The following is a 72,089-nucleotide window of genomic DNA, read 5'->3' as shown; positions in this document are numbered from 1 at the left end:
TCCACCTGTCTTGTCTTTTCTTTCTTTTTCTTCATTTCCTTAATTCTTTTATTTTTCTTTTCCTTCCCTTCCTTCTCCTTTCCTTTCTCTTCCCTTCCCCTTTTCTGCTCCCTCTCCTCTTGTCCTTTCCCCTCCCTTGTTCCTCTTTCTTTCTCTCTCACTCTAACTTTCCTTCTCTGGTGGTGGTGGTGGTGTGTGTATGATGTGTGTATGGCACTGCCTCAGCCTCCTGAGTAGCATGCGCTCCTGATTACAGGCATGCGCCACCACGCCCAGCTAATTTTTGTATTTTTAGTAGAGATGGGGTTTCACTGTGTTGGTCAGGCTGGTGTCAAACCCCTGACCACAAAGTGCTGGGATTACAGGCATGAGCCACACCGTGCCCAGCCTAAAAACCGTTTTTTGTGTTAATGAAGACAAAACCAGTAAAGATAAGAACCACTTCCTTATATAATAGTCAGATTCTCTCTGTCTCTCTCAATTTTTTTTCAAATTTTAAAAGTGGTATCTTGGCCAGTGCAGTGGCTCACACCTATAAACCCAGCACTTTGGGAGGCTGAAGCAGGCAGATCACCTGAGGTCAGGAGTTTGAGACCAGGCTGGCCAACATGATGAAACCCTGTCTCTACTAAAAATATAAAAATTAGCCAGCCATGGTGGCACGCACCTGTAATCCCAACTACTTGGAAATTGCTTGAACCCAGGAGGTGGAGGTTGCAGTGAGCTGAGATTGTGCCACTCCAGCCTGGGTAATAGAGCGAGACTCCCTCTTTAAAAAAAAAAAAAAAAAAAAAAAAAAAAAAAAAAAAAAAAAAAAAAAGCAGTATCTTTGGTATGGCCTTTAATTTTAATTTTTTAAGTTAATTTTTTTTTTTTTTTTAGATGTTGGATTGTCTGAAAGTAACAATTAAATTACTATTTTTCCCCTTTGTTTCTTTTCAGAGACAGGGTCCCACTCTGTCACCCAGGCAGGATGTCACCCAGTGCAGTGGGATGACCATAGCTCACTATGGCCTAACCTCTGGGGCTCAAGCGATCATCCCGCTTGGCTTTCAAGCAGCTATAGGACGATAAGCATGAGCCACCACGCCTTGCCTTTTTTTTTTTCTTTTAAGACAGAGTCTTGCTCTGTCACCCAGGCTGGAGTGCAATGGCATGATCTCAGCCCACTGCAACCTCCACCTGCCAGGTTCAAGCAATTCTCCTGCCTCAGCCTCCCGAGAAGCTGGAACTTCAGGCACCCATCACCACATCTGGCTAACTTTTGTATTTTTAGTAGAGACGGGGTTTCACTAAGTTGGCAGGCTGGTCTCGAACTCCTGACCTCAGGTAATTCACCCACCTCGGCCTCCCAAAGTGCTGGGATTACAGGCATGAGTAACCGCACTGGTCCTTTTTTTTTTTTTTTTTTAAGTAGAGATGGGGTCTTGTTATGTTGCCCACGTTAGTCTCAAATTCCTGGCTTCAAACGATCCTCCCACCTCAGCCTCCCAAAGTTCTGGGATTATAAGTGTCAGCCACTGCACCCAGCCTTAAATTTCTTTTTTAAAACGTTTTGATTAAGAAATCAAAGCAAATCAGAAAACCTCTGCTTTCATAGTTTTAGTAACGATACTTTTAGCAACTATCTTTTTCTTTAGCCCACACCTTTAAAATTTAAGAAGTAAAATCTCTTTTTAAGAAATACTTGAGGCTGGGACTGGTGGCTCATGCCTGTAATCCGAGCACTTTGGGAGGCTGAGGCTGGGGATTACCTGAGCTCAGGAGTTTGAGACCAGCCTGGGCAACATGGCGAAACACCATTTCTACTAAAAACACAAAAGAAAATTAGCTAGGTGTGGTGGCACGCACCTATAATCCCAGCTACTCAGAAGGCTGAGGCAGGAGAATTGCTTGAACCCAGAAGGTGGATGTTAGAGGTCACAGTGAGCCAAGATCATGCCACTGCACTCCAGCCTAGGTGCAAAGAGTGAAACTCCATCTCAAAAAAAAAAAGAGGGCCGGGCGCGGTGGCTCAAGCCTGTAATCCCAGCACTTTGGGAGGCCGAGACGGGCGGATCACGAGGTCAGGAGATCGAGACCATCCTGGCTAACACGGTGAAACCCCGTCTCTACTAAAAAAATACAAAAAAACTAGCCGGGCGAAGTGGCAGGCGCCTGTAGTCCCAGCTACTCGGGAGGCTGAGGCAGGAGAATGGCGTAAACCTGGGAGGCGGAGCTTGCAGTGAGCTGAGATCTGGCCACTGCACTCCAGCCTGGGCGACAGAGCGAGACTCTGTCTCAAAAAAAAAAAAAAAAAAAAAAAAGAGTTTGTCTTATTTATGTATATATATTTTAATTTCTACAAGCCAATCAGAATGGAATACCATTAAATTTTAAGAGACCTTATAATAATAGAATATAACCTTTACTTTGTTAATATGGTCAAGTACACAGATTGATTTTCAAATGCTAAAGCAACCTTGCATTCCTGAAATAAACACTATTTGGACTTGATGTATTATATCTGATATACATAGCTAGATTTACTAATATTATAAGGATTTTTGCTTCTATGTTCATGAGAGCTATTAATCTATGATTTTCTTTTTTGTAATGTCACTGTGTGGTTATGTTTATCTAATAAAACTAGTTGTAAGTTCCCTCTTCCACTTTCTGAAGTAGCTTCTGTAAAATTGGCATTATTTCTCCCTAAATATTTATTAATAATAGAATAAACCTGTGAGGCCATCTGGACCTGGAGTTTTCTTTGTGGGAAGGTTTTTCAAAATTAATTCAATGTCTTTGGTAGTTATAGGGCTATGGCAGGCAGCTTCTAAAATGGCTCCTATGCTAATGATCAATGTATTGCCCCTCTGCTCCCAATCCCCCTTAAATATATCCTCTTCAGTAATGGATAGAATTCAGTGAAGCATCTCTCTCCTTTGCAGTGAGCACAGTGATGAGCTTTCTCAGTAGAGGGCGCTGGAGGGGCATTGCAGGAGGAGGGGCTCTCCTACTGTTTCCTACAGTTTCGTGGTAGGTCAGTGATGTGGATGTAAGGACATCCAGGGGAGCTCTTCCCCAGCCATGTGTCCAGCACATATGGTCCCTTGGTGACACTGCAACCTCAGTCTAGACCAGCAACAATTTTCCTATGGCCCTCTCAATGTGAAAATTAGCTTTCTGAAGGCTTCCTGTCCCCTACCGGTTTCCTGTCCCCCACCAGCCAACTCTCTCTGCAGGCTCCTGTGTACCTCTCCTGCTGCCTGGAGAGTAGCTTTCTGTCTGCCAGTAACTAGTTCCAGCCTGGGCCAACTAGCGGACCTCTGGGCTGAACTATACCTTCTCTGAGGTGTGATCTTCAGCCTTGAGAAGAGGACCCCTTTCCAAGTTTGTGTTTCCTTAGGTACTCTCTTTAAGCTATAGAGTACCATAAGGAATTTACTTTTAGCTGGTAGTCGTTTATTAGCATTTAATGATTCTTCATATTAAGCTTTACCCCATATAACTTACTGTGTAGTTTCTACCTCCTGATTGGACACAGAGTGATACTACTCCCAAAGTTCCCCGCCTCCTGGTAGTCATGCCCTGTGTAATCCCTTTCCCTTGCTTCTAAGGATTAGAATACCACAAAAGTAATGGGATGTTGCTTCTAAAATTTGGTTATAAAACATAGTGATGTCTTTTTAGCTCTCTCTCTCTCTCTCTCTCTGTTGTCTGTCTTGCTTGCTGCTTGGATGAGCCACTCTACTATATTGTGAGCTGCACTACAAGAGGCTTATGTGGCCAGAAACTAACAATAGCTGTATTAGTCCTTTCTTATGATGCTATAAAGAAATGCTTGAGATGGCCGGGCACGGTGGCTCATGCCTGTAATCCTAGCACTTTGGGAGGCTGAGGCAGGTGGATCACAAGGTCAGGAGATCAAGACCATCCTGGCCAACATGGTGAAACACCATCTCTACTAAAAATACAAAAATTAGCTAGGTGTGGTGGTGTGCGCCTGTAGTCCCAGCTACTCAGGAGGCTGATGCATAAGAATCACTTGAACCTGGGAGGCGGAGGTTGCAGTGAGCTGAGATCACACCACTGCACTCCAGCCTGGGCGACAGAGCAAGACTCTGTCTCAAAAAAAAAAAAAAAGAAAAGAAAAGAAATACCTGAGACTGGTATTTCTATGTAAAGAAATAACAATGCTGGTAAAGAAAAGAGGTTTAATTTGGCTCACAGTTCCGCAGGTTGTACAGGCATGGCACCAATATTTGCTTAGCTCCTGGGGACGGCCTGAGGAAGCTTACAATCATGACAGAAAGCAAAGAGGAGCCAGCATATCACGTGGTGAGAGCAGAAGCAAGGTGGCGGTGGGGGAGGTATCACCCTCTTTTAAACAACCAGATCTAGCAGGAACTGAGCAAGAACTCATCACCAAGGGGATGGCACTAAGCCATTTATGAGAGGTCCATCCCCATGATCCAATACATCCCACTGGGCCCCACCTCCAGCACAAGGTCACATTTCAACATGAGATTTGGAGGGGACAAATATCCAAATCATATCATTCTTCCCCTGACACCACCACACTCACACACACACATCTTATGTCCTTCTTACATTGCAAAATACAATAATCCCTTCTCAGAAATCCCCCAAAGTCTTAACTCATTCCAACATCAAATCAAAAGTCCTAAATCTTCTCTGAGACTCACCTTTCACCTATGAACCTGTAAAATCAAAACGAGTTATTTATTTCCAAAAAACAATGGTGGTACAGGCATTGGGTAAACATTCCCATTCCAAAAGGGAGAAACTGACCAAAATAAAGGGGCTACAGGCCCCATGCAAATCTGAAACTCAGCAGGGCAGATATTAAATCTTACAACTCCAAAATAATCCTTGAGCCTGCGCAATATCGCGAAACCTGTCTCTACAAAAAAATTTTAAAAAATATTAGCCAGGCATGGTGGTGTGCACCTTGTAGTCCCAGCTACCCAGGAGGCTGAGGTGGGAGGATCACTTTAGCCTCAGAGGTCAAGGCTGCAGTGAGCTGTGATTGCGCCACTGCCCTGGGCAACAGAATGAGACCCTGTCTAAAACACACATAGAGTCCACAAAGACTGACTCCTGTCCTCTCGGTTTCCTCCCCAGACAGCATGAGCTTCACCACTCGCTCCACCTTCCCCACCAACCACCAGTCCCTGGGCTCCGTCCAGCTGCCCAGCTTCGCCGTCTGGCCAGTCAGCAGAGAGGCCAACATCTATGCAGGCACTGGGGGCTCTGGTTTCTGGATCTCCGTGTCCTGCTTCATCACCTTCTGGGGTGCCTTGGGGTCTGGGGTCCTGGCCAAAGGGATGGCCGGGAGTCTGGCAGGAATGGGAAGCATCCAGAACGAGAAGGAGACCATGCAAAGCTGAATGACCACCTGGTCCCCTATCTGGACAGAGTGAGGAGCCTGGAGACTGAGAACCAGAGGCTGGAGAGCAAAATCTGAGAGCACCTGGAGAAGAAGGGACCTCAGGCCAGAGACCAGGGCCATTACTTCAAGACCATTGAGGGCCTGAGGGCTGAGATCTTCACAAATACTGTGGACAATGCCAGCATCGTTCTGCAGATCGACAGCGCCCATCTTGCTGCTGATTACTTTAGAGTCAAGTATGAAATAGAGCTGGCCATGCACCAGTCTGTGGAGAGTGGCAACCACGGGCTCCACAAGGTCACTGATAACACCAGTGTCACTCAGCTCTAGCTGGAGACAGAGATCGAGGCTCTCAAGAAAAAGCTGCTCTTCATGAAGAACCACAAAGAGAAAGTAAAAGGCCTATAAGCCCAGGTTGCAGCTCTGGGTTGACTTTGGAGGTAGATGCCCCCAAATCTCTGGACCTCACCAAGATCATGGCAGACATCTGGGCCCAATACAGTGAACTGGCTCAGAAGAACCAAAAGGAGCTAGATAAGTAATGGTCCCAGCAGATTGAGGAGAGCACCACAGTGGTCATGACGCAGTCTGCTGAGGTCGGAGCTGCTGAGATGATGCTCACGGAGCTAAGATGTATCGTCTAGTCCTTGGAGAGCAACCTGGACTCAGAAATCTGAAGGCCAGTTTGGAGAACAGCCTGAGGGAGGTGGAGGCTCACTATGCCCTGCAGATGAAGCAGCTCAACAGGATCCTGCTGCACCTGGAGTCAGAGCTGGCACAGGGTATAAGGGCCCTGCCAGGCCCAGAAGTACGAGGCCCTGCTGAACATCAAGGTCAAGCTGGAGGCTGAGATTGCCACCTACTGCCGCCTGCTGGAAGATGGCAAGGACTTCAATCTTGGTGATGCCCTGGACAGCAGCAATTCCATGCAAAACATCCAAAAAACCACCACCCAGATTGTGGATGGCAAAGTGGTGTCTGAGACCAACAACACCAAAGTTCTGAGACATTAAGCCAGCAGAAGCAGGGTACTCTTTGGGGAGCAGGAGGGCAACAAAATGTTCAGAGGTCAAAAAAATACACACACACACACACACACACACACATCCTTGACTCCATGTCTTGCATCCTGGACACACTGGTGCAAGATGTGCACTCCCAAGGCCTTGATCAGCTTCACCCCTGTGGCTTTGCAGGGTGCAGCCCCTGTGGCTACTCCCCTACCAGCTGGAGTTGGGCACCTGTGATTTTTCCAGGCTCAGGATGCAAGTTGCAGGTGGCTCTACCATTCTCGGGTCTAGAGAGTGGCAATCACTTCCCACCGCTCCACAAGACAGTGACCCAGTGGTGACTCTGTGTGGGGCCTCCAACCTCACATTTTCCCTTGGCATTGACCTAGTGGGTATCTTCTTTGGGGACTCTGCCCTGCAGCAGGTTTCTGCCTGGGCACCTAGGCTTTTCCATAAATCCTCTGAAATCTAGGGGGAAGCTCCAAGCTTCGTTCACTCTTGCATTCCATGTGCCTGCAGACTTAACAACACTTGGAAACCACCAAGGCTTTGGGCAACTTGCACTCTCCAAAGTGGCAGATGGAACCATAGCTGGGGCCCTTTGAGCCAAGACTGGAGCTGGAGCAGCCCACTGAGGTTGTGCAGGGCAGTAGTGCATAGGGCAGCAGCACCCTGGCCTCACTACAGAAACCATTCATTCCTCTTTGGCCTCTGGGCTGTAACTGGAGGGGCTGCCTCAAACATCTCTGAAATGCAATACAGGTCTTTCTCCCATTTTCTTAGATAGTAGCACTTGGCTCCCTTTTAGCCATGCTCATTTCTCTAGCAAGTGGTAGTTCTGCAGCCTGCTTGGATTCTTCCTCTTCCACAGGGAACAGTCTGCAAATTTTCCAAACTTTTCTACTCGGCTTCCCTTTTAAATATAAGTTCCAACTTTAAGTTATTCCTTTGCTCCCACATCTCATCATAGGCTGTTAGAAGCAACCATGATACATCTTGAATGCTTTGCTGCTTAGAAATTTCTTCCACCAGATACCCTATATCTTCACTCTTAAGTTCAAACTTCTACAGATCCCTGGGATATGAACACTATGTAGCCAAGTCTTTTCTAGGGCATAACAGGGGTGACCTTTACTCCAGCTTTCAATAACTTCCTTATTTCCATCTGAGACCTCATCAGCCTAGACTTCACTATCCACATTTCTATCAGCAATTTGGTCACAACCACTTAACAAGTCTGTAAGAAGTTCCAAAATTTCCCTTGTCTTCCTGTATTCTTCTGAGCTCTCCAAACTCTTCCAACCTCAGCCTGTTACTCAGTTCCAAAGCCACTTCCACATTTTCAGGTATCTTTATAGCAATGCCACACTCCTCAGTACCAGTGTTCTGTATTAGTCTGTTCTTGTGTTGCTACAAAGAAATAACTGAGACTGGGTACTTTATAAAGACAAGAGGTTTAATTAGGTTCACAGTTCTGCAGGCTGTACAGGCATGACACCAACATCTGCTTAGTTTCTGTTGAGGGCCTCAGGAGGCCTACATTCATGGTGGAAAGCGAAGGGGAGCCAGTGTATCACATGGCAAGAGCAGGACCAAGATGTGTGTGGGGTGCAGAAGTACAACACTCTTTTAAACAATCAGATCTAGCATGAACTGAGTGAGAACTCACTCATCAACAAGGGGATGGTGCTAAGCCATTCTTGAGGGATCTGCCCCCATGATCCAATGCATCCCACCAGGCCCCACCTCCAACATGAGGTCACATTTCAACATGAGATTTGGAGGGGGGAAACATCCAAACCAGTATCAGTAGCCTCCAGCCTCCAGCCCGCAAAAAACCGATGCCCTTATTCCAAAGGGCATGAATAATTGAATGAATCCTGCCAACAATCTCGTGAGTAAGCTTGGAAGCAGATCCTTCCCCAGTTGGGCTGTGAGATGACTGGAGTGCCAGCCAACACCCAGATTACAGCCTGTGAGAGACCCTGAAGCAGAGCACCTATTTAAGTCATATCCAGATTTCTGACCTACAGAAACTGAGGTGATAAATTTTGTGGTAAGCCCCTAAGTTTTAGGGTAATTTGTTATACCAATAGATAATTAATACAAGAGTTACTCCAATTTTTATTTTCATCTTGTATCCAGTTTGGTAAACTGTATTTTTAAGGAATTTGTCCATTTCCAAATTAAGACCTTATAGTCTAATTTATTGATTTCCTTCAGAGGTAGACAAAGTATACCAATTCATTCACTATTTAAAAAAAAAAACCTTCAGAAATAAAAACATATCCACACAGAAATGTGCATACAAATGTTCATAGCAGCTTTATTTGTAATAGCCAAAAATTTGAAACATTCCAAATGCCCTTCAATGGGTTAATGGCTAAAGACACCATTACCATGGTGTACAGTATACCATGTAGTATACCATGGTACTACGGATGTACCATGGCATACTACCCAGCAACATAAAGAAAAAACCATTAATACATGCAACCACTTGGATTAATTTCAAGGGAATTATGCTGAGTGAAAAAAAAAAAAAGCCAATCTCGAGGTTACATATGGTATAATTCCAGTAATATAACATTCCCGAAATGACAAAATTACAAAGATGGAGAAGAGATTAGTGGTTGCCAGAGTTTAGGGATGGGAGAATAGGGATAAGCAAGGAGAATGGATGTGATATAAAGGGGTAGCATGAGGGATCACTGAGGAGATGAAACAGTTCTTATCTTGATAGTAGTGGTGGTTCCACAAATCTACATGTGAAAACTACATAGAACTTACACACACACGAACATGCACATGCATGCAAATGAGTGCAAGGGAAACTGGTGAAATCTAAATAAGCTCTGGATTGTAGGAATGTCAAGTTCCTGGTTTTAATATTATAATTAGGGGCTGGGCTTGGGTGGCTCACGGTTGTAATCCTAGCACTTTGGGAGGCTGAGGTGGGTAGAACCCTTGGGTTGAGGAGTTTGGGACCAGCCTGGACAACATGGCAAAACCTCATCTCTACAAAAACTAACCAGGCAAGGTTATGTGCACCTGTAGTCCCAGCTACTTAGGAGGCTGAGGTGGGAGGATCACCTAAGCCCAGAAGGCGAAAGTTGCAGATCACACCACTGCTGCACTCCAGCCTGAGTGACAGCGAAACCCTGTCTCAAAAAAAATAAAAGAAAAAAAATATATATATACACACACACACACTATAGTTATATAACATGCTACCATTGGAGAAAGTGTGTGAAGCTATATGGTCCTCTGTACAATTTTTTGCACTTCTTGTGAATCTACAATTATTTCAAAATATAAAACTTTAAAAAAAACTTCAATTGATCTTATCCAAAATCTTGGAATTTAAATATCTATTTAATTAATTTGAGGAGTCTCACTCTGTCACCCAGGCTGGAGTGCAGTGGCACAATCTTGGCTCACTGCAACCTCCAAATTCCAGGTTTGAGTGATTCTCTTGCCTCACCCTCCTGAGTTCCTGGAACTACAGGTGCATGCCACCATGCTTGGCTAATTTTTTTGTATTTTTAGTAGAGGCGGGGTTTCATCATGTTGGCCAGGCTGGCTCTAACTCCTGACCTTAAGTGATCTGCCCGCCTTGGCTTCCCAAAGTGCTGTGATTATAGGTGTGAGCCACCATGGCTGGCCCTAAATACCTATTTTAAATAGTACCCTCCATCTGATTCTCACTGGATCTGCCTTTTGAATAAAGACCTGAAGTGAAAGATCTAATCATGAAGATATTCCATGGGTTTCTGGGATACTTTGTTAATGTGCATGATAATTATTTCAATAGATATTATAAAGAAAATAAAATCTCCCTGGAATTTCATTTCCTTAAGTTTCCTCTCCCTTACCTGGATCACCCATCCATGGTTTTTCACCCTCTTCCTCCTTCCTGATCTCTGTTGTCACATACTTTAGGATGTATACAAGATTACATGTTTTACAAATATTGGACTGTTCTCAGCAATGGGGTCTGGGATTTTAAGCCACATTTAATCCCCTATATTGATTGGGTAGATGTCCAACAGACTCCTACACTACAAATCCTGTCAATTGCTGTCTCCTACTTTTTAAATCCATCTCTTTTCCTCCATCCCAGCTTGGCCATGCTCTCAACACTTCTTACCTAGATTGCTGACCTGGCTTCCCTGCTGGTCTATCTCCAGCTTTACCTTTCACCCTATGGCTAAAGGGATCTTTCTAAAATCCCAAGTTGTTTAGATTATATAAATTGTCTCTTCAGAATGGTACTGCTGTCCTTCATGGAAGCCCCTACCTACCTCCTCTGTGACATTGGGCAAAATCTCTAAGATCTCTGCCTCAGTTTTATGGTCCTAAGTCATGATACTATTATTGCAATTACAACCGTTCCTGGAATGTATTAAGTGCTCTAAGAGTTGGCTATATTTTATATTAATCACTGAAGCACCATTCCTTAAACATCTCTTCCATTGTAACACTTACGGTCAATATAAGTTCCGATCACCATCACCACCATCAACCTCCTTGGGAGGTAGAAAAGAGGCAGACAAATCAGAATTCTGATTCTACTACTTTGTAGTTATAACATCTGGGCAAGTTATATAACATCTCGAACATAAGATACGGGTTGTAACATCTAAAGTAAGGGACGGTAGTTTGTTCCCCCCCCCCCCCCTTTTTTTTTTTGAGACCAAGTCTCGCTCTGTCGCCCAGGCTGGAGTGCAACAGCATGATCTCAGCTCACTGCAAGCTCTGCCTCCCAGGTTCATGCCATTCTCCTGCCTCAGCCTCCCGAGTAGCTGGGACTACAGGCACCCGCCACCACGCTTGGCTAATTTTTTGTACTTTTAGTATAGACAGGGTTTCACTGTGTTAGCCAGGATGGTCTCGATCTCCTGACCTTGTGATCCAACCGCCTCGGCCTCCCAAAATGCTGGGATTACAGGTGTGAACCACCTCGCCTAGCCTGTTTTTTCCTCTTTTCTATCCAAGATAGTACTTCAAGGAATGATCGTTCAAGATTGAGTGGGTTGTTGTGAAGGTAGAGTTGGAACTCAGGGTACTTCCTCTACTTATCTCTGCTTGGTGCAATGTCATGTACCTAAAAGTCCAGCCGGAGGTCATTTTACAGAGAAGCACTTCCTTTTGCTCACCACTGCCACTAACCCCTTAATTTCCTTTTGGAGTTTCCCTACACACTACATCAGAAGAATAGTTCACTGAATTATTCTAATTTGGCTTCTGATTTTCCATACTGTTTCTAGAGAAGAAACTCATGTTTCACAGACCTTTAACCTTACTGAACAGCGCAGAGGTTTAAAATATACCAGCTGAATGAATGAATAAAACCACCTGAGGACCAATAAAAATGGTGTCTAGACCAAGCCATTCTGCTGAGGTCCACAGAACTGTCTTCAAATTTCTATGATACATTGCTTTGTATTAGTTATGTATCTGTCCTGCTTTTCCCACTCGACAGTAAACTCAGTACTACCTGCATCCTCATCTCCCACACAGAAAGTGCTGTGTGTTGAATGAAGTGACTTGATAGAATTAAGGTATATCTCAACCTCCTTGAGTCTATTCATTTCTTTCAAACCCTTCCTTATGATATATAGATGAGGCAGGTAATCATTTAAATCTCAAGGAGTGGCCTGGTAGCTCTGTTAAGCCAAAAACTATGCCAAGAAAATCTAGATAACTAAAATATACCATAAACTTAATATTGACATTAAACAAACAACTTTTAAGGTGGACAAATAATTTTATTTTGTGCATGCAAATACATGTCAAGTACTGCAAACTTTTTCCATCAATTTTCTCTCAAACACTGAAAATCATGATGCTCTATTTTGTGAACAGCCAAAGCTAATATCTCTTCACTTCAGTGCTACAGCAAAAACACACAGAATTCACTCCTTGCTATTCACTATCATCACAACCCTCATTGTTCCATCTCTGCCCTCCCCCCATATACAGGCCTTATAAATCCTAGTCTTCCCCCATTTAATCCTATTCCTATAGCACAAAGGGAAACATTACGATTTGGAAATTCAAATTGAAATAAATGGAATAGAATTTATTCCCATATATATTCCCCATTTCATTGTACAGAATTATTTTAAATTATAGTTTTAAATAGAAGCTGAGTATATGCCTTAAAAATGAGCATTAAATCCATCTTAGAGATGGTGCCTGCTTTTTACATGATGGGTGTACACCATCTTTAATTTCATTTACATTTCAATCGAACAATAGATTTGCAAAGAAAATGTCTAATACAGACGTAAAAATATTCACACTAGAGCTTCACAATCGGTTGTACAATTGACAAACAGGCCTCTTTTCCCAAACTTTCCAGCTAAGCAAATTTATAAAATGTAATCAATGCAACAAGAAAAACATTTCTTTCACTTCCAGGGAAAAGAATATGCAATAAACAGTATAAATGCAGACAGCAGTTGCTGCAAGCTAACCACGATACTCCCAAGTGGCTGTACAGTGGATATGTGCAGTACAAATAAAAGCCACATGTGTTGTATCACAACTACAGTATAATTGTTTGCCCAGCTAAGAGAATGCATGCACTTCCATGCCTTGGGTTATAAAGTGAGGCCTAATTCTTGACAGGTTGATGGAATATGTGCAAATGACCTTGGCTTTTGGTACTAAGTGCAGCCAGTGTCTATGTTCCACTGGTTTGGGGATATTTTAAAAATTTTATTAAAAAAAAGAAAAAACTGCCAATTTTAGACTCAAGGAGAATAACTGCTCTTGGAGTAAAAATAAGACTCCACTCAAATGTGGGGTGTTTTGATCTGTGGCCTTGACGCCTTGTATTCCCTTGCCAGCAAAGGGATACAAGGAAGCCGCAGTATAAAGACGTTACTAGCAAACGTATTCAATTTATCCAGAAAATGGGATAGTCCTTGAGCATGTTCTTTTGTGTTCTGCTTGCAGAAGGGGTCCTTATGTAGAAGGAGTTACAGTAAGTGATCCCATCAAGCCTCTTCATTCATTAAAACAAAAGTTCTTCCAGGAAACCAATGCATAGTTGCAATGCAACTTTTCCCTTTAATGCTTAGTTATCAATACTGGTGACAGTCTGCTCAGAAAATGACTCAAAGAAGATAGGGAAGAAATACTCAGATTCAAAGGCGAAATCATATGCTGAATCTGGTTGTTATAAATTCCACCCCTGTTAACAAGACAACACAGGCTTTAATGTCTAAAATCCAAAAGCAAGCTAGATGGTTTTTAAAATAATTTTTCAAATGTTTAAATGATCCCATTTGAAATAACTACAAATTGCTGTGCATCCTGTAATTTTCTCAAGGCAGCATATAAAATTGGGATATGCTTTATATACTTAACTTCAACTTGAAATCTGAATGAAAGTGACTAGATCCATACAAATGGAAAATTTCAGTTCTTGCATAGGAAATTTCTTTTATTATCCTCTTACTAGAATAAATAGCTATGATGGGAGGGAAAAGTTAGTGCCACTGGCCTAATGAACTCCCTTTTTTTGAAAATTACAATGCACAACTTTCATGTATGACACTGGTTTATCACGTGGCATTGAACATAAGACATGGCAGCAAAGGCAAGGGAATCTGTTTTGTTCAGGTACCAAATAGAAAAAATATATATGTAACTTCCTCTGTATTCATAAAATGAAATGAAACCACAAAAAAACTGATGCTACAACCACAGTAACTGAATGGGGCACATGGACTTCAGAATGGAACTTAGAAATTAAAAAACAAAAACACAAAAAATGAAAGAAAATAACCACCACTTTCCTGCATTCCAGACCTCAGACTAGTTTTTCTGATTAGACAATAGGTAACATATGCAGTTTGGTTACCCCCATTACACATTTCCTCTCTTGTTGCTTTGTATCCTTTGATTCCAAATTTGTACATCACACCTTGTTGGTAAGAAGGCCAAATGACAGGAAATGCCTCAATTTTAAAAAGTCATATTCTAGGTCTGATTTGTAACATTTTCCTCAATGATATCAGTAGGTACCATTCTGAAGAAGGATCAGATGAACTGCCCTTTCTTCAAGTGGCAGAGAACCAATGGTTTTACTTCACATTAAACCCACCATGACAGACAGAAGGTGACCACTACACAGAGAATGGATGCAACACAGAATAATCTCAACACAGAAACAATTCCTATGTTGTTAGTGAAAAAGAGAGTAAGTTTTTAAGAACAGGGAGTTATTGTTTTATGGGATCACCTGCTGCAAGACAAGCATTACTTTAATATAAACGTTCTGAGACATACCAATAAGGTTGGCAGGTATATACATATACTGATGCAAATGTAATTTCACTGGACAAGTAGGCAAACATTTAAGCAGTTTATCCCAACCCCCTCCAGCAGAGCACAACCAAGTTTCAAAATTTCAATTTTAAAATTAAAAAGATAAGGTTAAATACACAAGATCAATTTATGTAGTATATATTCACCCTCAGAACGTGCTGAAGATGTTTTGTGTAGTTCTGTTGCACAGAGGGTTCTTTCCCTGAGGGCACATAAGGAGCTCTCAAACTGTTAATAGGTCTCTATTTTGTAACAAAATAGCAATTTTAAAATCTTAAAAAAAAATACATTACCTTCAACATGGAAGATCTCACTATTAAATATCCATGAAATAGACAGACTGGTTTGCATATCCTTTTTGGAATTACAAACAGCAAATAAAGTACATTGGAAGCATTTCAAATGTAAGAAGCACATATTTATAGAAAGGTTCTGATATAAATTATATAACAATCATGTTCCTGTAATATTCTAGGCTAATTTATAATGTCAGAAATAAGTTAATGTAACATGGTTTAAAACCCTTGTTCCTATTCATTTCAGGTTACAGAGTGAAATAAATAAAATGTCTTTATAGGGATGGGGAGCACTGGCCATGGCAAAAAGGTACAGTACTAACCAAAGGAAACTAAGTCAAGGCTACTGTGCTGTTGTTATGCTACAAACAAACATCTTCATACATTTGAGTATTAAATAAATGTGTAAGATCTTCCATACTGATACCAGAATATCAAAACTACCCCTTTGTTTCTCAGGTATATTTACAACTTATCAGTCACCTTATGAGCATGTTCATTAAGACATGTATCAAACACCAGTATTTACTCATTCTAATCAAGAAATTTCAGGGAAATGTCAACCCTCCCGCCCCTGGAAATGTGCACAAAACTTTTTATCAAAATCTTATCTGATACAATGCTGTGGTTTTGTAAAACAACTAAATAGCTCAGACGACCAATAACATGATCCTGTTTAAGCATCTTGCTAGCAGGAAAAGCCCTTACATACAGTACACCTGGTGAAAGATCAGCTTGGCTTAAAATATTCCAGTACAATTTTCAGAGTAAACAACTTCACAGAAGTTAATTAAAAAAATAATAATAAAAGTCAAACTAATCTTAAAGAAACAAAAGAAAAACAGATAAACTATAGGTAAAGATCACCAGGAAGGAATGCCCAGCTTTTCTTTTCAAATGTTGACTGAAATTTAGGTTTCAATACAATACCTCCCACAAATCTGAGACATGACTGGTTGAACACATTGTATACTTTCAGATGCCAAGTCGAAACCATTTCAGTCACATTTTAGCAAGGCAGAAATTATTCACGTTTCTAAGTATGAATAAATGTTAGCCAATGTTCTACTATTACATGGTTCATAGTCTTATCAACCTAACAGTCAAAAAACAAGAAAAACTAAATCCCAACATGAAGTAACAATAAACAATATTTAACCAAGATAATGCAATGAACATCCAAATTAATTAGTTTAAATTAAAAACCCAGCAATACCATCTTGTTAGTCAGTGCAAACGCTACATACAGGGTTTTCTCAAGAAAGCTGAAAGCACCTGATTCTTTTGCCAAGTCATCAGATTCAATAATGTACAGGCTTAAATCTGCATTTTAAAAAACTGCCATTACATTAGTGCATAATTTATCAAAATTGTAAAAACGATTCTGCATAACTTAGGAGAATTTAATATCTAGTACATCAGCTGAAAGACTTAGGCACTTGGTTATATTTTTAATTAATTACTTCAACAAGTAGCCTGTGTATAAATATTAACAAAGCAGAAACTACTCTTGAAAAATGGAAAATTAAAAAAAAATTATATGCTACAGATAAAAGCACTGCACCACACTCCTACATATAATGCAGTAAAGAAAGCTGTATATAACCCTGTAAAATTCTATGGTAAGAACATCTAACTCCACTCTTCAAAATTAAAAAAAGAAAAAGAAATCCATGCAAAGTTCCATGAAAAAGATAAATAAAGCAGCTGGAATGAGATGGAAACTTCTCTCAGTGAAACATAAAATAGAAATAAATAAGTTAACTAAGTCTACTTTCACTAGATGTATCATTGTAGGATCCTGCTAGTTTAATAACTGAGTTGTTAATTTTCTATAGAAGCCATTTAAAATAGGAAATGGCTCAGTTACTGCACCGGATTGCTACAAACTCATAAAAAGCTGCTTGAAGCTTAAGTTAAATGTTGTCCAAATTCCAATCACTTCTGGAAAGTGAACATGTTACCCTAGTAAAGTAAATTTTCTTTTTTTTTTTTTCATAATGCTAATGCAAGAGGGCTTGAAGTATCAAAGAGTCCACAGGAAATGGATGCCCCCAGTAATATCTTTTTTTAAAAAAAATATACATTATATAATATATATTATATATATAAAAAGCTAGTGTAAATGCTTCCATGGTGTGGTCACAAATTTGAAAGATGAACCTCCTTTCAGCTGTTAACCATCTTCCCATTTGCAACAGGTTTTAAAAAGTCGTTTTTATCTTCAGACATAACATGAGTTTTCAGAATGAGGTTGCCAACACTGACAGATGTGGTGATGGGGAGGCAACTTGCATTGCTAATAGACACTGGGAGTGGCTGGCTAAAGCAAGAAGTTACCGGCAGAATTGTTTTTTGTTCCTCCCTGAGAAAAAAGAAATGACATTAAAAACAAGTTAGCTTTAAGTGAAAACTTTTAAGGGTAACTATACGTACTTAAGGAAAGCTACATCAAACTTTAGGAATCCCTAGCAAAGAGATGTCTTTATCACTAGAAGTATCAGAAGTAACTAGAAAAGTCCTACTTTCCTTTTTTGAGAGTCTCCCTCTGTTGCCCAGGCTGGAGTGCAGTGGCATGATCTCGGCTCACTGCAACTTCCGCCTCCTGGGTTCAAGCAATTCTCCTGCCTCAGCCTCCCAAGTAGCTGGAATTACAGGCGTGTACCACCACACCCAGCTATTTTGTATTTTTAGTAGAGACGGGGTTTCACCATGTTGGCTGGTCTAGAACTCCTGACCTCAAATGATCCGCCTGCCTTGGCCTCCCAGAGTGCTGGGATTACAGGCGTGAGCCACTACTCCTGGCCTGAAACGTTCTATTTTCCAAAAGTTATGATAAAAATTAAAATACTAGTTAGTTTAAGGCCAAACTATTACGTTGAAGATTTAAGCCCATATTTTGGGCAGTAATTATTCCAAATGGCAGTATTATAGCCAAGAAAATATATATATATATTTATATATAATATATATTATAAATATATATTTATAATATATTTTATATATATTACTATATAATAAAAATATTTTATATATATTTTTTTTTCTTGGCTATAATACTGCCATTTGGAATAATTACTGCCCAAAATATGGGCTTAAATCGTCAACGTAATAGTTTGTATGGCCTTAAACTATATATATATATATTTTTTTGTCTCAGTCTGTCGCCCAGGCTGGAGTGCAGTATCACGATCTTGGCTCACTGCAACCTCCGCCTCCCGGGTTCAAGCAATTCTCTTGCCTCAGCCTCCCAAGCAGCTGAGACTACAGGTACCTGTCACTATGCCCGGCTTTTTTGTATTTTTATAGAGACAGGGTTTCACTATGTTGGCCAGGGTGGTCTTGAACTCCTGACCTTGTGATCCACCCGCCTCAGCCTTCCAAAGTGCTGGGATTACAGCCATGAGCCACTGCACCCAGCCTAGCCGAGAAAATCTTAACATGATTTTCAAAAAGAGAAACTATTAATCCAGGTTTTCATTCTCCATTTTGTAGTCTAGAAATTTGGCAACCAGATTAAAGAAGCATAACCTGATGCTGGAACACAGATTAACTTTATCTCAACAAAAAGCAAGTTTCAGGCTACCAAAATGGACTGCTTTGTTAGTTCAATTTTACTTTTCCTCCCCTCAAAATCCAGACGGACCAAATCATTGCCCACAAAAGGTCTTCCCCTTACAGCATCAAGCCAAAAATGAATTTAACATTGTTTTCTCTTTATTATGTCCTATGCCCACTGTTGATGAATTTTCTGTCTAACACTCACAGAATCACATGGTCTTCACCTAAACTCTGTTTCTTCTGCTTTGGTGGCTCCTTTTGGTGCTGCTGCACTGGATGCCCATTTTCCACTGCCGTTCCATTTAGCAACTGATCATTTTGAGAACTGATACCAAGCTGTATGTCCAGGATCTCCTAAGAAAATAAAATGTGAATCCTTCAGTATCGAAGTATTTTATACTTTTAAATTTTCAATCGAACAAAGCCTCTCAATTATCTAATTGTGGCACTTACTTCAATTGGTTCACTTTGTCCATCAGGTTCATCAGTATCAAGTGCTGAAAGCTCTAACTCGATATCCCTATCAGGTTTAGTATCTGTTGCATCTTCTGTATAATCACTCTGTAACTAAGAAAAATACTGATTTTATACCTGTGGAACCTGGGGCTTCCCTTTTAAATTAAAATAAAAAATCCCAATAATCAGCCAGATACGGTGGCTCACACCTGTAATCCTAGCACTTTGGGAAGGTGAGGCGAGCAGATCACTTGAGGTCAGGAGTTCAAGACCAGCAACATGGTGAAACCCTGTCTCTACTAAAAATAGAAAAATTAGCTGGGCATGGTGGTGGGTGCCTGTAATCCCAGCTACTTGGGAGGCAGGAGAATCACTTGAACCTGAGAGCCAGAGGCTGCAGTGAACTGAGATTGTGCCACTATACTCTAGGCAATAGTACAAGATTCCATCTCCAAAAAAAAAAAAAAAAATTCCAATGATCTAGTTAAAGAATTATTTAAGAAATCTAGGACTACAATTTTATTTCTATTATGAGTTTTAAAAGCAATCGATCATCCATCAGAGATATAGGCACACCAAAATACACTCAGTAATGGTATAACCAATATGCAGCAGCAGAAAACAAATACATTAAGCATGAAGCCGAAAGATTCAGTTTCTTTACCTCTCCATTTCTTAGTTCAATTTCCTTGCTTAAAAGGTTTAAGGTAAGGTGACGGCCTTCATCCAGGGAATTCCACTTCTGTTGCATGGCCAAAGCATTGGCCTCTCTCTGAAGAAGTAATGAGTTGCTCTTGGCCTATATGACGAGGAAAGAAAAGTAAAATCAGCTTCCAACCATAGCTTTCAACTGGCATTCTATTTTTTAAAAATTCATGGCTAAGTTACAGAGCCTACCTGTTGAAGTTCAAGGCTCAAAAGGTCCCCAGTACTGGAATGCTTTCTATGACCAGATAAATCAGTAACAATGAATCTGTCCCTTTAAAGAGAAATATGTTTACTGTAATAAAAGTTAAGTCAATGAAGCAACAAAAGCAGTAATAACCATATGTTTTATGTGACAGATCAACCCTGAAAACTTCAGTCATTCCAAATTTAAATGCAAATATTTTTCAGAAATTTGTTACATAGCTCAGACACATTTCATGAACTGGGGGTAGGATGTGTACTCTTAAGATACATACAAGTCTGAGAATGGAGAATCCTATAGAATTAAGAAAAACGTTACCTTTCAATATAGTGTGCTGATGATGTGGCCTCGTTGCCATATGAACTCCACCTTGAATCAACAGCATTGACATAAGGGCCATAATCTACAGACATGTAGAATGAAACAATGGTCAAAAAAGTGACAAATTAGTGTACTGATATGAATGTATACTTCTCAAAATAGATCTGTACTTTATCGCACTAGCCATATGATGCTGGTTAAACCACCTAATTCTGAGTTTCCCATGGTTGTTAAATGGAGGGAAATGTTTTCCATCTCACAAGCTGGGGATTAAAAAGCATAGTGCTTAGGACAGGCACAGTGGCTGACACCTGTAATTTCAGCACTTTGGGAGGCTGAGGCAGGTGGATCACATGAGGCCAGGAGTTCCAGACCAGCCTGGCCAACATGGTGAAACTAAAATACAAAATACTCTCTACTAAAAATACAAAAATTAGCCAGGCGTGGTGGTGCACATCTGTAATCCCAGCTACTTTAGAGTTGAGGCAGGAGAATCACTTGAACCCAGGACACAGGTTGCAGTGAGCCGAGATCGCACCACTGCACTCCAGTCTGGGCAACAGAGTGAGACTCTGTCTCAATTAAAAAAAAAAAAGAAGAAGAAGAAGCATAGTGCTTAGAACATATCAGGCTAGGTATTATCTAAATGGATTACCTGACACACTGATGGGCTTAGTCGCACTTCCCTGGGAAGCAGTGGCCTGGACAGGATCTGTGGTATGGTAACCTGTACGGGAAGATCTGGAAATTGCACCCCATTTTGAGATGATGGGTCCATCACTAAAGGGAATTATTGGATCTTCTTCTTTTGTCCTTCTCTGAGTTTCAAATAAATGTACTCTTCTCTTAACATCGCCACTGTCCAGGTCCTGTGTAAACCAAAGAAAATCAATAAAAGGACTGTTGGGTATTACTTCAGCTAGTAAATATACGCTATCAAAAGACATGTAACTAGGTTTTTTGGTTAATTTAAAACTAGCTCTAGACTCAATGATAATCCAACAAACTACCATTAAACCACCAATGTTCAAATAATCTAAACATTAAATACAATTTATTTCAGACTTACCTAAATATAACCCTGCTGCTACTAATGAGTTATAAGGCAACAATATGAACGAATGAATAGAAAACATTCATTCTACAACGTGAGTGAACATGCATCATCTCTCACCTCCAACCCCTGCAACCCCAGCAAAATCATACCATTAACACAGCATTTGAATTAGCAATTACATCTTTGGGCTCTGAATCAATGGCATTTATACAGGAGCCTATGGTGCCACAAGACCAGGGAGAATAATGGGAAAGATGATCTTCTTCAAATTTTGTACCACTCACACTCTCTGAGAACTGGTTAAAAAAAAATAAATAAATAAAGCCAATTAGTAAGAAGCTTAAATTTACAAGCTTGTAACTAATATAAAGGAACTATTATAGAATTCAGAGGACTTCATAGCAAACAATTACACTCTTTCAATAACTAATATAAAAAACTGTAATAAGCAACAAATGGTATTTTTACAATAGAAAATGGCATGCTTTCCCTTTTCACTTTGTCCTTTAAGTGCTCATATGGAACATTTGACTAATACTATCAAAACCAATTAACAAACATTTATAGTATGCTACTAACATGGTATGGGGTGCTCCAAGAAAAAAAAAAGTAAGAGAAAACAAATACATAGATACACAGAGAGATCACAGTCCATATCCTAAAGAAGTTTATAATTTTCTTTTTTCTTTTGAGACAGGGTCTCATTCCTACCGCCCAGGCTAACGTGCAGTGGGGTGATCCCAGCTCACTGCAGCCTCGACTTCCCAGGCTCAAGTGATTTTCCCAGCTCAGCTTCCCAAGTAGCTGGGACTATAGGCATGCGTCACTATGCCCAGACAATTTTTTGTATTTTTAATAGAGATGAAGTTTTGCCATATTGCCTAGGCTGGTATCAAACTCCTGGGCTCAAGCAATCCACCCACCTCGATCTTCCAAAGTGCTGGGATTATAGGCATGAGCCACTACACCAAGCTGAGTTTATAATTTTCTTGAGAAAAAGAATGACATGTGCAAATAAGGGAATATAACTGATAAATTATGCAGTATCAAATAACAAAAGGAATTCAGAGAAGGCTCTGGAGCTAAAGGGGAAATGAATAAATTTTAAAGGGACTGTGAATAAGGAATACTTATAGGACCAGAATACTAAAGTTATAAGAATCATTAAATCTACTTTACTAATTTTTCAGATAAAAAAATTCAAGGCCAAAAAACTTTTCTCAAGTCAAACTCAGCAGATCTGGGTCTCAGGGAAATACTCACTTTCTGAAGCATACATTGTATACCAAAAAAGAAAACAGAAGTGGCATCTAGCAAGCAAGTGGCAGCTCTGTCACTCTGTAGTCAACATATTTACCTGCTTTGAAGAAGTCTAAGTTTGACAAGACCAATTTGGATCTAGTTTAAAATTTCAATGCTTTATTGAAATATTTATGGGTTAAAAAATACAATGCCTAGAATTACCTCAAAACAATTCAGTGGGAAGAGGGGGTACAAATAAGATAGTACTGACTGAGTTGATAACTATGGAACCTGGGTGTTGGGTACATGGAGTTTATCATATTATTCTCTCTATACTTGTATATGTTTGAAATTTTTATAATGAAAATATTTAAAAAATTTTAATATCAGAACTTCTAGGGGTGGGGAATAAACCAGAAAAAACTTAAAAAAGAAATTAATGGTTTACTCTAAATATAACAGTACTGAAAACACCAGATTAAATTAAAATCATCCTGGTACAACAACTTATCTTGTAATGCCAAGAAAAATAATTAACAGTGATGTAAAGAGCATAAATAATACTGTAGGTATTTCTGCATCTCTTATGAAGTAGTGAAGAAATATCTCAGACAGCACAGGATTCAAACCCCAGCTATTTACAGCTGAAAGATCTTGGGCAAATTACTTCTGTAAGTAAGATTCCTACCCTGTAAAATATAGAAAATACCTGCCCCCTAAGGTTTTTGTGAGAATTAAATAAAATAGCTTTATGCAAATGCTTAGTACAGTGTTGGCATGAGTAGGTGCTCAATAAATGATAGATATAAGTCACACTATTAATAAAAAACCATAAAATAATTATACTACTGGAAAGATTTTGAATTCCTGGTAAAGGACTATGCCTTAACAGTCTTCAGAGTCTCATAACACCTAGCCGTCGTGCATATATATTCAGTGTTTATTGAACTAAACTCAACTGCACACCAAACCACTGCAAAATATCCAACATAGCTATTCCTGGCTTGAATGCGTAATTTGAAGTCAGCTGTTTGACCTATCCCTGCAACATTAAGTAATTAAAACCTTTCTTACATCCGCACGGAAGTCTACACTGAATAGAGGAGAAGGTGGTGTTGGTGACTGTGTTGCCACAGGAAGAGTTGAAGAGACAAGAGGTGCTTTCTGAGTGTGGTACTGTGCCCACTGATCTGGCTTTCTTCTTATCTGCTCCTCGCAACTGGTCTTCAAATGACCACAAGGTTCCTAATGGGGGATAAAAGAAACAATCTTAATCATCTAGGGAGTGGTGAATAAGTTTAACTGTGTGGAAATGATGTAAACAGTTTATGATATTGTTGGGATAAAAAAATACAGCAGGGAAAGTCACCCTAGTCTATTCTCCATATACTTAAAAAAAAAAAGGTTAATATTTATTCAACTGATGTTAAAAGCAGAATCTGAGCATTCAATTTTCTTGTTTAGGAAAGTCATTTGTATGTATGTGGTGATACTGAAAAAAGGCCCTAACCTTGTATTTTTAAGATTTTTCTACTTTCCCAACAATTACCTATCCGAACACAACATTTATTGAGCATTAACATGTATGAGGCCCAGTTCTAAGAGGTTTGATTTTCTGATTTAATTCTCACAACAGCCTTATGAGGTAGGTACTACTATTATTTCCATCAAACGAATGAAAGAACTGAGGCATAGTGAGGTCAAGTAACTTCCTTAAGTCACACAATTATTAAGTGAAGGAGCCAGGATATATACCTGGGTGGTTTGACTCCAGACACTGAGCTCTTAATGACTACATTATGGTACCATCTTCACTTACCCTTGGTAAAGGCACAGTTGTCCTTGGCTCACTTGGTGGCTGACAAGCCACCGAATAATATCCATCTAATGAGTTATATCTTTCCCGCAAAGATGTCTGATAGACAGATGAGTGCATCACATCCATTGGAGGTAAAGAATTGCTTCTAATAATGTCATCTCGTTGGTACATAGGTGGGCGCCAGATGCGCCTGCTGTCATACACAGGAGCATACATTCCAGAAGGTACTGGAGGAACTGGTCCATACGGCTGCGGAGGAGGAGGTTGGTAAGGAGAAGAATTCATTCGATCTCGAGGGGAAAATGTACTGTAATGATCGGCATATGGCATGGAAGCAGGTGGGAGGGAGGACTCTGGAACATTATTGGACCTCACAAAGCGAGGAACACAGGGAGCCACACCAGCTGGTACCGTTGGAGGTGGTGGATAGTATCCTTGAAAATTGGAAAGAGGAATATTTAATGTAATCTTCGTACAATCCAACATTTTATAATGGCTTAAATCTAAGGCAGCCCTTAATGCAGGAATATATAATATGCTTTGAACCTTACCTTACCCTGCTTTATAAAGCTTTATACCTGGCTTTTTCTTTTATTTTTTAGTAGAGACAGGGTCTTGCTATGATGCAAGCCCAGGCTGGTCTCAAACTCCTGGGCTCATGCAATTCTCCTGGGCCTCCCAAAGTGCTGGGATTACAGGTGTGAGCTACCACAGCTGACCAGAAGCTACATATTTTCAAGATACCACTATATGAAAATCATTAACGTTCAATACTTTGCTAAAGTGCTCCTCAAAACACATGACAGAACTATTAACAGATGGCTGGTAAATATCCTTCCAGGGCATCTATTGCCACTGGTTTTGGATTAAATAGTTACATCACTGATTTTTATTAACCTTTTTGGGAGCAGACGTTAAAGACCTCTTTCAAAATCTATGTGAGTTGTTCACTCTCTTTCCAAAATTGTACATAAGCATACATAAATAAAACATTTTTTTACATCATTTCAGGGGACTTACAGAAAATCCCCTAAAGTTCATTCCTGACCCTATATTTGATTTGTAGGAATAACAACCTTAAAGCTGTTAGTATTTAGAAGCACAGATCCTTGGGGAAGGAAAATAACTTATGAGTCATATGGTCAAAAGGATTAATTTTTTAAATGTAGACATTCTAGAACTATTCACTCATTTATCTAAGGGAAACAATGTTTCTTTTTTTCTTAGAATCGTCTAAAATTACTCACCTGTCTGTGGGTACTGTGGGACTTCAAAGGGTATCTGAGTCCTTGGATCTTGAAAATACTGAATGTTTTCAGAATGTGGAGGATATACTGGTACTCTAGTTAGAAATGGGCTGGATTTTTGAGGCACAGAATTCAGCTCTGTTCCAACATTAGAGGGCCCAGCTGAGGTAGCTGCTACATTACTTACAGGAGTCTTGGGTGGAGAACCAATTTTACTAGAGAGAAAATTTAACAAAGGGCAAAGGATAAAATCACTGTCTATGACTGTCCTCCTTAGTAGAAATTTTTAATAAAATTACATTCTGAAACCACTAATAGAAAACACTGCAGATATTGCCACTTTGACAAATAAGGCAATGAATTTCACTGCCACCTTACACAGCTAATTTACATAATCATGGTAACAGATGTCATATTCCTGTGTGGGCCACAGGGAATAAAAATGATTCCCAGATATTAACGTGACTCATTAGTCACTATTTACTCATTTTTTTTTTTTTTGAGACAGGGTGTCACTCTGTCACCCAGGCTGGAGTGCACTGGCACAATCACAATGACAGTTTACTGCAGCCTTGACCTCCTAGGCTTAAGCAATCCTCCCACCTCAGCCTCCCAAGCAGATGGGACTACAAGTGCATGCCACCACACTCGGCTAAGTTTTAATTTTTTTGTAGAGATGGGGTCTAGATTTGTTGTTCAGGAGGGTCTCAAACTTCTAGGCTCAGGCAATTCTCCCACCTCGGCCTCACAAAGTGCTGGGATTACAGGCATGAGCCACCATGCCCGGCCATTACTCATTCTTTAAGCAAACATTTTTCTCTACTTAAGGTTAAAAAAAAGAAAATTCTGTTCAACAAGTTCTCAACCAAAATAATATAGTCCATTAGTAGAACTTTTTGGGACAAAGAAAACAGACATGGTAAGAGAGGGTTATTTTCTATGAGGAGTTAAATTAGCTGAACTATAAACTCCTTGAGGAAAGGCCACTTTTATTTTGATAACTCCTATATCTCCAGCACCTAAAACAGTTCCTGGAACAGAGTAGGCACTTGGTAAATATTTGTCAGACAAATAAAACAGTTCCTGGCATGCAGTAGGTACTCAGTAAACACCTGCTGGGTGAATGAAATGGTAACTCATTAAATTGAGGCAAAACACACCAACCTTTTATTATTATTATTTTTAACACAAAAGAATTTTCTTGGTTGAGTCACTAAGTAATCAGCTCGAAAGGATGTTATGGCTTTCTTAACTCCTTTTAAGAAGTCAAATTTTGGACGGGCACGGTGGCTCATGCCTGTAATTCCAGCACTCTGGGAGAGGCTGAGGCAGGCGGATCAACTGAGGTTGGGAATCTGCGAGCAGCCTGACCAACATGGAGACACCCCGTCTCTAATAAAAATACTAAACTAGCCTGGTGTGGTGGTGCATGTCTGTAATCCCAGCTACTTGGGAGGCTGAGGCAGGAGAATCACTTGAACCCAGGAGGTGGAGCTTGTGGTGAGCCGAGATCGCGCCATTGCACTCCAGCCCAGGCAACAAGAGTGAAACTTCGTCTCAAAAAAAAAAAAAAAAAAAAGTCAAATTTTGACAGAGCTTTAGATATGTGATGACTGCAGAACACGATTGTGTTAATTATGCAGGAACTCAATACACTGCATCTCAACCAGATTAGAGGGTTTTTTCTCAAATTAGAACAATCATTTTAAAGGTAGGGTATAGGCCGGGCGCGGTGGCTCACGCCTGTAATCCCAGCACTTTGGGAGGCCGAGACAGGCTCATTACGAGGTCAGGAGATGGAGACCATCCTGGCTAACATGGTGAAACCCCATCTCTACTAAAAATACATTTTAAAAAATTAGCCGGGCGTGGTGGCGGGTGCCTGTAGTCCCAGCTACAAGGGAGGCTAAGGCAGGAGAATGGTGTGAACCCGGGAAGTGGAGCTTGCAGTGAGTGGAGATCGCGCCACTGCACTCCAGCCTGGGCGACAGAGCAAGACTCCGTCTCAAAAAAAAAAAAAAAAAAAGTAGGGTATAAAGAAAAAGGTACATGGGCTGCCTTTAAGTTTATCACAGATTAGTCTAGGAGACGTTTACTTCTATGTGTAACTGTATTAAAATGTAAAAAAAAACTAAGGAACTGTGGGTAATAATAGTAGGTACAAATGTAAGGGTTTAGAGTATAAAGATATTTTAGGGCTGTGCTTATTCTTTACATAAGTAAAACAGAGACAAGGAAAGTGATTAGGATTTCCTTGAAACAATAATAATTAATATTTATCAAGTGGTTATTTCAGTCTATTCCAGGCACTATGCTTTACATAGATTATCTGGTGCCTCCATGTCAAAATGTTATATACCTAAAATTTGGATTAGTACTTTGAAATGATAAACTCATAGACTTCTGTTGATAAACAAAAAGGCAACAAGATCCACGATAAGGTCAACATTTATCGCCTCATGAAATCATGCAAGCTATCTCAAAAATTGGAACGTATGGGAAAAGCTAATCTTCAGTTACATCCTAGTGAGAATTAGATCACTACCCTAGATGACTTTCAGGATTCTAGGCTCTCCACCATGGCAGCTTCTCTCATATCTTATTGATTTTGCCTGTGCTGCCTTCTCCATTCACAAGGCCCTTCCTTCCTTGCTATCCATACTTTTGGAAATAGCTCAGGTATCATCACTTCACCTCTAAGAAGCCATCCACAATACCTCTCATAGAATTATTATTTTTCCTGTGTTCCAATAACAACTGGAACAATTGTGTTCCAAAAAAAATTTAGATTTATTTTTTGAAAGTCTTTACCAGCTGGGTGCAATGGCTCATGCCTCTAATCCCAGCCTTTTGGGAGGCCAAGGCGGGCGGATTACTTGCGGTCATGAGTTCTAGACCAGTCTGGCCAACATGGCGAAACCGGTCTCTACTAAAAATACAAAAATTAGCCAGGCATGGTGGCGGGTGCCTGTAATCCCAGCTACTTGTGATGCTGAGGCAGAAGAATCGCTTGAACCTGGCAGGTGGAGGTTGCAGTGAGCCGAGATTGCACCACTGCACTCCACCTGGGTGACAGAGCGACTCCATCTCAAAAAAAAAAAAAAAAAACTTTTACCCTAGTCTATTTTGTTAAAAAACTGAGATATAGTTCATTCTTTTAGGATGTTCAATTCAGTAATTTTTAGTATATTCACAAGGTTGTCCAATTATCACCACTATCTAATTCTGAAACATTTTCATCATCCCCAAGAGAAACCTATACACATTAGCATTCACTCCCCATTCCTGTCCCAGACCTAAACCCCTAGAAACCATTAATCTACTTCCTATCTCTATGAATTTGTCTATTCTGGACATTTAACATAAATGGAGCCATATAAATATGTGATCTTTTGTATCCGGCTTAATTCATTTAGCACAATGTTTTAAAGGTTCATCCATATTGTAGCACATAATAGTACTTCATTCCTTTTTTATGGCCGAGTAATATTCCATTGTATGGATAGAAAACAGTTTTACAACATTACCTTGCCAAAACTCTTCGAAAGCTTATTTCCTAAACATGTATACATAAGGTCTCCATAATCTGGCGCCAACCTATGTAATCTTATTTTATACCAGTCCCTAACATAAGCCTTCAGATCTAAAAGGCTGGTCTCCTCAATATTCCATATAATTACAGACAGATTTAATCCATGTTATGTTGTTCTTTTTTTCTGTAATTCCTCATATTTCTCCCAGCAATATAACATTTTCCTGTCCTTTAATCCAGCTTCAGTATTGTTTCATATGTGTAAATGCTAGTATTACATAAATCCACAACTATATCATAAATCACTTAAAAGCAAAGGTATCTTATGTTTCATGTGCCAAAAACAGAGCTCCAAGATTGAGTGCATAAATAACATTTGTTAACCAGACAATGTTCTCGAACACATCTTTTCTAAAATCTTGCCCAGGGAAGATTGTAAAAGTCCTTTTTTTTAATTTTTTTTTTTTGAGACGGAGTTTTGCTCTTGTTGCCCAGGCTGGAGCACAATGGTGTGATCTCGGCTCATTCTCCTGCCTCAGCCTTCCCAGGTAGCTGGGATTACAGGCATGCGCCACCACGCCCGGCTAATTTTGTATTTTTAGTAGAGAAGGGGTTTCTCCATGTTGGTCAGGCTGGTCTTGAACTCCCAACCTCAGGTGATCCGCCCACCAAGGCCTCCCAAAGTGTTGGGATTACAGGCCTGAGCCACCATGCCCAGCCTGTAAAAGTCTCTTTTTTTTGAGACGGAGTCTCGCTCTGTCGCCCAGGCTGGAGTGCAGTGGCCGGATCTCAGCTCACTGCAAGCTCCGCCTCCCGGGTTTACGCCATTCTCCTGCCTCAGCCTCCGGAGTAGCTGGGACTACAGGCGCCCCACCTGGCCCGGCTAGTTTTTTGTATATTTTTTAGTAGAGATGGGGTTTCACCGGGTTAGCCAGGATGGTCTCGATCTCCTGACCTTGTGATCCGCCCATCTCGGCCTCCCAAAGTGCTGGGATTACAGGCTTGAGCCACCGCACCCGGCCAAAAGTCTCTTAATAAACAATTTCTCCCATCATGTGCTGACTGCAGAAGTAGCAAATGTTACTGCTTATCTATCCATCATTGATTGCTATGTGCCTAGCACAATGCTTTTTTCCTAGCAGGCATATAACAAATACTGATAGACTATTTATAGGCAACAAAATCTGAACATCAACATAATTGATATTTTACTAAATCTTACTCAAGATTTTAGAGTTGGAAATAACTTTTCAGATCATCTGAAAATTTAAAAACTTTTTTCTAAAGGCACCAAAACCTTTTTGACAAATGAAATCTTATGCTGACACTCAGTGACAATTAACAGTGATAATAATAATAAAGCAAATATTTACTGAGCGCTTACTATATGGCAGGCATTGTTCAAGGCATACTGAAGAATTAATTCACTTAATCCTCGCAACCAATATAGGAAGTTGACACTATTATAATTCTAGTTTTATGAATGAGTAAACTAAGGTAGACAGATTAAGTAGCTGGCCTAAGATCAAACAGCTGGGAAACCATGAGCCAGAACTTGAGCCCCGAGAGTGTGGTTCCAAAGAGTTCCCCCCTCTTTTTTTTTTTGAGATGGAGTCTCATTCTGTCACCCAGGCTGGAGTGCAGCAATGTGATCTTGGCTCACTGCAAGCTCTGCCTCCCGGGTTCACACCATTCTCCTGCCTCAGCCTCCTGAGTAGCTGGGACTACAGGTGCCTGCCATCATGTCCGGCCAATTTTTTTTGTACTTTTAGTAGAGACAGTGTTTCATCGTGTTAGTCAGGATGGTCTTGATCTCCTGACCTCATGATCCACACACCTCAGCCTCCCAAAGTACTGGGATTACAGGCGTGAGCCACCGCGCCCGGCCAAGAGTCCCCTCTTAAGTGCTACACTTCATTACAGAGTATAAAGTGAAAGTGCTCTGACTGAAACAGAGCTAGAGGCTCAGCATTTTACCTGCTTAGGTTTCTGTTTAGTTCTTTTCTAGCATCTTTACGGAATCAACACTATAGTTCAAGAAAATAAGGTGTGAAAAAAAAAATTCTGGTCGAGTCTCCTTGGGAGAGTTGAGGAAAACAAAACTCAGAGTTAAAGTCACTTTCCAAGTTCACAGGGCTATTCAGTTGCAGAGCCAAAGTAGAACTCAAATTTTTTAGTATTTAGTGTTTCTTCTACATCATGAAATATTCTGCATAAAAATTCTGATTAACTGGTATTCATCAGGAGAAATAAAAACACTCAGGCATTTCTAAAAAGGAAAAAGAATTTCTAGTAATCATTTTTACCTAATACCTACTTTTCAGTTACAGAATCTGCAGAGGGCCCAGCAGCATTCTGACCATTAGTGCCAACTTTTCCCACTTTCTTCACGGTCTCCAGAGCTCTTAAGGTACTGTCAGTACTACGTGAGATTAGCTGGGAAACACTGTTTTCTGCATTTGAAATTCCGTTTGTACTTGGAACAATTTTCCCTGTTGTTTCAGTACTTCCTATGACAGAAATGACATTTCCGGCTGTGGTTGTGACAGTGTTGTTTACACCAACTTTATTTAGAAGAGGAAACGTTCTTACAGTGGCATTGATCTTTTTGTTCCTTAATCGATACCTGTTTCAAAAACAATCAACAGATTGGTGAATATTTCACTAAATCTTACTCAAGAAAAAAAATGGCAATGGGCAATGGGAAAAGATTGAAAAAGAAGGAAACAGTTTTGACAAGTTTCTTCAGCTAAATAATCAAATACAGTCTGTATCAAATTCTACAGCAACGGATGCCACATGAAAATATATATGCCATTCACATATGTATATAATATACATGTAATTAATACAGCAAGCCGAGTATACATGTAATCTTTTTTTCCCCCTCATGCCACTTTGTCCAAGCACGTATTAAAAAGAACCTTTTGAGGGAGTGGAAAGCAATCATTTGAAAATCTTGTATAACTAGAATATAAGGTATGTTATGTAAAAATGACAGAAACTGGCAACGAACTTGGTTGAGAACACAGAGTAAAGAGAAAAGGTATGCAAGAGCTGAAGCCATTCTGTTATTACCAAACTGTAAAAAGATTATATAATTTTAAAAACTCATTCTTAAACATTACACAAAAATAGAAATTCTTTATTACATTTTTCAGATTAGTTTATACCTAAAGTTAAAAACATTTCTATTAGAGATTTTTCTGATACTAAGTTTTGAGTTTAAGGTGATCATTGGATATAATACTCTAATACACAAAAGGACTGGCAATTTGATTTTGGATTCCATTTAAGAAAATGTGTTTCCACTTATATACCAAAATTTCATTATAATGTAATCCTTAACAATGCTCCCTAACATGTGTGTGTGTGTGTGTGTGTGTGTATTTTTTTTTTTTTTTTTTTTGAGATGAAGTTCCACTCTTGTCACCCAGGTTAGAGTGCAATGGTGCAATCTTGGCTCATTGCAACCTCCGCCTTCTGGGTTCAAGCGATTCTCCTGTTTCAGCCTCCCAAGTAGCTGGGATTACAGGCGCCTGCCACCATGCCTGGTTAACTTCTGTATTTTTAGTAGAGATGGGATTTTGCCATGTTGGCCAGGCTGGTCTCGAAATCCTGACCTCAGGTGATCTGCCCACTTCCGCCTCCCAAAGTGCTGGGATTACAGGTGTGAGCCACCACACCTTGCCCCTCCAATATTTTTAAAGTGGTGAAAAATTAAGTTCATGAACAGAAAGAAGGCTATACATATTTGGGGTCATAATTATATATGCCTAATCTGTTATTAATATTATATATAAACATATGGCAATTAAATATGAACAGTGTTAGTAATAAGCAATGCCTTCACAATAGTTTCCCTTTTAGTCCTCTGGTATCTATAAACAGCTTCATTATTCAATCCTTCTCTTCTCCTTCTCTTTAACATGTAAACATTGGCAGAGGAACATGATGCTCAATAAGAGACAAGTGCTCCTAGATTAAACTGGCTAAAAGTGAAGTAACAGAACATAAAAAAAACAGGTGATAGCCAGTTTACACAACCTTTTTTTTTTTTTTTTGAGACGGAGTTTAGCTCTTGTCACCCAGGTTGGAGTACAATGGCGTGATCTCAGCTCACTGCAACCTCTGCTTCCTGGGTTCAAGCAATTCTCCTGCGTCAGCCTCCAGAGTAGCTGTCATTACAGGCACGTGCCTACCATCACACCTGGCTAATTTTTGTATTTTTAGTAGAGATGGGGTTTCATGATGTTGGCCAAGCTGTTCTCGAACTCCTGACCTCAAGTGATCTGCCCGCTTTGGCCTCCCAAAGTGCTGGGATTACAGGCATGAGCCGTGTCCGGCCAACATCATCTTACAGATAAGAGGAAAAGCAATAATTACTTCTTTCAAGAAGCAAGGGCATGAGCAGACCTAGATTTTAGGAAGGCAATCTGGTGGTCTGGAGGGGCCCAAAGATCCCTATGCCTTCCTTCACATGCTCTCTGAAACCTACTCTCATTATTCTTTTCCTCAGAGTTCTTACACAAAATATCGTGTCTCCTTGCTTTCCATCCTCAAAAAACAAAACTTGGCCGGGCATGGTGGCTCACACCTGTAATCCTAGCACTTTGGGAGACTGAGGCGAGTGGATTACCTGAGGTCAGGAGCTCAAGACCAGCCTGGCCAACATGGTGAAACCCTGTCTCTACTAAAAATACAAAAATTAGCCAGACATGGTGGCACAAGCCTGTAATCCCAGCTACTCGGGAGGCTGAGGCAGAAGAATTGCTTGAGCCTGGGAGACAGAGGTTGCAGTGAGCCAAGATCGTGCCACTGCACTCCAGCCTGGTCAACAGAGCGAGACTCTGTCTCCAACAACAACAACAAAAAGACAGAGATAATCCACAAGGTTGCTCTAGAAAGCAAAAAATAAAGTTTTGACCATGAACCTCTCAAAAGAGAGTCAGGAGAAATAAAATCTTAACCAAGTGAGTGAGGTAAAGTAAGTGACAAGTAGTGATATACATTGGATTCTTAGTATTGGGGCAGCTAAAGGCTGTCTTTTTAGAGACAGGGTCTCACTATGTTGCCTAGACTGCCTTAAATCCTAAATTCAAGTGATCCTCCCAGCTCTGACTCCAGAGTAGCTGGGACTACAGATGTGCACCACCATGCCTAACTCTCCCTATTCTTTTTAAATCCCTTCTTACCCATCTTAGAATCCACTATCTACCATTAATTCCTCCCTTGTAAGTAATTTTTAACTCCCTTGATCCACTCCCTCTGCATAACTCACTTGGTAAAAGCTCAATCCAATTCTTTACTTATTTTGTGCCTGCTCCCAACCAGCTAAATGTTGGAGAAAAATTGTGCAATCATAATCCCTTCAAAATTATAAATAAACAATTCATTAATACCCTTCTTTACTAAGTTCATTTTCCCATCTCCAACAGCCTTTTCCCCTCCACTTTCAACCACCCCTCCTACAGCTAGATGATACTGTCTCCCACTTAACCATGAAAACAGATGAAAGCAGAGGAGAATTACTTATCTTTCCACTACTAATTTCAGTAACCTTCCTGCACCTGTAACCACATTCCTCTTAAAGATAAGGGGCAACGAGTTCCTGTTCCTGACTAAAGCCAGTGTCACCACCTGTGGCCTAGGTCTCAAGTCCATCTGCCTCCAAGACTTCACTTAGGTAATTATCTTTTTTTCTCTTGGACACCTTCTTCGACTATCTGTTCAAATGTTGTATCTTCTAAGAGTCTTTCTTAGACTATCCTATTTAAGAGATCTCCCCTTTCTCAATCATTCTTTTTCTCCTTTGTGTGTTTTTTTATACTGCCTGTCATTACAAGATATGCTATGTTTACTTATTTCATGTCTGTCTTCTTACTACGATGTAAGCCCCCAGAGGACAAGAATTTTGCCTTTCTTGCATCTATCTTTAGCACATAATATGCTGCCTCATAACATCCTAAGTGCCCAATTATTATTATTTTAAAGGTAGGGTCTCCATGACCCAGGCAGGAGTGAGTCACCATACCCAGACAATTTTTTTTTTTTTGGTAATAGAGACAAGGTCTTGCTATGTTGCCCAGGCTGGTCACAAACTCCTGAGCTCAAGTGATCTTCTTGCCTCAGCCTTTCAAAGTGTTGGAATTACAGGCATGAGCCACCACACCCGGCCCCCAATTATTATTTGTTGCATGAATATAGAATAAGCTTCAAACTTCATATGGCCAAGAGAACCACCGATTTTCTGCCCTGATGCATTTCCCATTTCAGTAAAAAAGACCACTCAGTTATGCAAGTTCCATACCTTGGGGTCATCCTTGATTCCCCTCTTTTCTTTATAGTCCACATTCAATTGTTCCACGTTGTCAGCTCTACTTCCAAAATATATCCTAAGTATGACTACTTTTCATCATTTCCATTGTTATAGTCCTACCGGAGCTACCAAACTACCACCTGTGGACCACTATGGAAGTTTAACTTGTCTCCATCCATGCAGACACCAGAGTGATATGTCTAAGACAAAATAAAAATCTCATTCCATTTAAAAAAAAACTCTGAAATGACCTCCTATTGCAACCAGAATAAAATCCAAATTGTTTGCCATGGCCAAAATTGCTTATTTACATGTTTACTATTCCTCTTTTTCCATTAGAAACATCTTGAAGAGTACCTAGTATATAATAATCTTTTATAACTTTTTGTGTTTTTTGAGACAAAGTCTCACTCTGTCATCCAGGTTGGAGTGCAGTGGTGCAACCTCGGCTCACTGTAACCTCTACCTCCCAGGTTCACACGATTCTCGTGCCTCAGCCTTCCCAGTAGCTGGGATTACAGGCGTGCACCACCATGCCTGGCTAATTTTTGTACTTTTAGTAGAGACAGGGTTTCCCCCATGCTGGCCAGGCTGGTCTCAAACTTCTGACCTCAAGTGATCCACCAGCCTTGGCCTCCTGAAGTGCTGGGATTACAGGCATGAGCCACCACTCCTGGTCACTATTTGTTCAGTTGGTTGATCCCTCGCTTTTGACACTCTTCAGAATATAGCAATTCTTAGGATCATAACCCCAACATTCTAGTTCTAAAACATATCCACATATTTACATAATATTTATTCTACATATTTTATGTTTACATATAATAAATACATATTCTAAAAAGGGATTATTGGGCATGCACATTTTGTTTCATTAGAGGGGTGTATAACAGAGAAAGAAAGTATAGATAAAATTAATGTATTTAAGTTGAACAAACATTTGCTGAGTTTCTGGTGTTATGTGAACCAAGACAAACAGCCTATCCTCGAAAAGCTCAGAGTGGGGTAGCAACATTTATTTTTTAAACTGAAAGGACAGTCACATCACCTACTTCTCTAATCCTTTGTATTATCCCTGTTTGTTTAAACAGCAATAGACTGTGTGAAGCTGGCTGGAAATAAGAACTGTATATTATTTGCTCCTCCACATAAAGATACTAAGTTTATGTATCAGGTATTTTCTAGATGCAGGAAATATAAAGATGAATAACCTTTGCCAGGCGCCATGGCTCATGCCTGTAATCCTAGCACTTTGGGAGGCTGAGGTGGGCAGATTGTTTGAGCTCAGGAGTTCGAGACCAGCCTGGGCAATATGGTGAATCCCCATCTCTACAAAAAATACAAAAAAAATTTAGCCAGACATGGTGGCCTGTGTCTGTGGTCCTAGCTACTCGAGAGGTTGAGGTGGGACAATCACCTGAGACCGGGAGGCAGAGGTTGCAGTGAGCCACTGCACTATAGAGTGAGGTCCTGTCTCCAAAAAAAAAAAAAAAAGATTAATAACCCGTGAGATAAAGGAAGTCCAGTGAAAACACACATGTAAATAAACAATTATAAATTTATTTATTTATTTATTTTTTTTTTTGAGATAGAATCTTGCTCTGTCGTCCACACCAGAGTGCAATGGTGCGATCTCGGCTCACTGCAACCTCTGCCTCCCAGGTTCAAGCCATTCTCCTGCCTCAGTCTCCTGAGTAGCTGGGATTACAGGTGTGTGCCACCACACCGAGCTAATCATACCATAATTTTTAAACTACTATGTATGTAGTGCTATGGCAGCACGGTGAAGGATGCAATTAATGCTGCCTAGGGAAGTCTGAGGGAAGGTAATATCTGAGTATGATTAGAAATAGCTCTCCAGATAAAAAAGAGAGAGAAAATAATACAATGTGGAGTAAACAATATAGACAAGTGAGAAGAATAAAAGAAATTTATATAGTAATCAACAGTGATTGATTGAATATACCTTAAAAACCAAGTATACAAACGGCAGAGTAGGGTTAGAGTATAAAATCAGGATGAGATTCTGTGATGTACTGAAGAACTAATTAAGAATTTAAAGAAGACATACATATTTTAAAAAGAAAATAGTGGAAGTGGAAAAGACAGGTTGAGACATAGGAATAGGAAGATACTGGATAAAAAGTCATGGAAGCAGTAAAACAAACTGGATTACCATGTGAAACACTAAAAATGTGACCAATAATTTTGCTATTATTATTATTTTTGAATGAGTGATATTTTATACATTTATTATTATTTTTATTTACTTATATTTTTGAGACAGAGTCTTGCTCTGTTGCCTGGGTTGGAATACAGTGGTATAATCTCAATTCATGGCAGTCTTGACCTCCCAGGTTCAAGTGATCCTCCCATCTCAGCCTCCTGAGTAGCTTAAGATGACAGGCGTATGCCACTATGCTCAGCCAATTTTGTTTATTTTTTTGTAGAGGCGAGGTCTCACTATGTTGCCCAGGCTGGACTCAAACTCCTCGATTCAAGGTATCCACCTGCCTTTGCCTTCCAAAGTGCTGGGTAAACAGGTGTGAGCCACCACACCCAGCTTGGCTATTATTATTTTTACTACTACTATTATAAGTCTGGCAAAAGATAATAAAGTTCTGAACTAGGTACTGCAGATGAAGAATGTGAAGTCTGTTTGAAGGTATGAGAGAGAAGAAAATGGATTTTCAGCATGGGCACTAATTGAGGATGGAATGGCAATGAAACCACAGTTTCTTCTCTGACTTTTTTAGTCTAACTGCTCCCCAGCAAAGTATTCTCAAAAGCTCCCCCCTTTTAGCTAAAAAGCTCTATTTCAGGTATGGACAAGCTGAACAAATAGTTTCCCAAATTATCTTGATGTGAAATTCTGTATATGGAACTAGTTTGACTGGGTGCAAACAGCATCTTTTTTCCTTAGGACTCCTGTATCCTCTCTCTAGGCCCTTCAAGTGGGGAAAAAAACTGAGAAAAGAAGCATGTTTCTGCTCTTTTCACTGCACACACACTTATCTTCTATCACACTGCTGCTGCTTGTAGAGCTCATTATGTACAGTGCCCATGCTAACCACTGAGGAAAGGAGACAACAATAAAGACATAGACCATGGGGGTTACACCTATGGAAGGTAGACAAACATTTAATGAACAGATCATGGGCCATAGTTTCTGTAAAGTATTTTTATAAATAAAGTTTACAGCCATGCCCAATTTATGCATTGTCTGCGGCTGTTTTTTGCTACAATGGCACTGCTGAATGGTTGTAACAGATTCTGTGGCCCACAAAGCCAAAAATGTTTGCTATCTGGACTTCATAAAGAAGTTTGTCAAGCTCTAAAGCAGGCCATTAATTAATTGTATGTGATAGTGTGAGAAAGAAGAAGCTGGTTAGTATGAAGTGTTGGCGCAATTACCCTGAAAAAGTGAAGGATGAGCTGAACAAAGGAAAGGTCTCAAAGGCAAGGCTGGGAGTAACAGCATTATGTAAAAGACCTGAGGTGGGAAAGAGCACAGTGCATACCATGAACTGAGAGAAGGTCAGTGTGGCTTGAGTACAATTAGTGTTGTGTAATGAGATCAGAAAGGCAGGCACAGATTAGATGATGGAGGGTCTTGGAGGCCACAACACCCATTTTATATCTTAATCTACAGGACAATGAGAGCCTATCAAAGGCTTAGGTGAGGAAGGGTGGTTATAAGTAAATCTGTGCTTTTAAAATATTTCTGTTTTGAGGGAAATAATGGGAGAAGGGGTGGACAGCAAGAGATTTAAGACTAGTTAGAAGGCAACAAGGGATCGAGAAAAGGGGATGACAGCTTGGATCACAAGAAAGGAAGGAAAAAGAAAGAATTGAGAAATACATAGAAAGATGAATTGGCAGAATTTTTTGATTGATTAAGCAGAAAAAGCTGAAGGAAGGACAGCTGACAAAGATGATTATTATAACATAGCATATATAACAGGCTGGATGGCTAAACAGGGTACATGAGGTGAGTACAATAGAAGGCAGGAGGAGGAGATACGGGAGGAGAAAATTAGCTCAGTTTGTTTAAAGTATCCAAAAACAAAATGAATATGTCCACTAAGAGTTGATAAGACAGGGCCAGGCGCGGTGGCTCACGCCTGTAATCCTCGCACTTTGGGAGGCCACGGCAGGCAGATCACTCGAGGTCAGGAGTTTGAGACCCACCTGGCCAACATGCTGAAACCCTGTCTCTACTAAAAATACAAAACCTGGCCAGGCATGGTTGTGGGCGCCTGTGGTTCCAGCTATTTGGGAGGCCGAGGCAGAAGTATCGCTTGAACAGGGGAGGCAGAGGTTGCAATGAGCCAAGATCATGCCACTGCACTCCCCTTGGTGACAGAGCAAGATTCCATCTCAAAAAAAAAAAAAAAAGTTGATACACTGGCCAGCAGAAGTAGAAAGGCTGGGATGAATTTTTTGGTGAGGTCTCAATAATGAAAGTTTTGGTTAAAAAACAAAACAACAAAAATTGGATAATAGTATTAAACCTTATATACATTAACTTTTATGTCTCGGTTAAATGGACATAGAAAAAGAGGTTACCCACAGGAGAAGAGAAAGAATACACAGGGAAAAAGAATGTTAAAAAGACCAAAAGTCATAAAAAAGATATATATCTGCTTTACCATTTTGCCTGAGACTTTGCTGCTAGTTTTAACTGAATCTGAGTAAATAAGACTGCAAGTATTTTCATTCTCCACAGGTGCTCAGTAGAAATATGGATTTCAGCTATAAAATGGTCTCAAAATATGACCACTGAGTGAGGGTCTAAACACACGTATGTTAATCTTGTACCCAGATCTTACATGTTTTGTTTTGTTTTGAGGCGAGTCTTGCAGTGTCCCTCAGGCTGGAGTGCAGTGGTGTGACACACTTACTGCAGCCTTGACCTCTGGGGTTCAAGCAATTCTTCCACCTCAGCCTTTTGAGCAGCTGGAACCACAACTGTGGGCCACACAGCTAATTTTTAAATTTTTCTGTAGAGACGGGAGTCTCCTTATCTTGCCCAGGCTGGTCTCAAACTCCTGAGCACAAGCAATCCTCCTGCCTCAGCCCCTCAAAGTGCTGGGAATACAGGCACAAGCTATGGTGCCCAGCCCCCTTAACTTGCATTTTTGAAAGTCATCACAAACTTCAGGACTGTATATAACACTCCCATAAAAATCAAAAATTAAACCCATATAAAAGAGAATTCTCGACACTTACTTTTCAAGCTCTTCCTGAGAATGGGCAAATGTACAATTTGTTCCTCGTGGACAACCCCCTTGCTGTCGCAGATCTCGGCACATGCTAGTCTTGTATTTGCTGTTTGGCTGAGGCTACAAAAATGGAACACATTCAACGAGTGGCAAAGTGAAGATTCTATTTGTAATTCACTCTAGGAAGTTCAGAACTTTATAATTACACGTCTAATTCTTTTTCACAGTAGGTAAGTAATTCTTGTGCTGAAACAACTAATATTCCATTGCTTCCTGTTGTGAGTTATGTGACATAACCCTGAGTTGGCACTTTAGATATTCCTTCTGAAGATTATTCGAAACTGGCTCAAATGTTATTATGTCCATTTATTCATTAGTTAACAGAATGCCCAGAAAAAGAAAATATTTTTTCATCAATTTATTGCTGTCTTAAAATTCTGCTACCAAAATCAAACAATTTTAAAAAGCATTTAAAAAAGCCAAAAGCTTTGTCTACTTAAACTTTCTCAGAAAAGGTAGAATACAATTCCCCCAGAAGTGAAAAATTACCAATTCACTTGTCAACTTGAGGGTACAACTCTCAGGCTTAAACTATTTGAGTTCACACAATGCGGCAGAATATTAAAATTTCACTATGACTTCTACAATTTGCATCAAAATCTAAGATATTCTTATTCTTATGAGCCTAAGGTGAAAACATTTGCTTTTCAGTCAGCATTTTAAGTTATAATGTCTCCTAAGAATGAGGAAAGAAGAGTACAAAGTGTGGGTTTGATCCCAGCTCTTACTGACAGCACAATCTTTTTTATTTTTTATTTTTATTTTTGAGATGGAGTCTTGCTCTGCTGCCCAGGCAGAGCTGCTGTAAGTCACTGTGTCTGGCCAGGATTATATCTCAATTTCTAAAGTACATTGAAAATTACCTTGAAAATTCAAATTTCAGCTGGGCACGGTGGCTCACGCCTGTAATCCCAGCACTTTGGGAGGCCGAGGTGGGCAGATCACCTGAGGTCAGGAGTTTGAGACCAGCCTGGCCAATATGGTAAAACCCTATCTCTACAAAAAATACAAAAATTAGCAGGGCATGGTGGCGCTTGCCTGTCATCCCAGCTACTTGGGAGGCTGAGGCAGGAGAATTACTTGAACTCAGGAGGCAGAGGTTGCAATGAGCTGAGATAGCATCATTGCACTCCAGCCTGGGCAACAGAGTGAGGCTTTGTCTCAAAAAAAAAAAAAAAAAAGAAAAGAAAAGAAAAAAGAAAATTCAAATTCCATAAATTTACACATACAGAAATTCAACAGAGAAAAAAAGTGACAATTTCCCACAGTAGAAAAGAATTAGACAAAAAGTTTGGAATCAATTATCTACATTTGGTCAAAAAAATTCTGTAATGAAGTATACTCACACCTAAGATACCCTCTAAACTCTTGCTGTGCTATAAAATGTTACCAAGTACACTAAAAACTGGGTTTCTCCCAAAAGAACAGAGATGATAAAAACTTGAGTCACATACTGAGTCCAATTAACAAAACAGCTTGTTAAGATGTTCAGGATGAAACTGAGTTAGAGATAATAGCAGTCAGAAATGTAATAAATATACTTACCTGAGGGGTCTCATGGCCTTTTCTACTATAATTTTGTATGAAGTCCACAAGGCCATGAACTACTGTTTTAACAGCTACCATTGCATTTTCTAGCTGCTCCCAAGTTGGTGAAACAGCATCTAAAATAAGCCACCAAGGGCATGGGGGTTGGGGGGAGAAGAATGTTAGCAGTAATTCTCTTGTATTATTCACCTCGAAAGTAGAAAAACATATAAGCAACTGAGCATGTTCCCACATACCTGGATTAGGGTCTATGTTTGCAAGAAGCTCTAAATGAGGTCTCAGTCTATTTAAGTTAGCTGGGTCACCTGTTCGTTGCAAAACAATTGTCAATTCCTGGACACTTTTTGCAAATGACTCTGGAGACTGTAGCTAACAAACAGAAATGAGAATGCTTTTTACTTTGGTTCTTGTGACACATTTATATTCAAATACTTTCAATTTTCAACACATTTAATAGGTTTTCAAGTGTCTTCAGATTCCACAGTAGGACTATCAGTGATGAATTAAATTTTCACCTCAGAATCTGCCCTATGAAATTCATCATTAGACACTTAGAAAACTTATAAGCTGTATTAACTCTCTGAGGTCAGAATATAGATAAGCTTGAAACTTTGTAAGCCTCACTGCTTTTATGCTAGTATCATGTATTTGTTTCCCTGTTGCATCCCTTTATTTTGCAAGTAGAAAAATAAAAAGAAAATAAGGATAATTTATAAGAGTCTAACATTTAAAAACACAGGAATCTCCAACTGTTTGTGTACAGACTTTTCAGAATATCCTATTACTCTTCAACGTAACAGCAATGGTAGAACATCAGCATCTCTAATTTCACAAACCTTATCAATGATAGACTGCATGTGTGATTTATGAGCCAAATCACCATACAAAAGAGAGGACCACTGTTCAGGTGAAATACGGAGTCCTGCTTCCATAGCAATATGAACAATTTGGGCATCATGTTCCCTGCGTAACGCTTCATAACTCCGAAATTCTTCCTTCAGTTGCATTAAGGAAGAGTCTTCATCTCTTTTGGTAACCTAAGAAATAGAAAAGAGAAAAAGAAGCTCATCGGAATTGGTCTGTGCTTTCTCCCTTCAACTGATTCGTTTATGTTTTTTTCACGGAGGCTGGGGGATACTTACATATCAGACACCACACAAATAAAGTACAAAGATAAGATAATGTCCTGACCACAAATTCTTTCTGGAACAAAATAGAACTTACATAACTAAATACATAATCCCTGCCTTCAATGATTTCAGCCACTGCTAAGAAAGAGAAACTTATAAGTAGAAAATTACAGTAAAAGTGCTATTATAAGGCTTGATGGCAACAAAGAGGAAAAGAAATTAAATTAGCAAGAAGAAAGGGATTTCAGAAAAGGCTTCTCCCAGCTGAAAGCTACATGAATTGATTTGTGCACAATAAATATGAGTTTCCTGAGCAAAGAAAGGTGAGGAGGCCGAGGGTGGTGGCTCATGCCTGTAATCCCAGCACTTTGAGAGGCCGAGGTGGGCGGATCACTTGAAGTCAGGAGTTTGAGACCAGCCTGGCCAACGTGATGAAACCCCATCTCAAATAAAAATACAAAAATTAGTCGGGCGTGGTGGTGGCAGGCACCTGTAATCCCACCTACCCGGGAGGCAGAGGTTGCAGTGAGCTAAGATAGCACCATAGCCCTCTAGCCTGAGGGACAGAGTGAGACTCTGTCTCAAAAAAGAAAAAAAAAAAAAGAAAAAAAAGAAGGGGGAGAAATAGAATTTTTAAAAGAGCACCAAGTGGTGAAATAGAAACATGAAAAAGCAGAGCACATAGGGTTAAGGTACGATACAGGCTAGAGAAGAATAATAGAGGGCATTATATACTACGGTAGGAAATTTGGATATTATCATGAAGGGAATGTGAACCCACTGACTTTTTTTGCAGGGGTGGGGATGGGGAGGACAGGGGATGGGGAGGACAGGGTCTCACTTTGTCACCCAGGTTGGAGTGCAGTGGCATGATCTAGGCTCGCTGTAGCCTTGACTTTCTGGGCTCAAGCAATCTTCTCGCTTTGGCCTCCCAAAGTGCTGGGATTACAGGTATAAACCACTGTACAGGGCTGATTTAGGATTTTTAAGCAGAGAAGTGACATGATTAGATTTATGTTTTAAAAAACATCACTTTGGTAACAGGAGAGGATAAAGATAGACAAGCAAGGAATCCAGCTAATAGGTACGCATATATTAGCACTACCACATGATAATTAAGAAATTTTCTTGGGAGGCTGAGGCAGGAGGATGGCCTGCGCCCAGGAGTTCAAGGCTGCAGTGAATTATGATGGCGCCACTGCACTCCAGCCTAAGCAACAGAGCGAAAGTCTGTCACTTAAAAGAAGAAATTTTCTGCTACCCCAGAAATTATCATCAGGGTATATAGCTTTAATCTCTACTTAAGTAATAAAAACTATATATTAAAAAGTTACAGAGTTTTACAGGGCCTAGTGAGGTTGTGTGTGGAACCAGAGATTAATTTCAATAGTTGCCCTAAGAGCATGAAACTAAACACTATGACTATGAGGCAGATAGTGTCCAAGTCTCACTAGTGGAGTTAAATGAATTAATTCCAACACATTTCTATTACCAATTACCTGTTATCTCAAACTAAGGGGTCTGCCAAGAAAACAGTTTTCTGTCTGTACTATTTTCACTCTTGGGAGCTATAAAACCAACAAAATAACCTAAATAAGCTTTGGTTTCAAATTTAAATGTTTTACTTTCATAGAAGCCAATAGGCCTTTCTACTTCCAAGTACATGAGACATTCTCAAGACCCAGGCAGCAACCTACATTCTTGGATCACAAAAACACTTTAAGGATTCAGCTTGCTTTCAGTATCTGTTACTACCTGCTAGCCTATTAGACAATGAAACTACATTTTAAAATATATTGGGGTTCTTCCCTACCCTTTCCACTAAACAAAAAACAACATCTAAAAGCAGAGTGGACCAATCTCCTCAACCTTCCATTTCCTTCTTGTATCTGAGATAACATGTAGGCCATTTTCAGATTAAAGGTATTAATCTAATCACTACAGAGAATGAGATAACAAAAATAATAATGGGTTACAAAGTTTATATACTCCTTATGAAGTTTTCAATATAGTTCCTGATTTCCTTTTAAGACACTAAATGTAAGAATCAAGTTTACCAAATGATTTCCTTATGTTCTTTCTGTTACTGACATCTTCACATATATACTCTTATTTTGCCAACAGATAGTAACAAGTACTACCAAAAGGTGGTACCGCAGATGCAATCAATGCAGAAGGAAAGTTTCCTCTCAACTCTTGTAAGCATTCTGCATTGCTAGGGCCTCTAGACCAGGTAACACGAATTTCAGGAAGTATCTGTCTCACAAATAGGCATGTCTTTATATAGATACTTAGTGCTTACCTTAAAACAAGAAGCTCGATACAGTAGTTGCACAACATGACCAATACTTGTTTTTGATGCCTGAGGAAATCTTGGTTCTAGTCTCTGCACAACAAAAAGTACCAGAACTTTCCTTGAGAGGGCAGAACCATCTTCCAATGCCAGTAATACTAGCTTCAAGGCCTCTTCTTGCATAGCTAAAAATATTAAAGGAACATGAGTTCATGACAAATGAGGAACCCAGCAGACCATGTGTGTCAGAGACATCTTTGGGTATTAGAGTTTATAGTGGCCCATTACCCATAATCTATATTTAATCAGCACAAAGAGGACATCACACATACATAGTTTATTTAAAAGGTAATCAAGCAAAATAAAACATACTTTCCATAAATAAAACATTCTTCCACTAAATACCAATCAGAACACAAGTTAACAGAACTTAAAGTATCTTCTGTATTTAACAGTCAATTAGATGATGATAAGGTTAAGGTAAAAAAAAAGTCATTTATAAAACACATAGCTGGGTGTGGTGGTTCACGCCTATAAATCCCACCACTTTGAGAGGCCAAGGCAGGAAGACTGTTTGAGCCCAGGAGTTTGAGACCAGCTTGGGTAATATAGGGAGACCCTGTCTCTACAAAAAATGTTAAGTATTAAAAAAATTAGCCAGGCATGGTGGCATGCGCCTGTGGTTCCAGCTCTTGAGAGGCGAAGTGGAGGATCACTTGAGCCCGGGAAGTTATAGCTGTAGTGAGCTGTGATCACGTCACTGCACTCCAGCCTGGGTAACAGAGACGGACCCCATTTCAAATAAATATATAAAAATTAAATACACAGTACTACTCTGACAATGATATGCAAAGGACCCACAGCAGGCTTATAATAAATGGTATTGTTTTCATGCATGAGACTGTTACTTTGCCTGTTAGAACTATTTTGCATATAATTTTAAAAATATTGGGCCGGGCGCGGTGGCTCAAGCCTGTAATCCCAGCACTTTGGGAGGCCGAGACGGGCGGATCACAAGGTCAGGAGATCGAGACCATCCTGGCTAACACTGTGAAACCCCGTCTCTACTAAAATACAAAAAAAACTAGCCGGGCGAGATGGCGGGCGCCTGTAGTCCCAGCTACTCGGGAGGCTGAGGCAGGAGAATGGCGTGAACCCGGGAGACGGAGCTTGCAGTGAGCTGAGATCTGGCCACTGCACTCCTACCTGGGCGACAGAGCGAGACTCCGTCTCAAAAAAAAAAAAAAGAAAAAAAAAAAATATTAGCCTCTGAATGCAAAACCCAAAGAAGGTATTAATTTCATTTATGTTGCTTTATAGCTAGGAATATATAGTATAATCTGAAGTTAATCATTAGAGAAAATCAGATTTCTAAATTAAGAAATATTCTGAGGCTGGGCACGCTGGCTCATGCTTGTAATCCCAGGACTTTGGGAGGCCGAGGCGGGCAGATCACCTGAGGTCAGGAGTTCGAGACCATCCTGGCCAACATAATGAAACCCTATCTCTACTAAAAACACAAAAATTAGCTGGGCATGGTAGTGTGCATCTGTACTCCCAGCTACTCAGGAGGCTGAGGCAGGAGAATCCCTTGAACCCGGGAGGTGGAGGTTGCAGTGAGCCAAGATTGCACCACTGCACTACAGCCTGGGGACATAGCGAAAGTCCATCTCAAAAAAAAAAAAAAAAAAAAAGAAATATTCTGTAAAATAAATAGCCTGTATTTTTCAAGAATATGTGTCATGAAAGTTCCAGAATAAAGACAACAAAAAGGCCGGGCGCGGTGGCTCAAGCCTGTAATCCCAGCACTTTGGGAGGCCGAGACGGGCGGATCACCAGGTCGGGAGATCGAGACCATCCTGGCTAACACGGTGAAACCCCGTCTCTACTAAAAATACAAAAAACTAGCCGGGCGAAGTGGCGGGCGCCTGTAGTCCCAGCTACTTGGGAGGCTGAGGCAGGAGAATGGTGTAAACCTGGGAGGCGGAGCTTGCAGTGAGCTGAGATCCGGCCACTGCACTCCAGCCTGGGCGACAGAGCAAGACTCCGTCTCAAAAAAAAAAAAAAAGACAACAAAAAAGAGACATGACTAGAACATACAGAAAGTGATCTTGAACTGGATCTTACACTTGAAGGAAATAAACACTATAAAAGATATTTTTGGAATAGTTGACAAAACTGGAATATGAACTACAAATTGTATATAGTACTGTATTGTATCATTAATTTTTAAAAATTTAATGAATGTAATAGTTACATAAGAGAGTATCCTTGTTTTCAGGAAACACACTGAAGTATTAAAGGAAAGGAGCATAAAATAAGCAACCTACTCTCAAATGGTTCAGAAGAGAGGGAAAAAATAACAAATATGGCAAAATATTAGAAACTGCTGAATGTTGGTAAAGAATATACAAAAAATTCTCTGCATTATTCTTACAACTTTTCCACAAATACGAAATTATTTCAAAATTACAAATTACAAATACATGGTTATCAATCAAAACAATACAGCTTAAGAGCTGAAAGATTATCTGGATTCAAAATACAAACGCTTTTTCTAAGTGAGGCTATTGAGGTCCAGAGAAGTTAAGTGTTTAAGCCAAGGTAACATATCTAGTTACCAACAAAATTGGAACTATAATGGCAAAAATCACAATTACTTTTGCACCAATCTAATAGAACCAAGGACTTTAAAAATTTTTTTAATTTTGTCTTTTTTTTTCTTTTTCTTTTTTTTTTTAGACAGAGTCTCGCTCTCTCGCCCGGGCTGGAGTGCAGTGGCCGGATCTCAGCTCACTGCAAGCTCCGCCTCCCGGGTTTACGCCATTCTCCTGCCTCAGCCTCCCGAGTAGCTGGGACTACAGGCGCCCACCACCTTGCCCGGCTAGTTTTTTGTATTTTTTTTACTAGAGACGGGGTCTCACCGTGTTAGCCAGGATGGTCTCGATCTCCTGACCTGGTGATCCGCCCGTCTCGGCCTCCCAAAGTGCTGGGATTACAGGCTTGAGCCACCGCGCCTGGCCTTTTTTTTTTCTTTCTTTTTTTCACCTCCCAGGGTTTCTCTGCTAGCAAGGACTTCTTTTAGAAACTGAGATAAAATTAACCATTTTAACTGCACAATTCAGTGGTATCTACTATCTTCACAATGTTGTACAACCATCAACTCTGTCTAATTTAAGACATTTTCATCACCCCAAAGGAAAGTCATTGCCATTAAGCAGTCACTGTTCATACACTCTATACACAGCCCCTGGCAACAGTAGGCTGTCTGGTTTCTTTCATTTAACGTGGGTTTTTTTTCTTTTTCTTTTCTTTTTTTTTTTTTTTTGAGACAAAGTCTCGCTCTGTCACCTAGGCTGGAGTGCAGTGGCACAATCTTGGCTCACTGCAACCTCCGCCTCCTGGGTTCAAATGATTCTTGTGCCTCAGCCTCCCGAATAGCTGGGATGACAGATGTGCACCACCATGCCCAGCTAATTTTTTTTGTATTTTCAGTAGAGACAGAGTTTTGCCATGTTGGCCAGGCTGGTCTCAAACTCCTGACCTCAACTTATCCACCTGCCTCAGCCTCCCAAAGTGCTGGGATTACAGGTGTGAGCCACCGCGCCCAACCTAATGTAGTATTTTTGAAGCTCATCCACATGCAGCATATATATGCATTTATTCCTTTAATGGCTAAGGAATGGCCTATTTATGGACATAATACATTTTGTTAATCCATTTATCACTTGATGGACATTTGGATTGTTTCCACCTTTTGACTATTGTGAATAATGCTGCAATAAACACTTGTATACAAGTATTAGTTTGAATATCTGTTTTCTATTCTTTTGGGTATACATCTAGGAATAAAACTGCTGGGTCATATGGTAATTGTTTAACTTTTTAAGGAACTGACAAATTATTTTCCAAAGCAGCACACCATTTTACATGCCCACATTCTCATCAACATTTGTTATGTTCCATTTTTAAAAATTATGGCTACTCCCAGCATTTTGGGAGGCCGAGATGGGAGGATCACTTGAGACCAGGAGTTCTGAAGTTACAGTGGGCTAAAACCGTGCCACTGCACTCCAACCTGAGCAATGGTGCAAGATCCTGTCTCAAAAAAAATGAAATAAAATAATGGCCAAGTGGGTATAAACAATTATGTCACTGTGATTTTGATTTGCATCTCCCTAATAACTAAATACACTCAGGATTTTTTCATGTGCTTGTTAGCCATCGTGTCTCTTCTTTGGAGAAATGTCTATTCAAGTTATTTACCCACTTTTAAATTAGGCTGTCTTTTTGTTTCTGAGCTGTAGAAAAAAGAGATTTGACACCTAGTCTGGTGCTTCTTTAAAAGTAAGCATCAGAAACATCTAAGGTAACATTCTTTAATTCTGTATAAAAGTAGATTTTTGAAGTATTTTAAAAATTTGTATAATGGAAAATTTTAAACATACATAAAAGCAGAGATAACATGCACCCATAACATGGCTTTTGCCAGTCAGGTTTCATCTACCTCTTGCTCATTTTTGTAGTTTACTTTGGCTGGAGTATCTAAAAGTCCCAGACAATATATTACTTCATCCTTAAGTACTTCATACTTCAGTATGTAATTCTAACAGATAAGACTTAAAAAATTGTTTTAATATAACACCACCATCACACCTAACAAAAGTAATATATTTTCTTTCTTTTTTGAGACAGGGTCTTGTTCTGTCATCCAGGCTGGAATGCAGTGGCATAATTGCACTCACTGCAACTTCCACCTCCTGAGCTCAAATGATCCTCCTGACCACACGCATGTGCCACCACACCCGACTCATTTTTGTAGAGATGGAGTTTCGCCATATTGCCCGGACTGGTCTCCAACTCCAGGACTCAAGCAATGCAGTGCCTAGGCCTCCCAAAGTGCTGGGATTACAGGCATGAGTCATCCCACCCAGCCACATTATTTTCTTAATGTGATCTAATATTCAGTCTATTCTATTTTCTCCCATTGTCTCAAAAATGTCTTCTCAAAGTATCCAAAGTTCACATATTGCTTTTGATTGATGTATCTACAGGCTTTAGAAAAAAATCTGTATCAATTCTCCACCATCCTCTAACCCTCTCATTTAAAAGAAAATCCATTTGTTAAAGAAAAATTTTTCTGAAAAGTTTCCCACGTTATAGATCTGATAATTTTGCACTGACAATATTTTTAATTTTTTATATATTATTATTTTTTGAGACAAGGTGTTGTTTTGTCACCCAGGCTGGAGCACAGTGACATCATCATGGCTCACTGTGGTCTCAACTTCGCGAGCCTCTGATCTTAGCCTCCTGAGGAGCTAGGACCACAGGTGCATGCCACCATGCCCGGCTAATTTTTGTATTTTTGGTAGAGATGGGGTTTCACCATGTTTCCCAGGCTGGTTTCAAACTCCTGGGCTCAAGTGATCTGCCTGACTTGGCCTCCCAAAGCTCTGGGATTATAGGCATGAGCCACTGTGCCCAGCCTATAAGATTTTTAAGTGTGGTCCTCTAGCCTTCTTAATTCATGTAAAGTTTGTTTGCTGCCAAGGGCACCTCTTATTCCATGCATCATGTCAAGATATACACAGTACAGGCCTATTTTTTTCACTTTTAGTAATGCTAAGATTTATCAGTGGGTTCAGACTTTATCCACCTATTATAAATTTCCCCAGTTACCTCTCATCAAATGGGTTTAACAGCCATAAATAATTCTTGCTGAAGCCCACTAATACATATGGGGATGCAAAATTGTGATTTTTCTAATTGTATCATTTTCTAAATGTACTATTAATTTTAATTCAGCTAAAAGAGGAAACTTTCCTCAATATGTCAGAATCGTCCCTGAAATTGTTTGTACATACTGTGTTTCAATGCATTAGAGTCATTCATTATGATGTTTAAATTGCCCCACTTACATCTAGTAGGAGCTCCTTCATGTTCAATTCTTTGTCCTTTCAACAAAATTGTCTCTCCCTTATCTCTTTCTCTGGGGGTCAACTGATCCTCCCACCTAAGCCTCCCAAAGTACTGGGATTATAAGCTTTTTTGCTTCCCCTCTCCCCACCCAGCACGACTTCCTATCCCAGGACTGGAATAAGGCATTTACCCAAAGAGCCCTGCCTCTGTTTAGTGGGAAATGGTATATATGAAAGCGCACAATCTGGGTGTTACAGTTATTCATCACTTCTAAGCATTTTCAGCGGACAGACCATGGACATTGGCATTTTTTTAGAAATAGAAAAGCAAATGAGTCTGTATTAAAATTGCCAATTCAAATTTAAGGCTGCAGGAGTTTTACTTAAATCTTTGATTTTATACTTGTATCTTTCTTTCTTTCTTTCTTTTTGAGACGGAGTTTTGCTCTTTCACCCAGGCTAGAGTGAAGTGGCATGATCTTGGCTCACTCAACCTCTGCCCCCAAGTTAGAGCGATTCTCATGCCTCAGCCTCCCAACTAGCTGAAATTACAAACACCTGCCACCATGTCTGGCTAATTTTTGTATTTTTAGTAGAGATGGGTTTTTGCCATGTTGGCCAGGCTAGTCTTGAACTCCTGACCTCAGGTGATCCACCCGCCTTGGCCTCCCAAAGTGCTGGGATTACAGGTGTGAGCCATGTGCCCGGCCTTGTATCTTTTTTTTTAAAGGCTGAAAGTCTTGATTCTGGTGGCATTAACATAATTATTTGCTTACTTGTTTTATGCTACTGTGTGTCTAAGTTTCTAAATAACAATACCAGTAGAATTATGAACAATATGACAAATGAACATAATTTAGGATTTATTGTATATTCCACTAGGGATATAAAATTCAAAACACTGTGTTCTAAAGTAACCTGAAATAATTCATTCTCGAATGGATATTCTACCAACTTGTTTTAGCTTTATTTTTAGGTATTATTTTAATCATTTTAAATTAAATTAAAAAAATATTTAAAGTTGTTTTATAATTACATAAAACATTTATGTGGTTCCAAAGTACAAAACAAGATAGAGCTGACAAGGTATAGTTTCTGTCCCTGTCTGCTTTCCCTTGATTCCTTGTTCTTCTACATACTGGTATTAGTCTTTTTTTTTTTTTTAACCATTGTTTCTTTTGGAAAATTTAAACAAATAAGTTGGATTTTCTCCCTCCTTCTCTTACTTAGAAAGTACTATACTGAGCACATCATTCTGGACCTTGCTTTTATTTTTTAACTTACCAACATATCTGGAGGTCACACCCTAGCAGAATATATACTTCTTCCTCATTTCTTTCGACAGCTGCATAGTACTACACTGGAAGGATATACCACAGTTTATTATACTAGTACCTTATTACGCATAGGCATTCAGGTTGTTTCCAGATGTTTGCTATTACAAATAGTGCTTTTATAACTTTATGCATTCTATACCTTCCGTTGTCTCCTTGGGATAGATTCCTAGAAGTGGGATCGCTAGACCAAAGGGTAAACACAGAGGTAATATTTTCAGATGTTGCCAAATTCCTCTCTTGCACCACTTTGCATGCCCATAACTACTGGATGAGAGTACCTCACACCCTTGCCAACAGAATATATTTTCAGACTTTAAGATTCTGCCAATCTGATAGGTGAGAAATGGTATTTCTTGCATCTTTTGTCAATTTTTCAATTGGTTGTTGGTCTTTTTCTTCTGAATTTTTAGACATATCGTATATATTAGTTATATTAGCCCTCTGTGTACATTTGTTACATAATTTATATTTTCCCCAGTTGGTCTTCTTTTTCCTTTGGTTATAATTTTTTTGTGATGTAAATTAAACATAAAAATTATACAGTCAAATATCAATTTCTCCCCTTGTTTCTAGATTTTGAGTTAAAGTTAGAAAAATGTTCCCTACTCACAGGTTATACAGAAATATATTCTTTTATTGGTTTTTATTACTATATAATTTATTTTTATTTTTAATAAGGATTTCTGACATGTTTGTAATTTATATAGTTTATATAGAATAAGAAATGCATCTAATTTTGTCTTTTTCCACATTTTGATCTAGTTGTCCCAATATCACTTATTAAAGTTTCCTTTCCAAAAATAAATTCTACCTGAACTGTAGTTCTAAATCACAAATTTCAAACAATAAACCTTCTACAAGAAAACACAGCAGGGTACTTCATAACCTTGGTATAGGTGAAGATTTTTTAAGACAGAACATAGATAACACTAATCATAAAGAATTATCCCCTAAAAACGATTAAGAGTTTAAACATTTTTTTTCAGACCAAAAAACAGCTTACCTTTCTTTGGTTTATTATGTGTTCAATCTTAGGCCTCTAACTTGGTTTTCTAATTTGTAAAACTGTAGCTATATTGCCTATCTTGACGGCAATTGAAGCTTAAATGAGAAATTTGTTTTAAAATACAAAAACACTGTCTATCATATAAATTAAGATTAATAAAAACGGATTTATCTTGGCTGGGTGCAGTGGCTATAATCCTAGAATTTTGGGAGGCCAGGCGGGCGGATCACCTGAGGTCAGGAGTTCCAGACCAGCCTGGCCAACATGGTGAAACCCTGTCTGTACAAACAATAGAAAAATTAGCCGGGTGTGATAGTGTGTGCCTATAGTTCCAGCTACTTAAGGGGCTAAGTCAGGAGAATTGCTTGAACCTGGATGTCGAGGCTGCAGTGAGCCAAGACTGTGCCACTGCACTCCAGCCTGGGTGACAGAGTGAGACACTGTCTCAAACAAAACAAAACAAAACAGCAATAACAACAAAAACAAATTTATCTTTAATTATATCAATATTTGTACATATAAAGACAGGTTGAGTCTCAGGATTCACCGAGCTCCAGAAATTGGCATCCTCAAGCCCCTTACTAATAAAAAAGGTAAGATAGTAACCTATCAGGCCGGGCGCGGTGGCTCAAGCCTGTAATCCCAGCACTTTGGGAGGCCGAGACGGGCGAATCATGAGGTCAGGAGATCGAGACCATCCTGGCTAACACGGTGAAACCCCGTCTCTACTAAAAAATACAAAAAACTAGCCGGGCGTGGTGGCGGGCGCCTGTAGTCCCAGCTACTCAGGAGGCTGAGGCAGGAGAATGGCGTGAACCCGGGAGGCGGAGCTTGCAGTGAGCTGAGATCCGGCCATTGCACTCCAGCCTGGGTGACAGAGCAAGACTCCGTCTCAAAAAAAAAAAAAAAAAAAAAAAGATAGTAACCTATCTTACCTGGCCCTAAAAACTGGCATCCTCGAGCCCTGACAGCGGCCCACAGATTGGCAGACAACTGCTGAGGGTTCTGGTGCTGTAATATCAGTTCTGTTACAGTTCTTTCTCCAAGGGAACGAGCTGCTCGCATGGCTCTTACACGACCTTCTTCCTCCACCAGTTGACAGTTTACAAGTGTCACCAGTTTCCTTTGCATTGGACGGCTCAGTGCACTCTGGTTCAAACTAGCTACACCTTTAGGAAAAGGGAAACAAAGGGAGCTAAAGTTTTTCCAATTAAAAATAAAAGTCAATTTTCATTATCTGTGTTTAACGATTAAGCCATAATTCCTAATGAGTCCCTTGTAATGCGCTTTCATTTTTCTAACAGTATTCTGTCTGTTATTACATTAATAATATTATATTAATAAAAGCACTATTAAACAATGAATTCAAATACTGTACAAATTTCAAGATGCAGTGACTCTGGTAAATTTTTTTTTTTAGACAAGGTCTTACTCCCATTGCCCAGGTTGAGTGCAGTGGCACAATCACAGCTCACTGCAGCCTCAACTTCCTGGGCTCATGTGATTCTCCTACACCGGCCTCCTCAGTAGCTGGGACTACAGGCATGTGCCACCAAGCCTAGCTAATTTTTTGTATTTTTAGTAGAGATGGGCTTGGTCTCATACTCCTGGGGTCAAGAAATCCACCCACCTCAGCCTCATAAAGTGCTCCAATTACAGGCATGAAGCCACCACGCCCAGCTTTAATTTTTTTTTTTTTTTTTTTTTTTTGAGACGGAGTCTCGCTCTATCGCCCAGGCTGGAGTGCACTGGTGCCATCTCGGCTCACTGCAAGCTCCACCTCCTGGGTTCACGCCATTCTTCTGCCTCAGCCTCCCTAGTAGCTGGGACTACAGGCGCCCTCCACCATGCCTGGCTAATTTTTTGTATTTTTAGTAGAGACGGGGTTTCACCATGTTAGCCAGGATGGTCTCTATCTCCTGACCTTGTGATCCGCCCACCTAAGCCTCCCAAAGTGCTGGGATTACAGGCATGAGCCACCATACCCGGCCCCAGCTTGAATTCTTAATGACAATATTGGTTATTTTCAGAAAATGGGACAAGATAATTTTCTCAATCTATACATTTTTCAAGGCATTTCTCAAGCAAACTCCTTTTCCACAATTTAATAGGGTATCCACATCAAGTCATTCAAGGTAAATGTACCACCAAGCCCTACTTATCAGTAAAAATGCATTTTATGAACTTACCTTTACCTCCACTTAGTGGTTTTAAGTAGAGTGCCAAATCCTCAACGCATTTCTTTGCAACCTCATAGTGTTTATTCTCACCTAGATTACTTAACTTAATTGACTGATGATCTGGTACCTTAAAAAAAAAAAAAAAAAAAAGAAGTGTTGCAGAAATACATTCATTCAGCTCATGCAACTATTATTTATGTACTTGGTAATAATCTTGGTGAGTATAAAATTATAATGCATAGATTATACATGAAAGCCATTTAAGTAAAATTAAAGTCAAACACCTAGCCAAACTGCTTTCTACAAACCAAAAATAAGGCCAGTCATGGTGGCTCAGGCCTGTAATCTCAGCGCTTTGGGAGGCCAAGGAGGCAGATTAACTGAAGTCAGGAGTTTGAGACCAGCCTGGCCAACATGGTGAAATCCTATCTCTACTAAAAACTACAAAAATTAGACAGGTGTGGGGGTGGACGCCTGTAATCCTAGCTACTCAGGAGGCTGAGGCAGGAGAATCTCTTGAACCCAGGAGGCTGAGGTTGGAGTGAGCTCAGATTGCACAGTGCACTTCAATCTGGGTGACAGAGCGAGACTCCATCTCAAAATAACAACAGCAGCAGCAACAACAAAAAATAACATACTTAATAGCAGGAGCTGTGTGGATTAATGAAGAAAGAAAAGAAGCAGAAAGTTAACAGTATTATATCAATGCTAATTTCTTGGTGTTGGATGTTAACACTAGGTTAAGTTGCGGAAAGTTACACAAGTTCTCTGAATAGTATTTCTTGCAACTTTTTTGTGGGTCTGAAAGAATTTCAAAATTAAAGAGTGGAGAAAAAAGGCAGAGTTGTTTTTTCTTTTCCCCCCATAGCACTTATCACCTTTTCACTATATTATTTACTTAAGATAAGCATTATAAGATACAGTGTTTTCATTCAAAGGTCAAAACTTGGGTAAAAATTGCAGCTCTGCTACTTCTATGAATGACCTTGAGTAAATTACTTAATTGCTCCAAGTCATAATTTCCATATCTGCAAAATGAAGATGAAAATCTGTATTTTGTAGTGTCACTACAAAAGTGCAATATAATTCAACAAATATTTATATTTATGGAGAGCTTACCATGCACTAGGCACAGTTATAGGTACCAGGGATATATCAATGAGCAAAACAGACAAAATGTTTTGCCCTTGTGGAGCTCACATTCTAGTGGAGAGTAGAAGAGGCAGCCAATCAATAAATTAAAAACATAATAAATAAATACGTAGTGTTTCAAGAGGTGAAATTATAGAGCAAAGATAAGGGGGACTGGAAATACTAGCGAGGGGTGACAATTTTAATTAGGGTGGTCAGGACTGGCTCCTTGAAAACTGTGAGATGCGAATAAAGAATGTGAAGGGAGAGGCTAGGCACGGTTGCTCACACCAATAATCCCAGCATTTTGGGAGGCCAAGGTGGGCAGATCACTTGAGGTCAGGAGTTCGAGACCAGCCTGGCCAACATGGTGAGACCCCATCTCTACCAAAAATACAAAAGTTAGCTGGGCATGGTGGTGTGCACCTGTAATCCCAGCTACTCGGGAGGCTGAAGCAGGACAATCACTTGAACCTGGGAGGTGGAGGATGCAATGAGCCGAGATTGCGCCACTGTACTCCAACCTGGATGACAGTGAGAGAGTCCATCTCAAAAAAAAAAAAAAAAGAAAATGGAGACAGACTGAACATTCTAGGCAAAGGTAACAGTCACTGTAAAAGCCATCAGGTGGCAATATACTTGGTATATCTGAGAACTGGCTAAGAAGCCAGTGTAGCTTAAGCAGAATAAGAACAGTAGTAGAAGAGGTAACAGAAGTCACATTGTAAATATCTGTAGGCAATTTAAGGACCAACTGAGATAATATTTACAAATGATATTAACACAGTACCCACTGACCTATAGCAAATGCTAAATAAATGGTAGCTAGTTTTTTTGCTTTTTTTTTTGAGATAGGGTCTCACTCCCATCACCCAGGCTGGAGTGCAGTGGCATAATCTTGGCTCTCTGCAGCCTTAACCTCCTGGGCTCAAATGAACCTCCCATCTTACCATCTCAGCCTCCCAAGTAGCTGGGACTACAGTCACACACCACCACGCCTGACTAATTTTTGTATTTTTTGTAGAGATGGGGTTTCACCATCTTGCCCAGGCTAGTTTCGAACTCCTGGCCTCAAGCAGCCTGCCCACCTCAGCCTCCCAAAGTGCTGAGATTACAGGCGTAAGCCACTGGGTCTGGTGGTTAGCTAGTACTCTGACAAAAAGTTTGTATTTTATCAAACCTAAAATGTTATTGTTTGCAAGAGACATTATTTTATACTCCATTAACAAAAATACATTGCTAATTAAATTAAGATACACTATCGATTGTAGATGCACCTTGATTTCATGGTGTGTAACTTGATTATAAACACTGAAAAGAGATTTTGTGCTTTACAAGGAGGACTTCAAATTCAAGATACTAAGGGAATGAATGAAGTATTTTGGTTTATTGGATTTTCTATCAAATCAGAAAAATAATTCCTTTTTGGCTTTAATATGTAGTACATGATGTATAGAATTTCATCTTCTTTGTAACCTGTAAAATGGGGATAATAACCACCTGAAAAGCTATGGTAAGAATTAGTAATAATAAATGCTGAATACTTACTGTCAAACCTAATGTAAAGTAGACCCTCATTAAATAGAAGTTATTTCAAATCTAGAGTCTTGCTTTGATTCAATAAAATAATTACAAACACGAATTCTATAGCACATGTTCTTTTTTTTTTCCCCTAATGTTCGACTCAAGCATCACATAGCTCAGAGGTGTCTTTTGGCTTCTGTGGGCCACACTGGAAGAACTGTCTTGGGCCACACATAAGATACACTAACACTAACAATAGCTGATGAGCTTAAAAAAAAATAAAGTTTACGAATTTGTGTTGGGCCGCACTCAAAGCTGTCCTGGGCTGCATGCAGCCTGAAAGTCAGATAAGCTTGATATAGCATATGGTCATAAGAAATCATGCAGAATTTATTACTGACACATTGGTTTTTGGTTTTCCATATAAACATCCCTACACAGACCTTATTTTTTCATTTGCACTATTATACAAAAAGTTAAGTGAGGGAAAAAAAGAGTAACAACAACAACAGAAAAACCTGTTTCTGGTCAAAGCTTTGATTACATTTCTTTTCATATCACCTAGTGAACAAACATGTATGCTTATATAAAAACATTTCTTATCCACCAAAGTCACTTACATACATAAATTTTAGCCCCAGAATTAAAGAAATATGTAACTATAATATAATCTATGGTTTGTATAAGGATATGACATTATCTAAAGAAAATCTTTCGCAGAATACAATCATGAAAATCAGGTACACTGAGATTTATTTTTTACACCGTAATGATCACTAAACATACTTTATACCTATTACTGAACAAAGTTCAATAACTATTTCATGTAACAAATTATTAGGTTGCTGCAAAAGTAATTGCAGTTTTTGCCATTAAGGCCACGTAAGATGGCTGGGTGCAGAGGCTCATGCCTGTAATCCTAGCACACTGGGAGGCCGAGGTGGGCGGATCACCTAAGGTCAGGAGTTCCAGACCAGCCTGGCCAATATAGTGAAACCCTGTCTCCACTAAAAATACAAAAAAAATAAGCTGAGTATGGTGGTGCTTGCCTGTAAGCCCAGCTACTTGGGAGGCTGAAGCAGGAGAATCACTTGAACCCGGGAGGTGGGAATTGCAGTGAGCCCAGATTACACCACTGCACTCCAGGCTGGGAGACAGAGAGACTCTCTGTCTCAAAAAAAAAAAAAAAAAAAAAAGCCACATAAGATACACTAACACTAACGACAGCTGATGAGCTAAAAAAATAAAAATAAAAATAAATCACAAAAAAAACTCACAATGTTTTAAAAGTTTATGAATTTGTGTTGGGCTGCATTCAAAGATGTCCTGGGCCGCATGTGGCCTGAAGGCTGGACAAGCCGTTAAAATAATGGCAAAAACAGCGATTACTTTTGCACCAACCTATAGTAAAATCTTGAACACTTACCTGGGCTCCAACTAACTGGAGAAGTGCAAAGTTGACAGGAAGTACATCGATATCTGTGTTGATGGCAGTCTGGTCAAAAGGACAAGCTTTTCGATGAAGTTTATTCAAGCAGGTCTTGCAAACAGTGTGTGAACAACCTAAACTGATGGGTTTGTGCACATTCTCATCAAATTCATTATAGCAGATTGGACAGGACAGAAATTCTGTCCATTGAGCTGCCTGCACAGGCATTGTGGAAGCTGGACGCTCGGGTTAGCAGTCTAGCAGATCATTATTTTGCTGTGTAGTGTTTTGTAAGCTAGAAATGGACAAAAGTATGAATTAACCACATATTCATCATTCACCTTTCAAGAGTTAATTGCTTAAATCAACCAATGGCTTCAGACCCAAAATACTTCTGAATAATTTCATAACATTTGGATGTATTTTTTAAAAAACCTATTTACTGAATTAATTAAATTTCTGAAATTCTGCATGGAAACAATACCTTAATAGTGTTCCTTTCAACTAAACTGTATTTATATTGGTTGCTCACATAATAATCATCAAAGCTTTCATGTTTTTTTCTCAATGACCACATCAAACAAGCAAATTAACTTTCCATATTCCATTTTTAGGAACACAAATTACTTTGGACTGCTGGGGTGTTTGTTTTGTTGTTTTGTTTTTTGTTTCCCTTGGATAACCAGTACCCCAAAACATAATAAGGTATGGCCAGGAGTTAGTAAACTTTGAAAACTACTCTTCCAAATAATATTGTAGAGACTCAAGTGTGAAGAAAACAGCCTTGCCACCTGAAAGAAGAAACCTCTGACAAGACTTGGCTAGGAAGCAAAATGAGGTACTGAAAATCAACATATAAGAGAAGACTGTGATGAGTGAGAGATGATTAAGAGAGTTGTTTGTTCATAAATGAAAGAATAATGCTGACCACAACATACAGTGCCAAAGTAAAACCAACAAAAAAATTGTCTTAAAAATCGTGTATTGTTCATTACAATACTTCTGATAAAACTATATTATTTAGTGATTGATATACATAACCAAAACTGTAAAGTCCAATGAGGAAGACGTAGAAGAAAAAACATTATTCTAAAAAGTTATATAGGCATGATTAAAAACTGAAAAGGTATATATAAAAAAAAAACAGTGAGAGAATTTTTCTTGTTTCTAAGATCAAAATATTCCTGCCTGGCATGGTGGCTCACACCTACAATTGCAGCACTTTGGGAGGCCAAGGCGGGAGGATCACCTGAGGTCAGGAGCTCGAGACCAGACTGACTAACATGGATAAACCCCATCTCTACTAAAAATACAAAATTAGCCACGCGTGGTGGCACATGCCTGTAATCCCAGCTACTAAGGAGGCTAAGGGAGGAGAATTATTTGAATCTGGAAGGCGGAGGTTGCAGTGAGCCAAGATCATGCCATTGCACTTCAGCCTGTTCAACAAGAGCGAAACTTTGTCTCAAAAAAAAAAAAAAAAAAAATCCACAATTTTAGTAAAGTAAAAGATTTAGCAGCAAAGCAACACTAATTTGAACACACTAAACTTCCCAGATTTTCTTTATCTTCCAATTCAAGACTTATATAAGTCTGACAAAAGTTCTCTGGTGAACAAGAAATCTAGGTATTTAGGGCAATTAAACAACCAATACTTTATTTCACAGGAATGTTTACCAACCCAAATATATTAGTTCCACAGAAATTAGATGTTTAAAAATGTAGTCACATTCAGGAGAGAAAAAATACATAACTGAAAGTATTCTCCATTATGCCAACAAACAAAAAAATTCTATTAGCCTTTATTGTGTTTCTTTTTTTGTATTTTTTTTTTTTTTTTTTGAGACAGTCTTGCTCTGTCACCCAGACTGGAGTGCAATGGCGCGATCTCGGCTCACTGCAACCTTTGCCTCCTGGGTTCAAGTGATTCTCCCACCTTGGCCTCCCAAGTAGCTGGGATGGCACCTGCCATCATGCCTGGCTAATTTTCATAGAGAAGGGGTTTCACCACGTTGGCCAGGCTGGTCTTGAACTCCTGACCTTACGTGTCTGGCTGCCTCAGCCTCCCAAAGTGCTGGGATTGCAGGCATGAGCCACCGTGCCTGGACCTGTGCTTTTATATTCACAAAAACCAAGATTAAAAAAAAAAAAAAAAACTTGGTAAAAATGAATTACAGGGCTTGCTATGTAAAAAGCACCCACATATAAACTTTCTCAAACACCTCTAACGCAAATTATCTAAAATCTTATCTTTAAAGTAACCAAATCTTCCAAGTTATAATTTATTTTACAACTTTCATCCTCAAATTACCACATCTATTAATGCTATCAATCTAAAAACCAATTAGTTTCCTTCCAACTTTAGAGATGAGCACTGAGCAGGTGAATACATCACTCCCTAAAACTACTGAACATTTTTAACATTCAGTTTTCTGGTTTGCAGAATTATACAATGAGAGGCCTTTGAGGAAGAATGAATTTCATCTTAAATCTACTGAAAGCCCTAATTTAGTTAATAACTTGAACTGATTAAATATTTATGAAAACAGGACACTGCATGTAGTTTTTCATAATGACCACCTGTTTGGAAATGTTAATTCTGTGGTTTAGGGTATCACAGGCCACCTGGTAGTACAAAATAAGAGCAAATACCTTTTCCTTAGTTTTCCAAGGCCTTTCTCAAATGCTTTATATTAAAGCACATAAGTAGGGGGTTGGGGGGGAGTTTCAACTAAACAGAAAAATGCTATCTTTCATATTGTTACCTACTACATAGTTTTAAACTGCTTCAAACTATACCAGAGCACACTTAATAGTTTTATATTACAATAGTCCTTAGTATTTAGGCATATAAACATCAGAGGTTTTAACATAATTAATGCTGAGAAGTTTAATTTCTACCACAAATTGAATTAATACCTTTAAGATATAAAGAAAAAACACTGCCAAAATTTTGGCAATAACTCTACCAAATTTTCTTCTCTGTGTCAGAGTCTAACTTTCTGATAGTAAATTATGAACTAAACTTCCCTTACACGATCAGATGTAAGAAATGCTTTTTCTAAAAATGTTTTTCTTCAGTGATATTATCAGTAAATCCTAGATTCCTTAATTAAGATAAATACAATATAAAATTTTATCTGAAACACAGAAGAAACTTCATTCCTTCAAAACAGGCACTTTGCAAATGTTTACCTAGAAAATATTTTTGTAACTACCAAAAATGGTAAATATTCTATGGTCTTTATAATTGAAAAAGCATATAAATGAACCATGGAGCACAAAGACTATATATTAATGCAAAACTTCTAGACCTATACTAATACATTTTATGCAACTCATTTGAGTCTATGTAAGTCTAAATTGCTATGAATATTTATAGTTACTACTGAAGTATTCTTCCCAAATAATGAAAACATTTCAAACTGAGATAAAATGGATTAAAAGGCCTACAACTCAAGATACCTAAAGTGATTCCTTAAGAAAAACATTCTAATTATTTGTATCAACTAATTTTAGTTACCAGTTACAAAAATTGAAGAAAGATAATAAGATAAAGCATAGGAGTGAGAAATGCTAAATTAACGGTGGGACCATAAACAGTTTTTCCCTCAAATAGTTTTCCAGACTGCAAGTTCCTTGCTATAAGTGCTGACACACAAAACAGGAAGCATAATAGGCACCTCTTATATGATTCAAATTACAAACTGCTTTAATAAGAGCCAGCTAAATACTTTCATTTTCTCTTATTAGTCTACCATATTATGCAGCCAGTTCAGGTCTACAGCATCTGATTTTAAAATGCCGGAATAAAGTTTATGCTTCTTTAATTGTCATATATGTATATAGCATTTAACAATTCTCTTAATAAAAATGTAAACATTGGGGCTTAGTTCTTCTAATTAAAACAATCATTGTTTTCATTCTAGTTAACCCATGTGAGGAATATAAGCTACTGAAATGGACTGTCACGGTACTTCCCAGTTTAGAATACTTAAAAATAATTAGTTTTGTTCTTAAAAAATTGATATTTAAAGCATAAGTACAATTTGGATCTCAAGCTAAAAGACAAGTAAAAACCAAAACACCAATGGAAACAACTTGTAAGCTAGAAACTCTGCATTGGAGAAAAAGGAATTGAATTGCAATTTAAAAGACTGCTATAATGTGTGAATTTGCTGTTAACGTGTGAAGTATATATGACTCAAATTTTACTTCTTAAATACACTATGGGGTTGAACTCAGTTTTAAAATAACTATTAGATATAACTTCCAATGCATTCTTTTTTTTTTTTTTTTTTCATTCTGTTGCCCAGGCTAGAGGGCAGTGGTGCGATCTTGGCTCACTGCAACCTCCGCCTCCCGGTTTCCTGTGATTCTCCTGCCTCAGTCTCCTGAGTAACTGGGATTACAGGTGCACACCACCATGCCTGGCTAATTTTTGTATTTTTAGTAGAGACAGGGTTTCACCTGTTGGTCAGGCTGGTCTCAAAGTCCTGACCTGGTGATCTACCCACCTTGTCCTCCCAAAGTCCTGGGACTACAGGCGTGAGCCACTGCGCCTGGCCTCAATGCATTCTAATAGGGCAGTAATGAGATAACTTCTTTTTTATTTATTTTTTGAGACGGAGTTTCACTCTTGTTGCCTAGGCTGGAGTGCAATGGCAGGATCTCGGCTCACTGCAACGTCTGCCTCCCGGGTTCAAGTGATTCTCCTGCCTCAGTCTCCCGAGTAGGTGGGATTACAGGCATGCGCCACCAAGCCTGGCTAATTTTTTGTAATTTTAGTAGCGATGGGGTTTATACATGTTGGTCAGGCTGGTCTTGAACTCCCGACCTCAGATGATTCACCCACCTCTGCCTTCCAAAGTGGTGGGATTACAGGCATGAGCCATCTTTCTATTTTAACAAATATAACTAATATTAGTGATGACTAGAAAAATACTTTGAGATAGAACTTACTTCTGCCTATCAAATAATAGCCAATGGATAACTTCATCCTTCATATTACCAAAGTCCTTAGCTCTTTAATTATTCTGATTGTAACAGGATAATCTATCTGGAAGTTTTGGATTTTTATACATCTACTTTTATTCCAATATATTTCTTGGAAGAGTAATGCTGATCTACAATAGTAATGTCCAACAGAAATATGTGAGCCATTATAATCCAAGTAATTTTTAATTTTCTGGTAGTCACATTAAAAAAGGTTAAAAGAGGCCAGGTGCAGTGGCTCACACCTGTGATCGCAGCACTTTGGGAGGCCAAGGTGGGAGGTGGGTGGATCACTTGATGTCAGGAGTTCTAGGCCCGCTTGGCCAACATAGCAAAACCCCATCTCTATTAAAAATACAGAAACTAGCCTGGCGTAGTGGTGCCTTCCTGTAATCTCAACTACTCAGGAGGATGAGGCGCAAGAATTGCTTGAGCCTGCAAGTGGAGGTTGCAGTGAACCCAGATGGTGCCACTGCACTCCAGCCTGGGTGACAGAGAGAGACTGTGTCTCAAAAAAAAAAAAAAAAAAAAGTTAAAAGAAAATAGGTAAAATTATTTTTAGTAATACATTTTATTTATCCCAGTTTATACAAAATATCATTTCAACAAGTTGTCAATATGAAAATTATTGAGATATTAAAAAAATTTTAGTACTGTCTTTGAAATATGGTATTTTGCACCTACAGGACATCTCAATTCACACTAGCCACATTTCAAATCCTTAACTGTCACATGTGGCCACTGGCTAGCACTGGACAGTGCAACTCTAGAATATTTAAGATTACAAAGTAATACTCAAAACTAACTTTTATCAAGAAATTGAGGTTAAACTCACACACTTAAAGCTTTAGTAAAATTAGAAAACGCTGATCATAACATTCATGAGACTGGATGCAAAACACGAACTTATTTTTAATTTTCAACTAGCTTTATTTTACCCATGCTTCCTTTTGCCATCACTAAAAAGTGAAACTCCAACACAGTCCAAATTAAACAATAAGTACTTACTACAACCTTGTTATAAATTTTTTTTTTTTTAGCGTTCTTAGTTATTGCAAACAATGTAGAAGTTCAATTTTTGAATATAAAATCCTAAGTGTAAAGAAGAATGCTGTGCCAAAATGGAATTTTTTGGTTTTTTCAAAGTGGAAGACAGCAAATACAAAAGCAGAGTATGATTTAACAAAAATATATGAACAAAGGACATAAGTCTTCTTACATGTCAGGTTGCCACAACAGAAATAACAGATCAGGGGTAACTCAAAGGATCCACTAATGAACACGAGTGTAATTAAATCCTCACAGAACAAGTGCCTGTTTGAATTATAACATCTGCTTTTTCTAAACTAACTAGAATATGTTTTACATTCTATCCTCTAGCAATTTTCCAAACTCTAAAATTTTGAAAACATGAATCTCCAAATCAATGAAAATGCCAATACTGGAAAACAGTATTTACACTGTTTTTCCTTTAACAGGATGTAGTGACCTCTACTTCTTCAAAAATTGAACGTGGAAGTAAACAACGTAAGAAAGGCTTGTGAAGCTAGAACAGTGGTATAGCTTTTTAGACAGACAAAAGGTGTTTTAAAAAGAAGAATCTATTAATATTCTTAATATTGTAAAAAGTTTTTAACTAAGTTTGTATGTTTAACCATTAAAAGGCTGCACCGGCTAACATTTGTTTCTTTGCTTTTGAGTGACATTTTACCACTGTGGTGTAGCAACGTTAGCTTTCTCAGGTTAACTAAAAGTTCCTATTGGAACTTAAAGTTTGGCCAATACAAAATTGGAAAAAAGATTACTTAAAGCACTTTATTTGGGATACAAAGTCACCCACCCACAATGGGTAGGGGGAGAGTAGAAATGAAAAAAAGGGAGAGGACGAATTAAAAAGGGAACCCAAGGGTTATGAAAATATAAATAAATCACTGGATTAGATTTACTTTATGCCAGTGATTACTTGAGTCAATTTTGGTGTGAAGGATGTATCCGCCGGTATCTTAAACTGTTGCCTTGTAATTTGAAGGATGGAAATGACAGCTACCCTTATCTTCTCCCATCCTGAAAGCTAAGGATAGAAAAAAGTACAGCTGCTTCTCTGAGAAACAAAGATGCTTTCTACCATTCTTCTAAGATGGTGGAAGAGTCTCCTCAAGAGGCTACACCAAGAAGTAAAAATCAGAGAGGGAAAGAAGAAAGCCATAGCAGAATTCCCTGGCTGTGTTTCATGCTATTGCTCCTAGCCACAACCCCTGTGCTACCACTCAGGTCCAGCCATCCCCATCGAGGGAGGTTAAGCCCTCCCAAGGCATTGTTTGGCCGGGGTTCCTATTTACCACTCAGATCGCCTCCACCATCCCCTATGCTAGGGTCTCGGGAAGCCCCAGGGTAGAAAGCTGAAAAGCTAGGAGAGGACTTGTTTTCGAGGACCTCTTCTAAACCCCCTTACTATCTGGTTAGGAAAGGGAGAGTGAAGCCGGGCCTCTGCTTGGGTGGGTTCCTTAGGGGTCAGAGGCGTCCGCTCAGCCAGTGTCGAAGGAAGGTGGCCATTTGAGCCGGTCGCTCCGCATCGAAAAAGCCCTACCAGAGAGAGGGGCCTCCGCAGGGCCCGGGTTCCGTCCGAGTGTCAGATGCGGCCCTCAGTTCCCAACCCTCGAGGCACCAGGGGCGACAGCTCACAGGCCTCAGGGCTGAGAGTGGTCTCCCGCCCGACCGCCGGGGACCAGGCACCCGGGCTGGGGCCCGAGCCGCATCGTGCCCGCCCCCGCCCTACCTGAGGGGGCCCGGGTGGGGTCGCTAAGGGCCGCTCCCGGGAGCCCCGCGACGGCGCGGCTCGGCGACGGAGGCGCCTCGTCTCGCCGGGGCAGAGCTCGGCGGAGGTTTCACGACCTCAAACTCCATCGGGAGCTACAGGGACAGCCCCGTTGGCGGCGGCGAAGGCCGCGACGGGGCCTCCTCCTCCTCCCTCTCCCTCCACCTCCGCCTCCTCCTCCTCCTCCTCCTCACCACGGAGGCGGACCTGGAGGGATCCCGACCTAGCTCTCGCGAGAAGTTACTCCCAACTTAGCGCGAGATTACGCAAGCCCGGGAGTCGGGAGTTGGAAGGAAAGCGTAGTAGCCCCAGCCACCCAAACTGCGTATCAACTTCCCTCTGCCTCAGCGGATCCACCCCGATCACGTGACAAGGGAGCCCCGGAGCACTGTGGGAGGTACTATGAGAAGGACTAGGCAAGCCGAAGGGATTGATGGGAAACTCCCTGCACATTCATCTGCGCCTTGAGCCGGCTTCCTAGACGCTGGTTAGAGCCAGTGTCTCCTTCGTGAAAAGCATGGAATCCATTGAGCAGAATCTGATACATCTGTGTTACATTCTACTTCACGTTCCTGTAATGACAAGCTTACAGGATCCCTCAATCCCTCCACAATGTCAAGTAATCTCCCAATTACAAAAACAAAAAGGAAAACATGTATTTGGCAGGCACTTCCATGTCTCCCTTCTTTATTAAAGAGAAGTCTGTTCCTAGACAAAGAGTCCAAAGGAAAAAAAAAAAGCTCTGAGCGCCTCAAAAGCTGGCAAAGATAAAAATTTAAGCACAAGTTCTGGCATCATATCTCAAATATTTGTTGAAGCTTTTTCCACAGCGAATTAAGGTAAGAATGATTCTTACTGTTTATGATTTATAGATGAAACAGACTTGGAATAGGGATAAGAGAATTAACATTTATAAACTACTTAGTATGTGTAAGGTCCTGTGTTAGGTGATATTTAATTTTAAATGTTTTAGTTTTATTTACATTTCATTTAATTAGCAAGGTGATCCTAGAAGGCAGATAAAATGTACCTCTTGTTACTGATGAGAAACTAAAGAATGTAGGCTAGAAAATGACCATGACGCCTGGCGCAGTGGCTCACGCCTGTAATACCAGCACTTTGGGAGGCCGAGGCAGGTGGATCACGAGGTCAGAAGTTAGAGACCAGTCTGGCCAACATAGTGAAACCCCGTCTCTACTAAAAATACAAAAATTAGTCGGGTGTGGTGGCGGGCACCTGTAATCCCAGCTACTCGGTGGACTAAGGCAGGAGAATCGCGTGAACCCGGGAGGCGGAGGTTGCCATGAGCGGAGACCACCATTGTGCTACAGCCGGGGGGGGGGGGGGGGGGGGGGGGGGGCAGTGCCAGACTCCGTCTCAAAAAAAAAAAAAAGAAGAAAAAGAAAAAGAAAAAAAGGACCATGACTTTTCTTTTCTTTTATTTATTTTATTTTTTTTTTGAGGCGGAGTCTCACTCTGTCGCCCGGGCTGGAGTGCAGTGGCCGGATCTCAGCTCACTGCAAGCTCCGCCTCCTGGGTTTACACCATTCTCCTGCCTCAGCCTCCCAAGTAGCTGGGACTACAGGCGCCAGCCACCTCGCCTGGCTAGCTTTTTGTATTTTTTAGTAGAGACGGGGTTTCACCGTGTTAGCCAAGATGGTCTGGAACTCCTGACCTCGTGATCCGCCCGTCTCGGCCTCCCAAAGTGCTGGGATTACAGGCTTGAGCCACCGCGCCCGGCCTACTTGTAATTAAACTCAAGGCACTTTCCAATGTGAAATCAGATGTCCAACAACAAAAATATGCAAGTAAACTTACAATGAATTAGAATATGGAAAGTTTGCTTTTACAGTTTCAACAAAATATATGGTTATTACCTATTATATTTGTCTGAATGACAGGCAAAGATCAATGTTTTTGAAAAAAGATTCACTGGTCACATCAAAGACGTTTCTTCCACACATTATCGTTTTCGTTCTCTTCTCTTTATGATACATATGCCAAGCCTAGAGAACTGTTAACAACCAATACTTGTTTCAGTAATTTCAACTGGACAGTTATAGGTGATTTTACATGTACATACTTGTTTTCCACACTATTGTGTGTATACACACACACTATACATATATGAATGTATACACATATATACATACATATATACATATATGTACACATATATATTTTTGAGATGGAGTCTCGCTGTGTCTCAGAGGCTGGAGTGCAATAGCGCAGTGTCGGCTCACTGCAACCTCCGCCTCCCCAGTTTAAAGGATTCTCCTGCCTTAGCCTCCCCAGTAGCTGGGATTACAGGCACCCGCCATCAGGCCTGGCTAATTTTTTTTTTTTATATATATTTTTGTAGACAGGGTTTCACCATGTTGGCCAGGCTGTTCTTGAACTCCTGACCTCAGAAGATCCGCCCGCCTCGGCCTCCAAAGTGTTGGGATTACAGGCGTGAGCCACTGCGCCAGGCCATATTTTTCTATTCTACTGGATATATTTACATTTCACTAGACAGGAGGATATTTATTTCTGATAATCTGAGATTTCTCAAAGGTGTCCTAACCACCATATTTATTTTTATTTTATTTTTGGGACGGGGTCTGGCTCCCTCACCCAGGCTGAACTGCAGCGGTGCGATCTCGGCTTATTGCAACCTCCACCTCCCAGTTTCAAGGGATTCTCCTGCCTCAGACTCTGGAGTAGCTGGGATTACAGGCGAGCGCCACCATGCCCAGCTAATTTTTGTATTTTTAGTGAAGGGTTTTCATCAGGTTGGCCAGGCTTGCCTCGAACTCCTGACGTCAAGTGATCTGGCCTCCCAAAGTGCCCCCAAAGTGTTGGGATTACAGGCGTGAGCCTCGGCGCCCGGCCATGACCACCATATTTAAAATTACAATCCCATCCCCCTTCTCTGATACTCCCTATTCCTGATTTTTCTCCAAATTCCTTCTCAAACTTTGACAGACATAGATTTTACTTACTTGTTTACTATTCGTCTCCCTTCACTACAATGTTTCACAAGAGCAGGAATTTTTGTCTGTATACCTAACTTATACTGCATTGTAAGGACTCAGGAAGTATTTGCTAGATGAATGATTAATGAATAGCCAGGAGAAACTGTATCCTTTAAATTGTATCCTTTAAAATTCCAAGATGAAGACAAAACACATAGTTCTCCATTCCCACCTCCAGTTTATTATTTCTTATGTAAACATGTAAGATAGTTACATCCCAGGAAAAAGGGCAAGTGTTTTCTCTTACAACAAAGTAACAACTACCTTTTCAAGATCTTTTATACGTAAATGGAGTAAATGAAGAGGTTGAACTCAAACACTTTGCATTTTTCTCTCATATCAGAAACACAAACTGTGAATATGTTAAATGAATAAATTCTATACTTTGTCATACCTTCACTTTAAAAAAAAGATTCCATTTTCCTGAAAATTTTTAGACATATCATGCAAACAGACACTCCTAGGAATGTTTGGAGATCATTCTGTGCTACTGAACAGGAATAAATAATATAAATAATAACCATCACTTTCACAAAACACCCCCGGCCAGCAAAAATCTCAAAGTGCTCACAGAAAATTTTACAACAATCTACAAGGCACACATAAAACTTAAACATAGTTTCAACCAATTTTTTGTTTTCAAATATCCAAGATAGTAGATACTAATTCCTAAAAAATCAGATTACTATTCTTTTACCCTCTCCTCCCATCTCCATCTTTTCCCCTTCCCCCCATGCCATTTTATCATAGGAAGCAAAAATAAGAAAAGTATTTCAATCACTAGTAAACTATTTCTGAAAAGAAAATATTTTCACACCAACAAATGGCCAGTGTTAGGTCAAATGGAAGCAATGAGCTATGAATGAAAAGTAAGCAATGAGCCATCATCCTTTCCAGTGGAAAAAGATCCACTATTTAGAAAAATTATGTCTCCAATGGAGTACTTAAGTAACAAAGTTCATAAAGACAC

General features: G+C 39.7%; 2 protein-coding genes and 1 non-coding gene across 10 annotated transcripts in view; all 3 read right to left on the bottom strand.

Annotated features, from left to right (window-relative positions):
- Positions 1-12,155: 12,155 nt before the first annotated feature.
- RC3H2 (ring finger and CCCH-type domains 2) lies at positions 12,156-68,445 on the bottom strand. Of its 7 annotated transcripts, none has more exons than XM_023217211.2 (21): positions 68,064-68,438; positions 60,290-60,587; positions 56,218-56,335; positions 54,964-55,197; positions 45,774-45,949; positions 43,178-43,378; positions 42,578-42,710; positions 42,339-42,457; positions 40,741-40,853; positions 31,507-31,815; positions 25,658-25,872; positions 24,411-24,844; positions 23,666-23,836; positions 21,499-21,645; positions 20,948-21,161; positions 20,290-20,374; positions 19,959-20,040; positions 19,726-19,860; positions 19,059-19,166; positions 18,811-18,959; positions 12,156-17,409 (listed from the first exon to the last, which is right to left on the bottom strand). In XM_023217211.2, exons 2-21 carry the CDS (start codon positions 60,518-60,520, stop codon positions 17,214-17,216), a joined length of 3,570 nt encoding a protein of 1,189 aa, XP_023072979.1. In that variant the 5' UTR covers positions 60,521-60,587; positions 68,064-68,438; the 3' UTR covers positions 12,156-17,213. The 7 variants fall into 7 exon arrangements, with proteins under 7 accessions (XP_023072979.1, XP_023072981.1, XP_023072978.1 ...); XM_023217213.2 differs by having other exon boundaries at positions 18,830-18,959; positions 19,059-19,172; positions 68,064-68,437; XM_023217210.2 differs by having other exon boundaries at positions 19,059-19,172; positions 68,064-68,436.
- On the bottom strand, positions 42,797-42,907 carry LOC111545988. Its single transcript, XR_002732605.1, has one exon. It is a non-coding gene; the product is annotated as a small nucleolar RNA SNORD90 (small nucleolar RNA).
- A 2,835-nt stretch (positions 68,446-71,280) lies between the features above and the next one.
- The window catches only part of ZBTB6 (zinc finger and BTB domain containing 6), a 23,668-nt gene continuing 22,859 nt past the window's right edge, over positions 71,281-72,089 (bottom strand). For both annotated transcript variants that reach the window (XM_031934128.1, XM_023217208.1), the window contains exon 2: positions 71,281-72,089. This exon is cut by the window's right edge and continues 3,188 nt beyond it. The gene's annotated coding sequence lies outside the window, so the exon portion shown is untranslated.

The sequence above is a fragment of the Piliocolobus tephrosceles genome, chromosome 14 (genome assembly GCF_002776525.5).
Source record: "Piliocolobus tephrosceles isolate RC106 chromosome 14, ASM277652v3, whole genome shotgun sequence".
NCBI lineage: Eukaryota > Metazoa > Chordata > Mammalia > Primates > Cercopithecidae > Piliocolobus > Piliocolobus tephrosceles.
The sequence above is the reverse complement of the archived record's forward strand: the minus strand, read 5'-3'. Positions and strand labels throughout refer to the sequence as shown.

Coding starts and splice junctions, on each gene's coding strand:
- RC3H2 (XM_023217210.2), bottom strand. CDS start 60,520: ATGCCTGTGCAGGCAGCTCAATGGACAGAATTTCTGTCCTGTCCAATC. Junction 23,837..24,410: donor CAACTGTGCCTTTACCAAGG/GTAAGTGAAGAT, acceptor ATCCCCCATTAG/GAACCTTGTGGTCATTTGAA. Junction 21,646..23,665: donor GTGTAGACTTCCGTGCGGAT/GTAAGAAAGGTT, acceptor TTTTTTAACCAG/TTCTCAGAGAGTGTGAGTGG.